Source organism: Mytilus edulis, chromosome 9, assembly GCF_963676685.1.
Source record: "Mytilus edulis chromosome 9, xbMytEdul2.2, whole genome shotgun sequence".
NCBI classification, from domain to species: domain Eukaryota; kingdom Metazoa; phylum Mollusca; class Bivalvia; order Mytilida; family Mytilidae; genus Mytilus; species Mytilus edulis.
Genome location: NC_092352.1, coordinates 44,355,903 through 44,427,991, shown reverse-complemented (window position 1 = coordinate 44,427,991; position 72,089 = coordinate 44,355,903). Strand labels below are relative to the sequence as shown.

Here is a 72,089-nt window from a genome sequence, read left to right as displayed (position 1 = left end):
AGACATAATGGGTAAAAAGTAAAAACTATTAAATAAAATATAAATAATAATAATCTATTTTATTTTTGTGTCACATATTGATTGACATACATATCATACAACAATATTAAAAGATAAAATATTAGTTACATAGTGTGCTAGTGACCTAATACGGTATATATGGGGTCAGTAAATTCCATATGGGATGAGAGCGAAGCTCGAATCCCCATATGGAATGTACTGACCCCATATATACCGTATTACGTCACTAGCACACTATGTAACGAATTTATCTTACCGACTATCTTAACGTGTAAAATTTAGACTTGTGATCTATCAAAATGATCAAGCCAGTCTTCAATACTAGTACTGTTAGCATTAAGAAACTACTTTCATTGATCCTACAAGAATAGCCAATGATAACAACGTGTGAGTTTTAAATGTGTTTAATGGATTTATTTCAATCTTAATCATCAATTTCTTCGTCTGTTGAAACCTTTAAGATTTTTTCTCAGTTCCGTTGTGTTTTTATAAAGGGGCGTAACACCCCTACTAATCGTGTATGAATTAAGCCCCGCCTCCCTACTACTTAATTTGGTATATAAAGGGACGTAACTCCACTACTAACCGTGTATGAAATAAGCCCCGCCTCCCTACTAACCTAATATCAAATATACACGGTCTTCACGCGGACGCTTTTAACCAATCACATTCCTAGAAATGTATAGGAGGTAAGATAATACATAGCACAATCAATACCCAGCCATATCATTTGGCTTATGAGACACATTGCACAAAATATATATACATGTTCTTAAAAATCCAACAATACCTTGAAATACTGTATTTTTAAAACTAATAACTATGATTTTAGAGTATTTTCAACACGATGAATAAGACTTAAGTAAAAAATATTTAAAATTAATTCGTAAAAAATATTTACTTTACATACATCTAAAACTTCACACATACATGTACATACATCTAAAACGTCACACGTGAAAATATTTCCATTAAGATATACTATTGGTACAGCAGTCAAGATTATTTGTAATTTAATTTGTGTGATTGTGTTATAATAAATTGCTCACTTTCCCATTTATCTGTTTCATCAATTAAGCAATATCGTGAAACTTGGCGAAATTGCATTTTTATTTAATCAATTAGTACAATTTTCAATCCTGCTTAAAATGTTCTTTCAATTAAAATACAATTTATTTCCGTGGGTACGAATTTTCGTGGATAAAGCCTTACATATTCATGAATATTTTATTTCGTGGTTTTGCTGAAATCTGGATGCAAGCCTAAAGAAAATTTGTCATTCATTAACCATTTGATTTCGTAATTTCGAAATCCACGAAAATTTTTATCCAACGAATTATACTGAAACTACAGTATTGTTGTTTAAAAAATATGTTTGTGTACAAACACTAGTTAAATATTTCTTAAAAATAATGGATAAAATTTAAACAAGCGTTTCAGGCGGAAATATAAAATTCAAAGTGAATACCACCAATTTGAGACCAAAGATAATTATGAATGCTCTGACCACTTTGTAAGTGGTGACCATGTAATTCTTTTCGGGAAAAATACTCGGAACTGCGAATTATAATAAGAGCTTTTGTTGAAGTCCAATATTATAACTCACTTGCATTTGATATGTATTGACTTGATAATATCAAATAAAAGATTTGAAATAATGTAATTTAGTTCGTTTTTTTTTTTTTACTTTACTTTACTGATGAAATTGTTATAACGTTTTATTATAAAACAGTTTTAAACATTTCTATTTCTTTACTGGTGAAATTATAATATCATAAAACAGTTTGTCAATTTATCGTTTATATGTCTGCCACTATGTATATTTTTTCTATACGTTTTCATAAACAACCAGGCCTATGTTAAATAGTTGCTAAAGTGAGACACGTGGTTTGGAAAGATGATACTTGTTTATAGTTTACCATCGACTACTTTATCATGATTTCAAAATGTAGTACTCAATTTCAAATGTAATTAAGTTCGCAAAGAAATAAAAGTGTACAATGTAACGCATGTCTATATGCACGTATCTTTGACTCTGAGAGGTTTTTTTTGTGATATTTATAAGTTTCAAAGAGGAAAGCGCTTCAAACACAGATAAAACTGTAGATTTAATAACATTTGATTTAAATATACAAAATGATTCGCTAATTCACACGTTATATAAAAGTCCATATCAAAGTGCGTACAATGGTATTTCCTCATTTACTTCCTCAATATATATGTTTAAAGAAAGATTACGCAGGAAGTTATATAAAAATATAATCATACGTGTAATGAAGCAACTCTGAATGTAAGTTTGTATAATTATTTAAATAACAACACTTTCCCCTCTTGGGTTGTTACATTATTGGTTATGAAACTGTCCTTTATAACATTCTGATATCTGCTATGGTTTTCTTGGTTAGTTCCATATAGCAACATTATAAAAACTGTGCGAAAAAAAACTAAGAGTAAAAAGTCCATTCTCGATATATAAAAAAATCAAAGTTTCAGACCTTTAATCGCTTTTAATCGGCAAATCATTGGTAGTCCTCCAAAACACCAAAGTTCTAAAATAAAATAAAAAGATTATATAGAATCTTTAAATTCTGTACTCTTTATTTGTGAAGAATTTTGAAATCTGGAAATAAAAATAACTACTATATCTCGCTATCGAATTCTGCTGAATATGTGTTTGGACTTTTCAATCAAAAAGCGTAGGCTGATTTTTGTTTTACAGTGTTTAGATTTTTAAATCAACTTTTTCTGTATATCAAAGTTTATCATTAACATTGTCCTGACAATTCTGATTACCAATATTAATTTTTTTTTTTAAACAAGTTACATGTACTAAGTGTGTCCTTCAATGAAAAATTTGCAGCATTATTTGCATGTATTCTTGGAATGTCCAGCTGGTGTAGTAAAATTGGTAATATAAATGTTTTAAACCAAAGTATCTAAAATACAATTCACAGGACTAATGACTGACAACCATGTCTTTTTTATATACATTTTATGTAAAAAATCTTTTACTTGAATATTTACAGTTATGAATTAGCTTGTTTTGACTGAAATTCCTGATGTTCACGTCTTAAATAAACTAGTTACCTTAACATACTTCTCAAAACTACATTTTAAATGCTATCCAAAAAGGTAAGGGACGCCATCACGAGTTAATTTTTCTATACGATGCGTCTATGTTTTAACTTACAACAAAATTTTAACACGTCTTAGACTGTATAGTTTATCGAATATGGCTGTTTTGACCAGTGGGAATTTGCATTACTAAATGACATCTCTTTGTATTTAAATATCCAACTTTCATGTATTTAGTTATTATGTTTCTTTTTTAAGCCGAGTTAGATATTGTAATAAGTTTCGTTTGAATTGTTTTACATTGTCATATCGGGCCCTTTTATAGCTGACAATGAGGTATGGGCCTTGCTCATTGTTGAAGGCCGTACGGTGACCTATAGTTCTTAATGTCTGTGTCATTTTGGTCTCTTGTGGACAGTTGTCTCATTGGCAATCATACCACATCTTCCTTTTTTATACTTATCGTTTGTGGTTTGAAATCTGTACGTTCAGTACATTTCATGTATATCTTAATGGTCAATATAGTCAAGTGTTTCGTGGTTCGTCTACAGTGTTTTTGTTTTATGTTGTTTGTTTTCAAGCGTGTTTACTGAATGGTCAAACATGATCAGGCCTAATATTACAGTTATTTTATTTCTGTTTTGCTATATGTTTGCTACATCTTTCTAAAGTACTGACTACTATTCTTTCGACAGTTAAAGATGGGCTTCAAAAATATTGTGAGGAGATATATTCTACCAGTGGTGTTAACCAGATGTGGATTCTCAAAAATTCGAAAGATCTACTGCTTAACCTTCAATCACAATCTTTGCAATTTTGCAGCAACATAAAAACTTTTGATTTTTCTACGCTATATACTACTATTCCCCATGCTCAGTTGAAAGATCGACTACACCATCTCATAAAACAGAGCTTTTTCTATAAAAATGGAAATCGTAGATACAAATTTCTTGTTTTGGGTTACAATAATTCATATTTTGTGAAAAATCACACTGAATCTCCCAGAAAATATACAGAAGATGATATTATCAAAATGCTGGACTTTTTGATCGACAATATATTTGTTGAGTTTGGAGGATTTATATTTCAACAGACAGTCGGTATTCCAATGGGTACTAATTGTGCACCCCTGCTGGCTGATTTGTTTTTGTACTCGTATGAAGCAGAATTCATTCAGAACCTTCTAAAAGACAAAAAGAAAAAGCACCTTGCGAAATTCTTTAATTTTACTTTCCGATATATTGATGATGTTCTATCATTGAATAACCCATATTTCAGCCAATACTTACATCTCATATATCCAAGTGAACTTGAAATTAAGGATACCACTGATACTAGAAGGACTGCTTCATACCTTGATCTTTTCCTCAATATTGACGTAGATGGACGACTTCACACGAAAATCTATGATAAACGGGACGATTTCAACTTCCCAATTATCAATTTCCCATTTCTCAGCAGTAACATACCCTCTGCCCCTTCGTATGGTGTTTACATATCACAATTGATACGATATTCACGTGCTTGTTCACACTATACGGACTTCATATACAGGAGTGTGCTCCTTACGCAGAAACTGCTCCAACAAAGTTATGAGGAGGACAGATTAAAATTGACACTCCGTAAATTTTATGGACACCATCACGATTTGGTGGATCCATACGATGTTTCGTTGACCAAACTAGCTAAGGACATTTTTACCACATGGTAGATTGTGTTTTGTCATAATGTCGTCTAATCTTTTAATTACCAAACGTGACTTATTCCCGATTGTGACTGTTTTGCCGAGTGTGAACTCGCATTACTATAAGACGTGGTACGGTACTTATACATCCCAAATTCATGTATTTAGTTTAAATGTTTAATGTTTATTTGTAATTCTCATCGGATTTTGTCAAATGTGTTGACGTCTTTTCTATTATATTTATGTGTTATGGTAAAGAAAATTAATCACCGCCTTCATTTATCAGATTTGATTTCGTTCAAAGTAATCAGTACGATATTTTACGTTTGAAGTTAGATTCATAACAAACCTGACATAGTTTTATAATATAGTTAATTGCTACCTCAGTTTTATATTAATAAGAATTAAAATGTGCTTTGTTATTAAATGCAATATCAGTATTTAGTTCAAATACATAATCTTAAATTAATCCTAATTCTATCTTATTCATTCTTATGTGACGTCATTTTTCATTTTTTGATGCTCTGTTTTACTAATTCAAATGACGTCATTTTTTCGTCATTTTTCAGTTTCAAATAGGACGTCACTTGGCGTAGAGGTTTAAACGTATTCGGATGTGTCTACTTTTGTGTTTCAAATGTCTGGTTATGTAAATGTATTTCAGTTGTTTCCTGTAATTAGTTAATACTTCAGCTTTATCATGTACATCTTTTGAATATTCATTTTATTAAATTTACTGTTTGCAAAAGTATAAATTACTCTAAATTATAGGGATTTTCTGGTAACTTAACAGAAAACCCTTGCCGTTTTTGGCACAACCTTTTTGATCTTTTGGTCCTCGATGCTGTTCAACTTTGTACTCGTTTCGGCTTTCAAACTTTTGTATCTGTGCGTCACACATAGGTCTTGTGCGGACAAAATACACTTCTGGCGTATTAAAATTTTGAACTTGTTGCCTTTTGTTGGCTGTTGTTCGTGTGATTCTTTGTCAATTGTGTTCTCCAATTTATTTATATTGTAGTCCTGTGTTGTCATTTTGATGTTATATTTCACATGGCCATAAAAGTGCGAGGTTTGGCATGCCACAAAACCAGGTTCAACCCACCATTTTTTCCTTTAAAAATGCCCTGTACCAAGTCAGGAATATGGTCATTGTTATATTATAGTTCGTTTCTGTGTGTATTACATTATAACGTTGTGTCGTTTGTTTTCTCTTATTTTTGAGTGTAAATTCACATTGCGATAAGACGTGTCACGGTACTTGTCTATCCCAAATTCATGTATTTGGTTTTGATGTTATATATATATGTTATATTTGTTATTCTCGTGGGATTTTGTCTATATGTGTTACATTTTAGTGTTATGTTGTTGTTCTCCTCTTATATTTAATGCGTTTCCCTCGGTTTTAGTTTGTTATACCGATTTTGTTTTTTGTCCATGGATTTATGAGTTTTGAACAGCGGTATACTACTGTTGCCTTTATTTGAAAAGGCTACGATAAAAAAAAGCAGCTATTTCATTATTCGATTTTAAGTTTAAGCAACTTTATGCACAGGATTCTTTCGTTTATACACTGTTTTGATGTAGAAAAAAATCGAAATGGTTAAAAAATAAAAACACAATTACAACCAAATTACGTTATTACATTCTAGTAACTGTTTGATATTACACAGAATAACATCTCTACAAACTCAATCCCATTTTATTTATTTTTTTGAATATGTATGTAAGGCCACACCAATTTAATTCCTTGTTTTTTCAAAACATTTTTTTTATTTCTTTTTATATTCCCGCTTACTGCATCCGGAAATGTAATCATGTTCATTTCCCGCATCGTTTTTTTTTGTTGTTGTTAAATATTATAAAAAAATATCAACATTTGTTTTAAAATCACAGTCTAACCTCAGTTGGTTCTCGGCTGACTACTACACTTTGATTGAGTGAAGCGAATACAAGCGGATTCCAGTTTAAGTCTAACCTGTATATAACAATTTTAAACCTATAAGCACCCCCAACACTCTGTATAAATATCTGAAAATATTTGTTTCAGCATGAAACCAATTTATCCCAAGTGGGAGTGCTCCGGAATAAACATATAACAGCGGAAATACATGTACAGAACAAAATATTGGTTTCTTTCCCTTTAATTATATTCCTTATCAAAAAATGTTCGTTGTTAGAATAAACTTTTAAAATACAAAGAACTTCTGAAAGATTTGAATTCAACTGCAATTATATTGTATGCTGGCTAAACAAAACTATCCATAGCCGCTAAATGTTTATGCATCTGTCCTGATTGATTCAGGGGCCTGTCGTTCAGCAGTTATCGTTTGTTGCTGTGGTTCATTGGTATTTTCCCGTTTCAGGCGTTTTGATATATAAATTCAGAAATTATTGCGTGCATTTATTATTGCGATTTTGTCATTTTACACTTGAATGCGATTTTAATTTTTACGATTTTGAGAAAAGTCATGCTTAAGTCAGTTCAAATATTACAAAATGCGAGTTTTAATTATTGCGTTTACAACTCAGTCGCATTATTCGCAATAATAAAAACCTCGCAATAATTTCTGAATTTACAGTAGTTGGTTTTCCTGTTCGAATTGTGTACACTAATAGTTTTGGGGTCCCTTATGGCTTGCTGCTTGGTCTGGATCAAAGCCTTGTGTAAAAGGCCGTACTTTGACCTGTGTTTGTTATTATCAGGTTGGGAACAACCCTCCCTAAGACAAGGGGTCATTTTACTGTTGTAGAAAAGAAAATACAAATACAAAGGATTTGTATAGTTTTACTATACAAAACCTTTGAAAACTAAGAATTTTTTACTCAAAAAGAGGAGAAATACATCATATTTTCTAAAAGAGGGTTCCACTTATTTTGAATAATATTAAAATGGTAAACTAAATGAATTAACATGGTTAGGGTCCATGAATATTAAAAAATTCGTGGACAGTTTTGACCATTTAATACAAGATATATATATATATATATAGTTCTTTGGGAAAATATGAGCCCTTTTGTACTAAAAAGTGTTTTTTACAAAAAGATATATTATAACTTATATTGACCCCTCATAAAAGGGATATTTATAGCATTAAGGGGTTGTTCCCAACCTGATTATGACTTGGATGGAGAATTGTCTCATTGTAAGTCACACATACAATGATATACATGATACATAGACCAGATTTAATTATTCAATTATTTATGGTGAACAAAGAAAAAATACTTCATAAATTAAAGAAATGTCATAGTACAAGTGATAAATCAAGTTTTAATATTGTCAAAACCTACTATTTTATGTTTACAAAAAAAAATTATAATCGCTCGCCTGTACTTTTCAAGTAGTTATCAAAGGTACCAAGATTATAATTTAGTACGCCAGACGCGCGTTTCGTCTACATAAGACTCACCAGTGACGCTCAAATCAAAATATTTATAAAGCCAAACAAGTACAAAGTTGAAGAGCATTCAGTATCCAAATTTCCAAACGTTGTGCCAAATACGGCTAAGGTAATCTATGCCTGGGATAAATATTATCCTTAGTTTTTCAAAAAAATCAGAGTTTTGTATACAGGAAATTTATAAAAATGAAAAATGACCACATTATAGATATTCATGTCAACACCAAAGCTTAGAGAACTTTAGGTTCAAGCTTCGACTCAAATTTGAAAATTAAATATTTTTACATTAAAATTTTCAAATCGCTCGCTCGCCCCAATTTTTGGAGTCCAAAAATCCGTAGAACAAGAAATTAAATTGGTGTGGCCTTAATAAAACAAATCTTGTTTTTTTTTAGAAATTTACCACTAAAAATATAAACGTGACAAAATATACGTCACTTATTTTGGCGTTGATCCATTCATTTGATGCGAACTATATACTTCGTTTGTGCTGTCGTTAGTTCATGCGAGGTGTCCGTTTTTATTCTGCAGTTGATATGTTGTAATGTACTTATATATTATTTATTTATGTATTTCTCTGTCCTGCGTGTTCTTTGTCTGTTTGTACTGATTCCTGGCATGTAGTGTTTTCATTTTAGTGGTATTTTTAACATTGCCGTATGAGCAGGATGTTTGACTAGCTTTGGAAACAGGTTCAACACACCATTAAAACCAAAAATGTCCTGTACAAACACAGGATTATGGAAGTTGTTATCAAATATTCAGTTCGTCTAGGGTTTTGTTCTGCTCGTTGTTCGGGTTGTTGTTTCTTTGACACATTCCCCATTTCTAATCCTTAATATTATTATCGTTTCTATGTTTGTTGGCATTTGTTTTTGTCCCAGTTATTAGTAAGTGTTTCTGTTGTTCCGGTTTTTTTTTCGTTTTATAGTTTATGTGTTTCCCTCGGTTTTAGTTTGTAACCCTCATTTGTTTTCGCTTGATCGATTTATGACTATTGAACAGCGGTATACTACTGTTATTTGTATTTATCAAAGTTCAGATCCACATCGTAAATTTTCTTTGATGCTCAACATAAATGTTTAAAAAAAAATGAAATATTTTAAATAAGTTTGCAATTTTATTGATATCTGAATGCTCTCAATTTAACTCGTCTTTATTATATATTATGTGAGTAAATCTCAAAAATTTTTTCAGACATTATGAAACTTCTACTTCTTACGATTTTACCACTGGTACTCGCAAAAACAAACTGCAACAAGTACTGTACATGTACTGTGGAACAAAAACAAACACGAACAATATACGTTGGAAAATGCGATGGAAGGTCAAAACGAAAATTGACATACATTCCGAAATTCCCCGATGGAACACGGAAAGTTGTATTTATCAACAACGACTTACAGATACTATCTAAAAAGTCACTAGAAAATATATCTTTAGCGAGTTCTCATGTAACTGACTTGAACTTAAAATACAACAATATAACATGCATTCACAACAATACATTCAGTGATATGATTTGGTTATGTCAATTGGACATTTCTGGTAATCGTCAACTTATAAGTAGTGATATAGCTTACAGTTTATATAGCCTACCGAAACGCTATATAAATACATTGGTTTTAAAAAACATGAAACTCAAACCCTTTGACGGCATGTTTGATGGACTTAAAGGGTGCAAGAGTCTGAAAATTGCCATGGCTAACAATGATATTGAAACATTAAATGGAACATGGTTTTCACAATTAAAAGAGTTGATCAGCCTAGACTTACATTGGAATAGAATATCAAGCCAAAATTTGAATATAAAAGGACTCTCCAGCTTAACATGGTTACATCTGGGCGACAACCCGTTAACTAAAATCCCTGCGTTTTGTGATGACGGGCTTTTTCAGTTAAAGACATTACATCTGTCATACACACAACTGCAATCATTTGCAGACATGAAAGACAAATTCAGATGCCTACAATCATTAAAATATTTGTTTTTAAACGGCCTCAACATAAATCAACTGCATACAAATACATTTTCAGAATTAAAGAGCTTGAAGGAACTCAGTTTGATTAAAATGCAAGGACGTAGCTTAAAAATAAGCCCGTATGCATTTAATAGCTCGTCTTTAGAACAATTAAGTTTTTTTAGGACAAACGGATTCCGTTTTACCAACTGGTCTGCACAAGTCGGATATTTTGACCCGCAGACACTTTTCGGTAAATGCAGAAATATTTTTTCTCTTGATCTGTCAAACAATGTGTTCGATTTCACACAAAAATCTATCCGCGACATGTTCAAACCATTAACAAAACTACAAAAACTTTATTTGGAAAAATTACAAATTGATTATATTCCCTGGAACTTCCTATACCAATTCCCTCGACTTCAGTTGCTTTCCATGGCGAACAACAAGATAGTACCATGGATCGATGGTTCATCAACGTTTAAAGACGTTAAGTCACTACAAGAACTTAAGTTGGAGAATAATAAAATAAGCATGATTAGTTCAAAATCTATACCATCAACTGTTCTTGACAATTTAAAGAAAATTGATCTTTCAAAAAACCATTTCACGTGTTCCTGTGACCTAATGTGGTTCAGAAACTGGATGAAATCAACAAAGGTTGAAATCAAAAATGCAAAGGATTACAGGTGTGACAACTCAGAGTTTTTAATCAATTACAATCCAACTCCCGAAAGCTGTAAAAATATCGTTTTAATTATTGCAGTGTCAGTTGGAAGTCTTGTTGGTGTTATTCTATTTGCTACAATCATTATATACTTTTGTAGATGGCGCATCCGTTTCCAACTATACAACATTCGATCGCGCTATAGAAATTATCACCAACTGAAACACAATAATTGTGTATATGTTGCGTACGTGATATACTGCTATGAAGATTTCAAGTGGGTGAAAGATAAACTTATCAAGGAAATAGAAGTAGAACATGGCTTCAGACTATGTATTCCGCATAGGGATTTCGAAGTTGGGAAAGTTTTTGCGGACAATATCGTTGATCACATGAATTTGAGCAAAACGGTTATACCCGTTTTTTCTAAGAACTTTTCAAAAAATGAATGGTGTCTCTTTCAGCTTGATGTGGCTCGAAGCAAACTTACTAAAGAAGGATCATTAACAATTTTCCCCGTCATGCTCGAAGAGGTGGAATTTAAAAATATGAATGCAGCAATTTACTCGTTCATAAAGTTATCAAATTATGCAGCTTGGAGCGAAGACAGTTACGCAAAAGAACTTTTCTGGGACAAAATCAAGGATCATTTAAAGAATATCTAAGACAAAGCGGTTTAGTTTAATTTTCAACAGTTTAGAATAAACAAGATGTATACTACACGTTTGTACTTATATGAAGAAAAATTTTGTACCTTTTCAGATAAACATTGCCAGAACGGCGTCGAGTGGGATTCCGTCTTTGGGAACGATTCAAAATGCGGGGTACTAGCTCTTTATTCACACACAAGTCGGAAGTTCAATACAGTAAACATAAACAAATTGGTAAAGTCCAAATTCATTTAATAAAGTCCAAATATAAAATATCAGTGTTACAACTTAGTTATTTTAAATCAAAAACAATGTATATGATCGCGATGGAAAATCCGAACGCAGTTCGTGTGCTCTCGTATATCCAAACTGAGTCCCTGAATATAAATTTATCTTTCTTAAATACCAAATAAAGTTGCTATTACAACACAGTTTGTTGGGGTCATGTTGTAAAGAGAAATTATATAATAAAGTGATTTAATTTATCAAAGAGAATTACGATAGGTGATCAATCCATCAATCAATTGAATTATGTGTGTATTTGATATGACCGAATAAAAAGTTGCATAACGATCTTGTAAAATATTTACATTTGCTTAGAGTTTAAAAGGTTATTGACAAATAGAAATTTATAATCTTGCATGTTTCAGATGTAAACAAATATTTCGGACATCTAAATTCATAGCGACTTTCGAGATCATTCTTAGTATTGAATAAATTAAAAATGCATGCTGTATACGAAATGTACATAATAGAAATAAATGTAATTAGACAGTTTGAAATATAAAATTTAATACCAAAATAATGTGTGACACTTAATCAACTAGCTTCAATTGTTAAAATCATAATCACTTCCAAAGTTACGTTTTCCTTATTTTTTGAAGGCCGTTGTGGTGAGAAATGAAATAAAATAAACACTAGGTTATGAATAATGTATGCCAAACGCGCGTTCTTCTATAAGAGACGCATCAGTAACACTCTAATCAAAAACAGATGTATTAAAAAGTTAAATAATTCTTTTAGTTTGAAACCCTGATTTGTTTTTTCTCTATCGATTTATGAATTTTGAACAACAGTATACTACTGTTGCCTTTATTTATACAACTAAAGTAATTTATTCATAGGGTAGAACTCCTTAGTTTTCAACAATTCTAAATTTTGATTATAATTTATTTTTACCACATTCTATTGAAACAAATTATAGAAAATGCTTAAGAAGGTAAATCGCGTACACATTTGGATCGGGCATGTTTGAATCTCTTACATAACCGTATAATTAATATAAACAATTAAAAAATATATATCATCTCCCTTGAGACTTTTAGAATTCCGAATAGTAAATTTTTAGTTTAAATTTACCATTTAAGAAGAGCTTCATATATCAGTCAAGTAAAATGGTCAAGTAATATGTGGTACATTACAGGCTGATATATAGCTGAAATTAAACAAGAGAGATGGAACTTTTTATTAGAGAAGGTATTAAAAAACAAGTTGTGATATATGAATTGCTTAGACGTTACGCGCGATATTCGTACCTCATTGAAAATTCGGTGTAGTTGGCAAGATGCAAGTCCAAAATATATAATTTTGTGATATCATATTCAATGCTATTGTACGTATTCTAAAAAGTAACAATTTTTAATATAAAAACGAAAAAAATAAATGTTGAAACTATGTTTTATGCTGCATGCGACAAGCTTCATTAAAAAAAACGGCGAATTTTAGGTTGTCCCGCGTAACATATTTCATTTATTGTAACTACTAAACTATGATTTTCGTCAAAACTATTTAATATTTTGTAAAACAGTTTTTTCCATTATTAAACAAAATGATTCCTTCAGTCTTTTATGCAGTTTTTATGACGTTATTATGACGTCATAGAAAAAAAAACGCGTTCCATACTACAAGGGCAAATCTGTCCCACGGGAAAAAAATGGTATTCCAGTTTTGAGAAACAAAAAACATACATCTAAAATGAAAAAAAGTTTAGTATTTGTATTCACTACATCAGTTAATTTGCTTAATTTTATGAATTTAAGGACAAATATCCTGAAAAATGATATATGATAATTTATGAGCGATTTTTCACTGGCTTACAACATTGTCGCATCACCATTTTTTGACGTGAAAACGAACTCAACTCAAATTTACGTCAATTGTTTGCTTATCACTGCTCTTATAATGTTAGAATTTTATGATTTTTTAAAATGTTATTTTTCTTAATTTTTCAAAAAACTAAAATACATCAATTCTCGATAAGTAGTTAAAAAGCACCGTCGATTTTGCGGAGTCTTACAAGAATGTCGCACTTGCTTAAAAACAACGTTTTAGTCGAATTTTTGGTTTGAACGTTACGAAATATCCTCGACGTTGTGTTACGCTTACATGTACGAACATCGCGCGTAACGTGTTAGCAACGCTCAATGCTCTTCAACTTTGTACTTGTTTGGTTTCATAACTATTTCGATCATAGCGTCACTGATGAGTCTTATGTAGACTAAACGCGCGTCTGGCGTATTAAATTATATTCCTAGTACCGTTGATAACTATTTAGCAATACAACTGTTTCTATGGCCTTTAAAAATTTATGTTTGTGCATAATTAAGGATTTTATGCACCTGATATACGTACTTTTACTCGTGGAGCGATGAAATATTTGTTAACCTTTGACCAAAATTTTACAAAATTGTCGATTGTGGTAGGTGTGAAAATATGTTGATCTTCTTGTGCAAAGGCATAAATTCTACAGTAAAAAAAAAACACAGAAAAAAATAAAAATTGATTTTTAATGAGTCTGACATAACAACAGAGTAGGTGTGTTTGCATAACAATGTTTACTGACAGGACTAGACGACAGACCTTAAAATTGGATTTTAAAAATGTATAACATAATTTAAAAGAATATTTTGTTTTTTTGAAAATTCCTCCTGACAACCGATCAGACAATATAGTTTTAAGAAGATGTTGTATGATTGCAAATGATACAATTAACTCACCATCCAATCTCATCAATAACAAAACTGATTATACAGAACGAAAGTATCAAGCATAAAGATGCATTCGCAAATGTACATAATGGGTTTTTATAAGTTTATTTCTTTAAACGAGTTTGAACTATACACTGACTTGAGTGTGTTTATAAACATAACAAGTGTATTATTGGATGTGCGATCGATTAATAAGACGCATATATATAATAAGTGCTGCCATATTCCGGAAAGCGATATCTTCTTAAAGTGTGTGGATCAGATTATAAATCTTGAGGCGTGTAATATGTATATGCACATACAGCTACATCATGTACATTGAAATCAGGTAGGTGCAAGGCAATTACAGTTTATACATAAATATTTTCAACATAATCAACATCTGTTAGTGAAGTGTAAGATACACATTTTCGTCAAAAATAGGTTTCTCTGTCATGTAATTACTGATCACGTGTAATTGGTACATGTTACTGGGAAATGGCATTTTAAAATGTCATTACAGTTACATTTAATATCTTATAGCGTGTTATCATTTTGTAGACTTTGATAACATTTTAGCAATCATTCGATCAATCCATGTCTAAAAATCAGTAGATTCGCAACGTGGAGGGTATGGAAAATGAAATACTTAATTTCATTATAATCTTCATCTTAACATGTTTATTGTTCTGGCATATGTTTTGTATGTTGTAAATGTATATAGCATTATTCATTAAGTTATCTATATAGGTTGAGTCGTAATAATGACAGATAGCCTCCTATTAACAAATAATGTACATGTTATGATGATATGTATGTAACAGGAAAACACGCACTTCAATTGAACGGAGTCAGAGACGGATTAAGAAGAGAGGGCCAAAGTGATCACAACATCTCCCCTTTTTGTGAAAAACTTGGTTGATTATTTAGGGAATCACTGCAGCATGACTTGAGCGGTTTCCCTTTTTGGCCCCCAACCGTTCCCCCCAAATCTTTTAAAGATTTCTCGATCCACCACTGGTAGGATCAATTAACCATGGATAACATAGAACATGCGTATAATGATCTATAATAAGTCTGTTACAGTACTTTACCCTCAAATATCCATAGATTATTTCGCACAAGAATCGGTATGGTCACATTTCTTGAAAAAGAAATTTTGGTATCCAATTATTTCAAAATGTTTTTCTTTTTTACATTTCTTACATTTTTTACAAGACTTGATTAATGCAACTAGAGCATTTGCATTAATAAAGTATTTGCTGGCGTATCCGTATCGACGTATCGTATAACACGTATATGAGGAAAGGATAAATAAAGTCAAGTTGGTCCCGATGAAAATATTATATAATGCATTTTATTTTAATTGAGATCGGGGTAAAATCATTATTGTAAACAAATCTGTTCGATACGTATACGTCGATCCGTGCACGTATCCTGATATGTGAATAATGCAAATTCTCTATTAGAGCATTATTAAATATTTTTATCGGGAATAACTTGACTTAATTTATCCTTTCTTCGTATACGTGTTATACGATACGTTGATACGGATACGCCAGCAAATACTTGATTAATGCAAATGCTCTAATGCGGGGTTAAATCATTATTGTACACAAATCTGTCCGATACGTTTACGTCGATCCGTGCACGTATCCAGATACGTGAATAATGCAAATGCTCGTCTAGAGTTCGGTCATTTAAAAACGTATCAACCGTATCGTATATGTTGACGTATCCGCATCTGCAGATTTATCAAAAAAACAGTATGTTATTCCGAGCTTAAGAACACTTTGCGTTCGAAACAATCAAAAATTCACTTTCAAAATTTGCAATAGTGGTGTTTTGTAAAAATAATAATAAGGGGGTCTATCAACTACTTTTACATGCCATTAAAAATGAGCCAATGTAGGGCAGGTAAACGAATATCGTACACAATCCTTTAATAATCTAGTTAAAAAATATTTCAAGATCTTACATGAATAAACACACACAAAAAATAAAATGTACTTCTTATAAACATGTAAGGAACTTTGAATATTGTTCATTTGCGATGTCATCATAAGAGGTAATAGAAACACGAGATGTCTTCAGATGTCATATAAATACATGTACATTTAATAAAGCAGTACTGAGTATCACTCTATTTGTCAAATAACAATTTGGTTCTACGTGAGCACAAGTTAGCACACAAATAAACGATTTTAACATATTTACTCCTATCATGCCTGTAAACTGTTCCAACTATCCGGAATATCTTTAAAAGTCGGATTAATGTTCCAGGAAACTCAATATTTCCTAATTGTTTTGTTAATTTTTGCATTAGAAATTAATCAGTTGCTCATTTGCATTATTGAAAGTACATAAAATTAAAGCTCGAGATCACATACTGTTTTTTTTATAAATGTGCAGATGCGGATACGTCAACGTATACGATACGGTTGATACGTCTTTAAATGACCGACCTCTATTGATAAACCTGAAAATCATAAACGACATTTTCTTAAATCAAAATATATAAATAGAGGTATTGATTTTATTAATTTGTCTAGCATATTCAATGACTCTTCTGTCTATCGCTTTTAAAATACCTCCATATAGCAAATTAACCTGACGATATCGGGATATGGGTATTTAGTCGGATCTTAACACGTACGTGTGATTTGTTTGAAACCGGTTTCAACGAAGAAATGTCGAAATGTTCAGAACTTAATTAAATCTGTTTTTTGGGTAAGATGGTGCAAGCATACGATTTTTATTGCGTCTTACACTTTGAGAAGCGAATAATCTTTAGCTACTTTATTTAAATATTGTGTAAAAACGTTAATTATGAGCTATGAAAGTCAAGTGGCTCAAGCATTTTACTGAGGAAGTTTTAAAAAAATGCAAAGAAATATTTTAACAGTTGGTTAGATTTCATTAGTCTTTACTATCTATAGATTAACAACTTTTGGTTATATTTATAATTTAGAATCATCATTGAAGGTGGAGCGCGATTGCACAGTTAATTACTTATATTTATGTGCCATTTGTATGCAAGAGTGACATTCCGTTGTATTATGTGCCAATTCGAAAAAGTTATGCGAGTATTGTCTCCCTTTAACAGGTTCATTATTTTATAATTAAGTTTAGGTTTCTGATATAAATTTGAATAGTTACAAAATGTATCAATTCAATATATTTCAGTTTTTGTTATTGGTGTATCAAAAACATTGATGTACGAATATAATTTCATAAATTTGAAACGTTTACAATGATTACATACCAATATAAAGAACCGTTCATCATTTTTGAAAAAGACTATGATTGAAATTCGTATTATTTATCTTCCCTTTATGATCGATTGATTAGGTAATGAACCAAAGTTCTCTAAAGGTAATCACAGAGAGGGACTAGCAAGCAATTTTTAATTATAGCTTATTTAACGTTAAAACAACTTTCCACTATAAACAAATGTTATTTTATACAAATATAAGGACCTTGTTAGCTAAATCTACAAATTTTATTAGATATTATGAATTTTTATTACAATAGATTAATATGCTACTCCATATTATTATTTTGATAATAAAGAACAATCCATTATTTCGTATTCTTATAAAAAAAAATACGAGCAGAAATTTGATTTTTAATTATACGTCAATTACAGCAGACGTCAATATAGAAAATAATGTTCCTTCCACTTAAGACATATAGTTTTAGATATGTTCCCTATGGTTATGTTATTACAGGAGACTTCGACATCGTCGAAGACCGTGAGGTCATAACTTTTCTAAAGAAAGGACCGAAATACCCGTCCTCCATCTATTAATAATAGATTGGAAACAGTGTCATTAAAGACGCTCTGTCTGCCTACTCTAAAAATTGTTGCAAACGTGAAAAATCTGATAAAAAATCTTTAGATAGTTATTTGAATAAAATTATGAATACTGTTAATATTCAAATATCTCATTTAGTAAACAATTCTGAAATTAATAATAGGAACCATAATATTCCCATTTCTAGAATAAAAAATAAACTCAAGGTACTCGCAGAGCGGTTTGTGTTCGTACCGGCAGAAGAGGCAGCCGATAATGTTGTGGTGGTGTGACGCATATACCACACGGAAGTTCTTCAAAACTAAATTAGCAATTCCTCTACATTCAGGTCCGTGCGCACCACAGAGAGTCAAATCGTTAACAAGCATACCACTGCCACTACCCAGCTTAAAGCATCTTCCGAACATTTGAAAGTCCCTACCATGTACTGGTTACCGAAATTACACAACAAACATTTAAATTCCGTTTCATCTCCGCTTCGAGTAAGTGTTCTACTATCTATCAGTGCTTCTAACTACCTCTCTTACTACTATCAAAGAACTGGTTATTAACTTTTGTAATAAAGCTTATGAAAATAATGGTATTAATTATTTCTGGAGTGTTAAAAATTCTTTAGAGGTTTTAGATAAAATACATGCTTTTGGTGGTCCTTATAATTCTGTTGACAGTTATGATTTTTCTACTCTGTACACTACACTTCCACACCATTTATAAAGAAAAAGTTTTTGTATTTGATAAAATGGTCTTTCGAAAAATCTCATTGTAATTTGATTTGCTGTAACTCGTTTAAAGCCTTTTTCTTTAACGATACACTTACTGGAAATGTGAGGATATGATTGAAGCTTTAAGTTTTCTGCTAGATAACATTTATGTACGTTTCGGCGATATAGTGTATCGTCAGGTAGTAGGTATTCCTATGGGCACTAACTGTGCCCCTTTAATAGCAGATTCATTTCTATATTGCTATGAATCTCAGTTTATGACCAAACTCAGTAAAGACCCATCATTGTTATATTTGGTTGATACATTCAAAAATACCTACCGTTATCTGGATGATATTTTTTCGTTGAATAATCCAGAGTTGTCTAAATATACTTCCGAAATTTACCCAAAAGAACTTACTTTAACTAAATCTAACATAAACAGCAGCAGTTGTCCTTTTCTAGATTTAGACATTGCAATTTTAAAACGGGAAACTACATACTAACATTTACGACAAAAGAGACGATTTTTCATTTCCTATTGTTAATTTTCCTTTTTTAGACGGCGATGTGCCGTTGTCTCCATCATACGGTGTTTATATATCCCAACTCGTTCGGTATGCCCGTGTGTGTTCTGATGTCATAGATTTTAACGAACGTAATCAATGCATCACTGGGAAATTATTGTGTCAGGGATTTCGATACCATAAATTACTTAAAACTTTTACTAAATTCTTCCATAGATACAAAGATTTGATTAGTAATGTTGGCTGTACCTGTAGAAAACTTATTAAAAATGGTATTTTACGGTAATATTGTACTTAAAGCGAGGAAATCACTATGGGATCCGTGTAAACTCGTCGAACCTTCAAACTGTTAAACAAACTTATAAGTAAGGGTTATCGTACCAATATTATTATTAGATCTCTGAATATAGTTTACATTGGCACTATTATCGATTTTGTCACTAGCAAATTAAAACATAATTAAATTGTATCTTCTTTTGAGGCGGGATATATAGAGAAACAAACACGTTAATTTTTATCTCTGTAGAAGTCGCTCCTTACTATCCTACTACCTGATGATACATTTATTTTTTGGCATTGCACAAGTCATGTCTTCTCTGACTGTTCATGACGTTAAAATACTAAATCCCTGGGATGTGCTTTAGTTGATTTAAGTCTCTGATGCATGATTTTTTTTTATTATTAATTAATTTTGGCTTTTAACTAGCTGTCAGTAACTGCGAGTACTCTCAAGTCGTATTTTCTTGTTAATTCGACCTGTTGATACTGTTTATAATGCTTTTTTGTTATTTTATATTGATATGGATCGTGTCTATATACATTATTTGGAATATCTTCTAATTTTCACTTCACATGTGTATGAACTTTAAGATTATTCTCCTTAAATCTGTACAGGGAAGTTTTAGCTAGCTCTAATTGTATAGTTTTATTGTTGATATTCACCCCAATTTGTATCTAGTGTTAAATTATGTATTTATGACAGAACTTTCTTGGTATTCCTAATAATTGGAAGAATTTTATATACATAAGTATAAAAAAGATGATGTGGTATGATTGCCAATGAGACAACTATCCACAAAAGACCAAAATGACACAGACATTAACAACTATAGGTCACCGTACGGCCTTTAACAATGAGCAAAGCCCATACCGCATAGTCAGCTATACAAGGCCCCGATAAGACAATGTAAAACAATTCAAACGAGAAAACTAACGGCCTCCTTTATATAAAAAAAAATGATGTAACACATAAACAAACGACAACCACTGAATTACAGGCTCCTGACTTGGGACAGGCACATACATAAATAATGTGGCGGGGTTAAACATGTTAGCGGGACCCCAACCCTCCCCCTAACCTGGGACAGTGGTATAACAGTACAACATAAGAACGAACTATAAAAATCAGTTGAAAAAGGCTTAACTCATCAGATGGATAAAAATACAAGTGGACGTGGTAGTATACCTAAAACGACAAAATTATTTTTCATTTACCTGTATTATTAAAACCTTTTTTTTTCAAAAGTAATTATTTCGAAGGGTTAAATATTTCGCAGTGGTGTCTTGTCATGGCTTTGTTTGGACTTGTTTGTTTGCTTTTTGGCCTTGAATGTTTGTCCCTAATATTTTATTAACTGTGCATTTTCATTCAGATATCGCAGATCAAATTTGTTCGTTCATAGTGTGCTAATTTACGTTTTTTTATTGAGTTAAGCCTGCCAATTGATATTTTATCGTGTGTTTTTCTATGTTGTGATGTAATGCTATTGTTTCAGAAAAAGGGAGAAGGTTTGGTACCATTAAAACGTTTAATCCCGCTGCAAATGTTTGAACCTGTCCTAAGTCAGGAATCTGATGTACAGTAGTTGTCGTTTGTTTATGTATTTTATACGTGTTTCTCGTTTCTCGTTTTTTATATAGATTAGACCGTTGGTTTCCCCGTTTGAATGGTTTTACAATTGTAATTTTGGGGCCATTTATAGCTTGTTGTTCTGTGTGGTCCAAGTCTCCGTGTTGAAGGCCGTACATTGACCTAATATGATTTATTTGGATGGAGAGTTGTCTCATTAGCACTCACACCACATCTTCCTATGTCTATGTATGGTTAATGTGTTATACCACTATACGCCTTATTCTAAGTGTAAGAGGGGCAAAACTCCCATTTAATGTCTATTATGCACCCTTTCAACTCAAATTTAAAAGATACGATTTGTCGCAAATAACATTTCGATGGAAAATAAATGTTGTCGTTATCTTGTACGATGTTTTGAAATAAGTGAGAATAGGCCAAAACCAAAATTCAGAATATGACCTTGACTTTTGACCTTGATCTAATTTTCTTTTTCTTTTTTTGGACCAAAAAAAAACAAATCCCAAAACACTAGGTCTGTCGTTTATGATTTACCAGTTACAAATGCAAATCACTTATATCAAATGCATAAAAGAACATAATTCTGATATGGAGTCTCCGGGTAGCTTCGGTTTAATTGATTATCCTAATAATGAAGATATAACGAGCAATTTTGTGAAAGGAAATGAATGATTAAAAATTAGTTCCTAGAATTAAGTCGCATCTTATGGCGTGTGGATTTCTCAGCTTGTATTGCTTACTATGGTATGTTCTTAAGGGCTTGTGTAGTGACCATAACCTTCCATTGGCACAGAAACACGTCGACAGGTACAAGGATTATAATTTAATACGCCAGACGCGCGTTTCGTCTACATAAGACTCATCTGTGACGCTCCGATCAAAATAGTTGTAAAGCCAAACAATTACAAAGTTGAAGAGTATTGACGACCCAAAATTCAAAAAATATGTGCCAAATACGGCTAAGGATATCTATTCCTGGAATAAGAAAATCCTTAGAAAAATTCAAAGTTTTGTAAACAGGAAATTTGTAAAAAAGAAAATGATCATATAATTGATATTCATGTCAACACCGAAGTGCTGACTACTGGGCTGGTGATACCCTGACACAGATGTTTGAAAACATTCGTCCATTCGTGTGTCCGTCAATACATCAGTCTTATTACACACTGTATCTTAATTTTTCTTATGAACTGCAAATTAGAGGTTCTTGAAGTTTTGTTCCAAGCTTCATAATGGTTATATTTTCAGACATCTTTATTGCTAATAAAATTCCTGTTTGCTTTGTGTAAAAGAATACAACAACGAAAATTCGTTATGTTTATAATCCAGTATTTCAGGAAGTTATCACAAATTTCGCAATATACATTTGATATACATAAAAACACAAGTATGAAATTGAAAATATTAATAAGCAAAATAACCAAACAACAATGAAACATTGAAATACGAGGAATATATACCACTACCACTTAAAAGTTTTGTATTTGTGAATCACATATCTGTCATATGGTATAAACATTAATTTGTTTACACGAAATATGTGTACTATAGCAAAACATTGAGACACATAAACAGATCTGACTCTTTTAAATGCAACGGTGTTGCATTTTCGTCAGCAAGTACAACTTAGGTTCTCTTTACATTTGGTACCAAGTTTAATTTTGATAGACTGTGTTTTAGTGGTTGTCGTTGGTTCATATTTGTTATATTTGATTTTGGCAAATTGTTTTGTTTTAAAATAGACCGTTAGGTTTTTCAATTGAAATGTTTCCTTTTTTTCTTGTCGGGGCCTTTAGTAGTCGACTTTAAGGTATAGGTGTTTCTGTTGCTGTCCCCCTATTTTTGACATTTGTAACTAGTATGTCTTTGTTTTGTTCACATATCGTTTTCAATATAATGGAATTGTTAGTGAGAGGTTTAGCTTGCTATACAATCAGTTTTAATTCACCATTTTCTACAGAAGAAAATGTCTGTACCAAGTCAGGAATATGACAGTTGTTATCCATTCGTTTGATGTGTTTGGGCTTTTGATTTGTCCATTTGCTTAGGGAATCACCGTTAAGAATTGTCCTCAGAATTCGATATTTTACTTTTTTTATAGTTGAAGGCTTTCCTGTTTTAATTTATGATTCGACATTGTTTGATATATGTGTATTCTTTTACTTGGACGTATTTAAAAGCAGGAACGTAGTACACATTATGTTTATTCACACAACGTCCTGTTGATTATAGTTGGTTTGAGGATGCTCGCCTCTCTGTTTCAAGATAACAGACCTCTTTAAAAATAATAGTATATATATATAAATAAACTTAAAATAGTTATCAAAGATACCTGGATTATAATTTAGAACGTCAAACTCGCGTTTTGTCTACATCAGACTCATCAGTGACGCTCATATCAAATATTTATAAAGCCAAACAAGTACAAAGTTGAAGAGCATTTAGGATAAGAAGAAAAAACTAATTGAAAATTTGTCAGGAAGAGAGGCGAAAGATACAAGAGAGTCATTCAAAGTCGAAAATAATCTGACAACGCAATGGTTATAAAAAAGACAAACAGACAAACAAGTAAACAGGCAAACACATATTATAGTTAAAAAAAACACCATATAAAACAAAAGACTGGGCAACTTGACACCCCCCCCCCCCAAAAAAAAAAAGAACACATGGGGTGATCTCTGATGCTTCGGAGGAGAAATGATTTCTCTGAGTTGTCATACATCTACCAGAGACACTTTTCGTTCAAAAACTATGGAAAAAAACAAGAGTTTTAGAAGAAATTCATATTGGCATATAGTTATTAAATTCTTTGTCATTTTGGTCTCTTGTAAAGAATTGTCTCATTATTACTTATGCCCCTTCTTCTTTTTATGATTTAAACTATTATTAAATTCTGAACAGAAAAGTAGGAGTTACAGGGCAAAACGTGTCTTTGCACTACATTAATAAAACTAGAGATTCCGAATATCTGACAACAAATAAGTCCAATCTACCAAATTAAAACAAAAACATAAGTTAATACAACATATTTAGTGTACGAACTTGTTGTTTTCTATTTCAGTAACGCCTTTGAACTGTTTCCACATCAAATGTTTTGCTTGCAAATGCGTCGACTGCAAAGTCCAGATGAATATAGAAAGCTGTGAACGATCTTGAATTTGATAACTGGGAAACTTACAAATGACAACATTCGTCAAAACTCGGCCGATTCCGAACCTCTAATCTAAGAGTATAGATGGTAAGAAGCGTAGTAACCCGATGTTTTCAGATTGAAATGATAAGTCACAGAGAAATATAAAGTAAAAGATAATTCTTTGTTTATTTGAGATACAGAATTTTGGAATAACGTATATTTTAACAATAACCCGGGTTCGTTTTCAAGAAGAGAGATATTACCGATAACGATCAGTGTTCAACGTGAAACACCATGGATGATAATAATAAATAGGAGCACGTTTCTGTAAGATTTTATCAGAGGATAGAAACCAGTCAAAGAGTAAATGAATCAGGACATGCTACTGAAGACTTAGACATGTTAGATCAAACTAGCGACTCGACAGCAAACAACTGCCAACAGATGATTGCTAGCCAGATAGACTTACATCAAACTAGCGATTCGCCAGCAAACACCTGTCAAGAGACTATTGCTAGCCGGATAGACTTCGGAGTTGAACATACTCAGTTGGGTAAATGTTTGATTGACGAAACACAGGCGGAAGATTCTGTAAACAAGTCACATGTCAAAGTCTTTGAGTATAATATAAATAATATATCTGAAACTAAAATATCTACCGAAAATGAAAATCACAAAGAAAACACTTCAGAATCAAATGATGCCACAAGTATGGAGAATCAGTCAAATGACAACGAATTGTGTCAGCAAACCGTAACATATGTAAAATCTGAAATGGAAGACAATATTGAAAAAATAAAATTTCAAACGGTAAACTGTATTGAAAATGAAAAATCTCAAATGGAAGACAATATTGAAAAAGAAAAAAATCAAATTGTAAACAATACTGAAACAGAAAAATCTCAAATGGAAGATAATATTGATATAGAAAAATCTCAAATGGAAGATAGTGTTGAAACACAAAAATCTCAAATGCAAGATAATATTGAAACAGAAAAATCTCTAATTGAAGATAATATTTACACAGAATGTTCAAAGTTAGAATATCACATGGATATGCAAAGACCCCCGTCTCACATTACTGTTGCTAACTGGTCAAGGAAAAACACACCTACAAAAAAAACCAAATCATCCGATTCAGTAATACGTGAAGAAGTAAATGCATTAAGTAGACAGGATTCAAAGAAGAAACTGGTAAACAATTCGGACATTGATAATATCACTGAAAAGGTCACTGGGATAGGAAACACTAAATTGTGCATGAATAATGAATCAACTACGGATTCACTGAACACGAAAGACGAAAATGAATATCGGCTTGCAACAAACAACGATGAAGGTATAAAATCTAAAAAAGGCGATCGATTGTCTGAGGGCTTTACTGATGATGATACGGATTCGAATGCGTTAAACAAATCTTCACAATCGATAAAACATGAAGAGACTGTTAGAAGTTGTATGGATTGTATTAAACCAGTACAAGTTGAAACCTGGAAGGAAATCAACCAAGGCGACCACATTATTCTGTCAAGGAGTTTTTATGATCATCATGCAATTGTAATCAGAGTTATTGAACCAAAGAATGAGAACAGTGATCAGATTGATTTAGATCTAGTTCATCAGACAAACAGTACGATGGGTGCCATTTGGGACAAAATTCATCCCCTAGGATCACTAGCCAAATTACAACGTAAAACTGAAACTGTCGATTTGAAAAGAGACATAGTGATGATTTGTAAATATTGGGGAAGCATAAAGCTGAGTTCTCCAGAAGAAGTAGTGAAACGGGCAATTGGGGCTTTACAAGCAGGCCCAGGGGAATTTCGGTACGGTATTATTGATAATAATTGCGAACATTTTGCATCTTGGTGCGTTACTGGAACAAGACTCAGCGTTCAAATACGAAAAGTAACGATTGTTCTTAAAATATTTTTTAAGTTAAAGAAAGGATTCCGTGGTTTAAGCGACGAACTGTTAAGAAACCAGGTAGAATATGATCATGGCATGCTTTGCGAAAGGTGCTTCGAGAGAAATAAGAAAATGCTGAGTGTACCTAAATTAAAAGTTCTAAAAAAAGACCAGATACAAAAAGGGGACATAATTTTGTATAGCTATTTCAAACTTCTACACTGTTCAGTTGTCCTTGATGTCCTCAAGCGTAAAGACAAATATATTAAGTGTGAGATTGCGCATTACGCATTTAAGGGACCATTCACACAGAAAAAGATACAAAGTGATATTCTGAAAATTCCATTTAATGGATCAGTTTCAATATTTGATTACTCGCAATCGAGTGAATTTAAAACCTATGATCCGGAGGAAGTAGTTCGTCGAGCAAGGGAACGATTAGGAGAGCAAATGTTTTCGTATTTTTCTAATGACTCAAGCCACTTCGCCCGCTGGTGTAAATTAAAATTGAACTGATTGAAACTAATGAAAGATATACAAACACATTAGCTGGACAGAACTAACCGTTTGCCGATTGAGTATAAGTAACTAAGATTCAGTCGAACTATCTTAAAGTCATATGAATTAAGTGACTAAGTAATGGTAAAACGTATAATTCTATATATACATTTTCCATTTAGAGCCCAATTTAAAAAAAAATTATATATATATATATATATATATGTATCTCATTTTAACTCATATCCATTGTATCAGTTTGTTTTTTAAGTTAAAGTATTTTTTTTTCAGAAATTGTGAAGTTTCTACTCGCCAGGGGTACGGTTGTGTCACTTGTATTATCTTTCACTTGTTAACTGTTACAATATTGTCCATTAAGTTTGGAAGGAAAAGTCAAAATCAAGATATCTATAGAAATGCAAAAAAAAAAACATGTTGTCTAAGAGGACATTTTTTAAGACTTTTAAAAGGTTTATTTCTATTCATTTCTAAATTTCCAGATGGAATACTGGAGGTCTAATTCGAATATAACGACTAACACTAAATAAAGAGTTATTACAAAATATCGACTATTTATTTATACCAGTTCCTACACGAATCACTAGACATGTAATACAAAAATATAAGACTATTTCTAAAGAATGCATTCAAAGAAATGACATGGCTAGATGAATTGTACAATTCGAGTATCATTTCACTTATTTATAGAGATTAAAGTCATATGAAACCTCAAATTAAAAAAAATTATGCATATGTTTTTTAAAACTAAATGGATAGTTTTCATTATACAACTTATGTACATATACTTTTTTCTGAGGAAAATTCCTTAATTTGTCCACATTTAGAAGAAGTTTACATATTTTTAATTGCTTACTGCCAGGAAGCAATTCGCCGACATATTTTCCGTATGCATAGTGACCTAAGCGTGACCCTCCTCGTAAAAATCCGGTTATAGCAATACGCATGAATCTGTCATTAAAATAAACAATTACCTGATTGTATATGTTACACACGTGCTAAATACCCATGCTTTTTGTTGATTATTTACTATAAGGTGACAATCGGTAAACTTCGGCTTCAAAACACGGCATTTAATGAGTAGCCATATTTGTTATATCATAACAGACAGATAGAAAAAAAAATGACGATTATACGATATATTTGCGTAAAAAATGATAAAATCGTGCACAGAGGACTAAGTTTATGATATATACATGCATTGGTTCAAGAATTGGATGAACATTATTTTTCACCAGTCACTCGTTTCTTATGACTTTAAGCAAATAGCAATTACAACTTGTTGAAACGCTACATTTACATATTGGGTTTAAATATATGGAAGTAAACAAATTAGACGGGTTCTTTGATGGACATATATCAGAATGCAAAATGCAACAAATTCCTATAATTAGATAAGGAAAACATTCTGCACACTAAAACAGTTTGAAAATACTAATAAAGATATTACCATCAAACTCTGTCTGTTATGTTCTATATAGAGAGCTGAAAGGGGCAAAAGCTGTCAAATTCGTGTTCATTTATTGAACTCAAATTCTCATTATTGATTTATAGCATACAGGTACTAAAACGTACATACCAATTACAAGAAGTTTTGATAAATTTATCAACAATGCACAAACTCGATTATATATATAAAATTTCGTGTGTATTTAAGACTGAACGCCATCTACTTAAACATCGAAATGAACTCCGAAGACTGCTGACGGTTTCAAAACGCAATATAAACATAAACATAACTAAACATAGAAAGCGACCTCTTGCAATTGCACTTTTCTAGGTGTGTTTGATTTCCTAACAAGTCACTCCAGTCAACGAAATGGTTCTCCTTTGTTTCATTTTCAATGTTTACATTATTTTGCATTATTATTAGCTGAATACTACTTATACATGCGTAAACAATATCTAGCTAATGGGTTAAATTAAAGGTCACCTGAATACGGATTCAATAAGATTGGATTATTCATTTGCAAGTGAATAATTCATCAAGGATGTTACTTGGCTTATTTTGGCTAAAATGAACTAAGCTGACAGTGAAAGCAAATTATTATTTCATTATTTCACTTTCATTTAAGAATTTAATGCTTCTTCTTGTAAATTTATTTGTGTGTAATTTTATTGGGTTTATGCCCCTTTAACTTTTTTGCAACTCGGTGAAAACACAAAATCAGAAATATAAGAGTTTTGTTATAAAAATTTTGTACAAGAAATTACACATGCATTCAATATACACGTGTTTGAAAGGTTCTAAGAGGCAACAATTCTAAATAAGTGTTTTTAAAACATAAAACAATAAAAAATATATACAAACTGTATAGAGCAAGATAAACAAAAAGGACCAAAAGTATAAAAAACCTTGCCATTTATCTTTCATTTCTACTGATAAAGTATATGTAATAAATAAATAAACTTTCTAAATAAGGAAGATATATTCCGAATCTTTCATAAACTCTAACAAAACATGTAATTTATATAAATGCACATGACTCAACTTTCGACCGGGTTTTTTTTACTAACTGCAATACTTCCGTTACCCAGAACCAAAAAAGAAATATTTGTCGTCGCATAAACCACAGGAAATATATTTATGAATTGCACTTTCAGTTTCCTTGAAATGTAGCACTTTACAAAACTACGGAACACGGACAGATTTAAAAAAAAACAGTTGATGAGAGAATAGTGGTTATGTTCAATGAATATATGTAGCTGCAAATGTAAGTAAATGAAACAATACTACTCTATACATTGTACATTGATAAATCACAATTTGAAACATATGATACTTGTACCATTGGCACTCACTTATACTATCATAATTAATTGTTTGAATAAAAATATGCTTAAGTTCACATGTAATCATTTACTATACTATACTAGTCTTATATTACTAAAAGCTATTGTAAATACCGTGCGATATCAACATTATGACAGTTCCTGATTGAACTACTGTGGATTCATTTTTTTTTTCGTTGGGTACCAATTTTCATGGATTTCTAGGGTACTGGTGTACAACGAATTAAAGTGTTCAAAGAAATACAAATTTTCAAAAGGAATGTAATACTATGCAGACTTTGCCAAAACCACGAAATTAAGAATCCACGAATATACAAGTTTTCCTGAATCGATAAAAATTGGTACCCACGAAAATAAATGAATCCACAGTATCACCATGGCTTTGAATTCTCTAAATATATAGAAATTAGAAGTGGTAGGATAACCAATGAGGCAGATCACGGGACTAAGATGGGAGCATTTACTTATCAAAGAAGGCTTTCAACAATGCGCAAAACCCATATCGAAAATAGTTATATCTAAGCATTAATACCAACGGCCTAAATAAGGCTGCAACGAATTAAAAAAAAAGGCAGCCACTGGATAATAAAAGTTGTTTTTTTTTTCTTTTAAATCAAGGCGTCCAATAAATTTCATTGTCATACCTTCTGAAAATTAATAATCAAAACATATCAATGAAAACTTTATTTATTCAACTGTTAATCTGACAGATTCATTCCAAAAGTGTAAGATCATTGATAGTTTCATAATAAATATGAGTGGCACTTACATGAGCAATACAGGGGGTCCACATGTGGAGCAAGATCTGCTTACTTTTTCTAATCCAGCCCTTTTCAACAACTGAATTTTAGATAATGCAATGGTAATTTACCCTTTTAACAGTGTATTCTCATAGTGAGTGTTACATCCCTGCACCATAATATAGGATAGTTACGCCTTCCCAAACATGTTTAAAACCGTCACATTATTTACATGTAACGTACATTTTTTGTTCTTATTGTTCAAGACTTTATATACTCTTTTTTTTACTATATATGATACAGAATAAACTGGGGTTTTTTTTCTTTATGTGATACAGTATAAACTCTTTTTTTTCTATATGTGATACATTATAAACTGTTTTTTTCTATATGTGATACAGTATAAACTCTTTTTTTCTATATGTGATACAGTATACACTCTTTTTTTCTATATGTGATACAGTATAAACTCTTTTTTTTTCTATATGTGATACAGTATAAAAAAAAATTCTATATGTGATACATTATAAACTCTTTTTTTCTATATGTGATACAGAATAAACTTTTTTTTACTATATATGATACAGAATAAACTGGTTTTTTTTCTTTATGTGATACAGAATAAACTCTTTTTTTTTTTATATGTGATGCAGTATAATCTGGTTTTTTCTATATGTGATACAGTATAAATTCTTTTTTTCTATATGTGATACAGTATAAACTCTTTTTTTTTTCTATATGCGATACAGTATAAACTCTTTTTTTATATATGTGATATGGACCCTCATAATATATATACCCTGTGTACCTGTACTATGTCACCCTGTGTGTCTGTACTATTACCCTGTGTGTCTGTACTATTACCCTGTGTATCTGTATTATTACCCGGTGTATCTGTACTATGTCACCCTTGGTGATTTTTAATCTGCATATCAATTGTGAACACTAGTGCATTGTAGTCTGAGACTACTATAACCGATCATGCAGTGTAAATTCTATTGAAAATTGAGGTCAAAATTGAGATAGTTTAAAACGTTTTTATTTACCATATAATACCTCGTGTGTGACCGAAGTTTAAAAAGAATTACCAAATTCATATTAATTTTCAAAACTGTTACATAATCCAAATAATGATATACGTTGCTAAACATGACAGAAATAATGCATATTTCTATGATAGAAACAGACAGAAAACTCACTATTTAATACAGATTAGAAAAGGATACAGATGGGGTTTAAAAATTGAGCAAAATGGACAAGAAAAAATAAAGAATAGAAAAAAGATAATAATGAGGTTCTGAAATAATACAAAATTGAGAATAAAACAAAATAAAGGGAATAGAGTAAAATGGCATAACGCAATAAAGAATACACAAACGAAGACCTCCCCCCCCAAAAAAAAACAAAAACAAAAAACAAAACAAACCCAATCTAGGTCGACCCTCTTATACGAATTGTTGAATTCTTTAACAGCAAACTACTAAGCTATAGGCGTTTAAGGAATGAATCCTCTTTTTCTTAATATTGTTTATATATCACAGTGATAGTAATTTTAAAATTGGGAATTGAAATTGGGAATATGGCAGAGACACAAACAAATCCGACCAAAGAGCAGATAACAACTGAAGGCCATCAATTGCTCTTCATAGCAGCGAGAAAATCCCGCACCGAAGGTGGTCCTCAACTGGTCACTTAATAAAAATGTGTACTAGTTCAGTGAAAATGGAGTCATACTAAACTCCCAATCATAAACTGATCTAAAACTTAAAAAACATCCAAGACAAACAAAGCCTACTAGAGGCTCTTGACTTGTATACATATTGTCCTAGTTTCGATCTTATGAAAATAAGAATAGAAGGGGATAAGAATAGAGGGGTATCATATATAAAACTACTGATATTGTTATAACATTGTAATAATAGCAAGAACACATTATTTTTTTAGACAACTGTTAAAATATTAAAAAATATAAACTCAAAAAAATAAGACACACACACAAATAAAAAAATTAGAAAAAAGGGGTCCATTCCTCAAGCGACTTTGACAAGATATACAAATGTTAAAAGTTTGGAATAACTCTTATACACACCTTTATACCTGCTATCATCACGACACAGTCAAAAGATACTTAATTTCAATTCAATTTAAAACTGTATTGTCATATTAACCAAATTATAGATCATATTATGTACACGATTGCAAAAACAATTGTTTTAATATCGATCTGGCATACAGATCATTTTAGTATCTTCCGTTCCGATGGTCGATAATATTAAAAGCTTAAATTTATATGTCTTAACAAATTAATCGTTATAATCTAGGTGATAAGCGACATAACTTGATAGAATGGAAGGGTAGCTCCGTCACTTAAATGCTTCAAGACAGAATTATGTAAATTAATTATGTAAAAGCAGCATGGATGATATTCGATCTAATATATCTCTTAACTGTATATGTCATTGTATTATATTATTGCTCTCTGGTGTCTATTCCTGTTTTATATTATGTAATGTATGTTATTAATTCTGCCATAGCATGTCTACGTTTTTGCAATAAAGAATCATTCATTCATTCCTTCATTCCTTCATTCATTCATTCATTCATTCAGAATCGATAACAGTGTTCTTGATGATATCCATTCCAATACATATTTCAAATAGTATTAATTTTCTTCATTGTTTCCCCTTAGTTACTCGGGTAGCCGAGTCATGCATGCGTAGAAATAGAAGCAGTCGTTCGATAATGTTGTGTAAAAGAAAAAAAGACTGCAAATTAGAATATCGTTGTTCTGATATGTATTTCTTAACATTCAATTTGTCTTTAAATCCAATATCACAGTGTACAAGCGGACAGTGACACAAAACGGAAGTTGCTGATCTGTCCGACGGCGATCGGGTCGTTGTTTTTCAAAAAAATATAGAATATCAACACAAAGTGTCCCATAATGGATTGTTCAGCAGCTCAAGGTAAGTGAATAACTACAATGATGTATTTTTGACCATTTAAAACTTATTTTATGCTTTTAGCATCAACCGTCTTTTTAAAATAACTCCTGATCATGAAGAGGGGTCAAAATTTTGCGATTTTTCGAGTCATAAATCTTAACAAAACTCCGAAAATTCAAACATTTTCAAAATTTTTAATCGATACATAGTTGAATAATCATATTCCGCATACACACACAAAAGTTTGGTTCATTTTTTTTTATTATATTGTCACAATTGAATCTTTTCTATTCAAAGTGTACTGTCCGCCTCGTTGCCACCGTATGTTTTCATACTGTCCGATTCGTTGGTCATATTCATGATCGATATCTTAAGCAAAAGTAAGATTGAAACATGCAATTTATCCACATTTAAACTTTATTCAACACAGATACTGTCTATGATTATATATGGAAAATATTTATAGATTATATATTCAGCTTGGATCTCGTGTCAATTAAAGGGGGACATTGGTCACTCTTCCAGAACCTTTACTCATGTCTGCTGCTCGTATTCATCGTTTGCGGACCTTGTTGTTAGACTCTCTACCGATATAATATTCTAATAAATGCATGGTGAATTCAGTACACATGTTCCCTATGACATGAATTCTAATTTAATGCAAAATTAGAGTTTTGATCCAATTTTACGGCCTAATGAACATAGAAAACGATAGTGCGAGTGGGGCATCCGTGTACTATGGTCACATTCTTGTTTAAAAGTTATTTTAAAACAACAGTATATGATAGTGAGTGATGCAGCGCACTTAAGAACATCAATTAAATAATGTTTTGCTTATATTTTCAGATATACATGATGAGTACTAGTAATCCTTATAGTTGTACAACATGCTTGTTTTCGTGCAAAATATTTTCCGAAATAATAGACCACAATATAATATACAAAAATAAAATTCAGGAGCGGATCCAGAAATTGTTAAGAGATAAAATAAAAATTAAGAGAGAATTCATACCCAGATGAAAGATTAAAAAAAAAGTAACTAGGGTTCCCAACCCCGGACCCCCGACCGCCTGGATCCGCAACTGCCTAAGCGATTACAAATACATGTATTAAGTAACGTGAATGTATTCATATTAATTTATTTAATCGATGATTTGTACATATAAGAATTGAATAATAACTCATACAGAATAAATGCAAGTTATGATACAAAATTTAACAAGAAAGGCTTCACCGCATACTTCATGTTAAATGTGTGTATATAAGTATTCTTACCTCTACTAAGGCAATAGGAAAACAAACTCATGGACCATTCAAGTACACCGTAACTTTTCAATTGATTCTTTTTGACTTGAATTCCAAGCCATGAGATTTGTTTGATTATTGGTGAAATAAGACGCAAACTGGGTGTAAAAAACTATTGTTTTGATTTTCTGTGTCAAACGTTTATAAATATAAAAAAGAAGATTTGGTGTAATTGCCAATGAGACAACTCTAAACAAGAGAACAAATTAAATGACACAGAAATGAACAACTATAGGTCACCGTACGGCCTTCAACAATGAGCAAAGCCCATACCGCATAGTCAGCTATAAAAGGCCTAGAAATAACTTTTGTTGCATGGTTGTATTTTTCATGAAAAGTTATTACCCCTATTTATGTTTTTAAGTGATAAAAATAACAATGTTCCACATGAATGTATGAATAAATATACCATAAAAATCACCTACGTGCCCCATTTTCCTAAAACAAACTAGAGAAACGTATATTAAATTTTCATGTGCATGCATTAACAATGCTTTTTATATGTAATAATCAGTAACATTTTATAAATGTTGATATTTCCTAGGAAATCGGTCATGAATGTGGATAAATTGCATGTTTCAATCTTACTTTTGCTTAAGATATCGATCATGAATATGACCAACGAATCGGACAGTATGAAAACATACGGTGGCAACGAGGCGGACAGTACACTTTGAATAGAAAAGATTCAATTGTGACAATATAATAAAAAAAAATGAACCAAACTTTTGTGTGTGTATGCGGAATATGATTATTCAACTATGTATCGATTAAAAATTTTGAAAATGTTTGAATTTTCGGAGTTTTGTTAAGATTTATGACTCGAAAAATCGCAAAATTTTGACCCCTCTTCATGATCAGGAGTTATTTTAAAAAGACGGTTGATGCTAAAAGCATAAAATAAGCTTTAAATGGTCAAAAATACATCATTGTAGTTATTCACTTACCTTGAGCTGCTGAACAATCCATTATGGGACACTTTGTGTTGATATTCTATATTTTTTTGAAAAACAACGAGCCGATCGCCGTCGGACAGATCAGCAACTTCCGTTTTGTGTCACTGTCCGCTTGTACACTGTGAATATATCTAAATTAAAATACAAGACAACATGACTACATGTGGCAAACATAAAAATACACACAAAAAAAGTCGTGCACAGTCCAGTTACCAACAGTAGGACAAATAACTAGGAAAAGAAAATAGAAGACGGCACGGTTTTTTTAAAGGGTTAACTTATCCATCGAGTTAAACCACACCGCATATTTATGTGTGTTCAAGGTCAAAGTCCTCTTCTTTATAATAGCATGTGAAATATTGTATGTGAAACCATACGCATACTATGACATTTAAAACCAATGTTAGAATTATTTCAAGACTGGTTACAGGTACAAGAAATATAAGAAACTAGAATAAATAAACTGGACATAAAATAAAACAAGAGTGCACACGCTGAAATGTCTCGCCTTCTTTACTAACCATTGATTTTATGTTGATAGTCTTATATATAAAAAATTTCTACAAGTATCACATAAACTTAATATGGTCCAAGAAAATGGGACAAAGGTTAAACCAAACAAGAAATGCATGTACACCTTACAATCGTTCAAAACACCACCTATTATAGTTAACCTATTGCTTATAGTTTTCTAAGAAATAGACTTAATTAAACCAAGAAAACCAAACATTGACCAATGAACCATGAAACTGATGAGGTCAAGGTCAGTTAAACCATGCCAGACAGTCACATACAACCTACAATCAATCTGTATTACGTATAGTTGACATATGGCCAAATACACTTTTGCAGTATGTAAGAAGCAAACTTATTAACCATGAAAACTCAACATTGACCAAATAACCATGAAAAAGAGGTCAAAGTCAGGTGATACCTTCAAGACAGACATATACACCTTAACATAATTCCCTATATGCCGATCTTTTTGCGACAGAAGTTTTGAGGCTCGATAAAAAATAACGTTATCTACTTAATGATCAATAGAGGTAGAAATGTAAATTTGAAAATGGGTTTTGAAATTAAAAGACGTGAAAATTTAATTGCAACCTAAATAAAAGAACATGAACACAATTGTTAGTATAATTCATTTTATGCTACATGATAATTTCCCGACTTTACTATAGACATGTATTTCTTTTTAAACGTTACAATTCCAAACATTGTTAAAGCTAATACCATCAATATAACCAGTAAAGGACCATGGTTATAAAACCACCATATTATTTCTCCATCCCAACTATGCCAGGTTCCACCGTGATAATGTTTGAAATATTTCCCTTCATACAACGCAGGACTTACAATATGTATTTCATGCTTATTTTTATATAATCCATATTTTGCAGTAAAATATAATGGACCTGCAGATAGCAATACTGTTAGATATGGAATAGGATATCTTGCTTGAGCTGGTATCAAACCAGATATTACTGATTTCATGAATGGATGTCCTTTTGCCGAAACGAGCACTTCCAATGAAAATCCGTATGGTCTAACTTCCATGACCCCGACGCCTTGATAGTTTCTTAAACTAGATAATATCTTTCTTATAGACTGGTTATTACATCCTATATCTAAATCAGAATAAATTCCACCATAATGGTATAATAAAAAATATCTCCCTGCGTCTGTTCGAGAAATTGGAAAATGATAACTGTGAAATGCGTTGTAAAACCATGGATATTGCTCCTTGATAAAAGTGTCCAACATTTTATCAGTCCATAACATATACACAAATTCGTTGTATTTACGTGTTAACGGATATTCAACAGACTGTTCTGTCCAAGAAGCTTGTGCATCTTTCCACTTCTCAGGAACGCTACTTGATTTCCACGTTTGATGAATTATAAGAGGTATACCGTTCACAGTTGTCTCTGAAATTGGATGTACACTGATTTTTTTTGGTACCACGGACATTTGTATATTCCTATTGAATCTCAGAACTATTGTTATTATTAACAGTAGAAGAGTTATAGCTATGAATATAAGTCCTCCAATTAAAATCTTCAGTTTTCTTAATAATTCAGCTATAGTAACTTTGTCCATGGTGTCTGGAAAAAATTAAAAAAAAGTTAACATACATGTATCAAGCATTTAAGGTAGATAGTAAAAAAGAAGAAGATATGGTATGATTGCCAATGAGACACCTCTCCACAAGGGACCAAATGACACAAAAATTAACAATTATAGGTCACAGTACGGCCTTCAACAATGAGCAAAGCCCATACCGCATAGTCAGCTATAAAAGCCTCCAAAATGACAATGTAAAACAATTCAAACGATACAACTAACGGCCTTATTTATGTAAAAAATAAAATAATAATAAAAAAATAAAGCTTTTAAATGTACATAAGCATAGAAACTGGGAAAAGATACGAAAGGGGCTATCAAAAACTCATGATAAGTTGATGATAAAAAGACAATACAATGAAGAAGAAGAAGAAGAAGAAAAGTTGTAAAGGCAAACAAGTTAGCTTTAGACCAAAAGTTGTACAACACTGGCACACCAAGCACCGGTGTTGAACGAACTTAAAGGTCAACGGCTTCAGAAGGTCAAAAGCTCCTGTTCCGTCAATAACTATATCTTTAAACATTGTAAACATATCCGTTTGTTTTTATATTTTGACTTAAAATGTTACAAGTGTTCTTGATTTTCGGTTAATTTTCAGAAGTATAAATAAGGGTATGACTGTGTGTTTCATTCTTGTTTTGTACATTTGTCACTGAGACTGGGAGTTCTCTGTTTGAATTGTCGAAGGCCATACGGTGACTTGAGGCTGTCAACTTCTATGTCATTTTGGTCTCTGGTATTGCAAATTAAACCACATTTTCTTTGTTTACATTTAAACAGAAAATAACCTCTTGCATTGAGACAAATTTTATACTAGCTTTATTACAACAAGTTTAAACTGTATTTTCTGAAAGAGAGCAAAAATAATTGTTTGTATTGTTGTAAATTTTTTGATGCTCTTGAAATTTGTATTCAATTCTATTGGAGACTGGTTAAATACAATAATTATTTACATGATGAATAAGTGCGTGCTTTAAAATAAGAAGTCGTCTGCGAATTCAATTTTATTTAGCCGATATTCAAAAAGACTCAAATTCATTGATATTTCAACAATGTATACAGGAGAATGTATATAAATACTAGTAACACATAGCTGAGAGGGATATAGAGCAGATTTTTATCCCGACAAAACATTGTCAACTGGGGCGAAACCAAGGTTGACAATGTTTTTTTAGGGATGACAATCGACTTTATCGACCTCTCGGCTATGCGTTATTAAAGGAGTGAGTCCTCAAAGGTGTAGGTGGGGTAAGGGTCGATTTTGGCCTCAAATTTCAGGTTCATCTGACGAAAGATTATTGACACTTTTTAAACACTTAAGTGTCTATTTCAGTTGATTCAAATAGTTTGAGTGAAAGAATTAACTCATTAAGTATTAAAAAACGCTCCGATTCAAGCTTAAATATGAAAAATCTATCAAATATGCCATAATATGTCACTTTTCAGATGGTTTTAGTCAAAAATAAAAGTGGCCGCATCCGTGTTCACTCTCAACCTTTATACATGTTATGTATTATCTTCTAATATAACTTTCATTTAAATATTAAGAATGAACACAAATGCGGCCATCTTCATTAAAGACGGAAACCGTCTAAAATGTAACGCAAATGCTAAAATTGTGAAGATTTCAGTAATTTAGCATGACTTAATGATGCTAGTACCCGATATATGTGCATTGTATTGTCAAATACAGCCCATATTTATGTAGCAGACGTATTGTACTTTTCAATTATTAGTTAAAAGGTTACATTTTAACAATTTTGTAAAACAGTTATATTTTGGGACCAAAAAGCGGTCTTACTAGACTACTTACTACTCCTTTAATATACTGAATGTTCAGTGGCGGATCCAGAACTTTTTATAAAGGGGCCCACTTACTGACGTAAAAGGGGTTAGGCTCCAGTCTTGCTTCAGTGATTCCCTGTATAATCAACCAAATTTCCCCCACAAAATGGAGGGCATGGTACCACCAGCCCCCCCCCTTTTTTTCTCCCCAGAATCTGTCTGCTAAGTTTCTAAATATGGGTCATTTTCAAAAAATGTCGAATTTTCAGTACACCCATGCTAAAAGTTTTATTTCTAATGGAAATTTCAGTTGTAATGGTTTAAATGAAAGCTTGTCGGATTTGTGATTCAGAACATTAATAATAAACAAACCTTACATCTATTTTGATAAGATTAAACTGCATTTAAGGCCGATTTTGGGGGTATTTGTGTGCGTACATTGTCAGAAAAACACATTTCAAATGATTTTTTTCCGATTTTCTGATCGCCTTGATATCTGCAAAAGAGACTTTTTAAGAACGTTAATTATAATTCTAACGAAAAATCGTAGCTTCTTTATCATTGTATGTAACAAATTATCTACAAACTAAATTCAATCAGCGTACAGGAGGTTCATGTCTATCCTGTTACCGCTACTTAAATCAGTCGTTAAATTATTCTCCCTATGAATATTGAATCAGTCAGTGTTGATTTCAAAAATGCAAAGTAATCTTTACATTTAAAACGCCTCGTTTCTTGAACGACAGTGTAGAGAAAAGAAATTTCAAGACATTTAGTGAAAAAAATAGAGCGTACTTTTTTCATGTCTATGCTGTTACCGACCATTTTGATTAATTACACTAACAGTATAGTTGTAAAAAGTGCAATAACGTGTTGGAAACCAAATTCACAATAGAAAACCATAATCACTTCACCAAAGGGAGTAGTTATTTCACAACAGCAATAAAAAACGAAGAAATTTGTCTATCCTGTTATGTCTATCCTGTTACTATGGTTGCTATGGTTACAGTAACAGGATAGACAATTATAGACAAACACGTCGTTAATTTTTTTATCTTAACATGTAGGTGGAAAACGAATGAAATATTTCATTGTTTGAACTCATCTTAAGGTTATAACGTCTTAATCTTCCCAATTAAGCATTTGCAGGTGCAATACTGATATCGGTAACAGGATAGACAAAAAGGTAACAGGATAGACTTTTATATAGTGATATATCAGAAACGTACGTTCCTGTTACCAACGAAATAAAGAGAAAAGTAAATTAACTTATGAGGGATTTACTTGATGTTGGGTTTATTCGAAAGGGTGGAAAAAGGCCGAACAATATAAATTGCTATCTTAGACTTGCATTACTGGTGGTAATTTTTACAACCTTTGAAAACCAATTTTTAGAGCCATTTTTTAGTACAACCTAGAAAATTGGCAAATAATCTATTATTTTACAGAATGAATATATATAGAAGTTTATTCTCTTGAAAACCATCTAATTGGTAACGTTTAACAAGCTTAACATTTTATCTAAACCTTTTCTTAATAACCCAAAATTTCTTTTGAAAATGGTAACAGGATAGACAAAATATTGTACCACCGATCAAAAAATGTTTCAAGATATTCTTGTATGACATCATTAAGATTGCATCTTTTAATATGTTGTTCTTAAAGTACTGTTTGTTTTGATTTGCTTATGTAGAGGGTTGTTTGAATAAGTAACTTTTAATAAATTTTTCAATTTCAAAATTCGACATTTTTTGAAAATGACCCATATCAGTTTGACTTTAATCCTAATTTATTGATTGTTCAACACATATGTTGTAAGTATACATACTAAAGTGGAGAATTGAATTGGAGAATGTGTCAAAGAGAAAACAATCTGACAAAAGAGCAAAAAAAAACAGATACATACTACATACATACATACAACAATTCGGAAATTAGTATGGCGTTCATTATCACTGAACTAGTATATATTTGTTTAGGGGCCAGCTGAAGGACGCCTCCGGGTGCGGGAATGTCTCGCTACATTGAAGACCTGTTAGTGACCTTCTGCTGTTGTTTTTTCTATGGTCGGGTTGTTGTCTCTTTGACACATTCCTCACTTCCATTCTCAATTTTATTTTTATTTTACATACTACTAACTGCACTAGCGTCAAAGATTGACCTCAAATGCTCGCCACTTACACTCTTTCGATCCTCAAGTATTTGCACAAAATCCCACTTTTTAAAATCAGATTAGAGAGAGAAAAAATATCCCTTTTTCAATGATACACGTGCCTGTGCTAATAATCCATTGATCAGTATTGATCTGTTGTGGTTATGCTCGAGTTGTTAGGCGTAATAAGATGTATTTAAGGTCACGTTACAGTAAATGGGCTATGTCACAGATTTTGGTAATAAAAATAATAATAATAAAATTTGCATACATGTTTTGGCTCGTTGAATTATTATAACTGAAAATCGAAAAACAATGCATTTATCTTTTTTTAATTTCTGAAATATTACTGATATGGGATTTTATAATTCTCATCAATTCAGTGATCATTCATTACTCCTTAAATTTCGTGGATTTTACAAATTCAACGTATTTAACATGTTACACGTGTACGTTTAGACAGGTTCACACTTTATTGAACATACAATTGCCAAGGACGTCCTTGATATTGTGAAGATATGTTAAAAAGTCTCAAATCGAGTAAAAAAAATGGTAATTTTTAACTGATTCCAGGTAATGCTTGGCACATTAACTGATATGAATCAATAGAGATTCTAATATGGATTAAAATTACTACGTTAAATGGCCGAAATGTTCTTAAGTCCTTACCTTAAAACAACTACACAGGAAATCAACAACAGAATACTTTTAAAAATTAAATCCACCCGGTATATATGTTACGGTCACTTCACATTCATAATGTTTCATTCACGACATTCAGACACTTTGTGGTATTCAATTATGATAGTTATTTTCTAGAACGTTCTGCGACTGGTTTGTATTTTTATTTACAAATCATGAAATAAGGTACGCCGGGTAGAAATATTTCTGTCTTCAGAATTATTTAGAATCGATCAAGAGAATACAAACATTATATTCAATAGTATTCAACAAGGTTAAAAAGTCGAACGTATATTAATTTCAATTGACAATAAAAATAAACATATTTGATGAATTATAAAACATACCTGTCAATGGAATTTCTCTTTAGTCCTGAAATTTACGAAACTAATTTAAAAAAAATGTCCAGGGTCGTGTTTCGTCATTAAAAGTATTGTATTACTATTGGCTTCAATGAACACATTAAATAATATCAACAAGAGCGTTTTAAAATACGTTTCGATCGATTTAAATAATTAACTAAAGGCTCAAAAGAGACGGGTCGCTCAGGTCTTCTTCTGATCCAAAATTTTCAAGGACACTCTCCAACATTCACGGTGGGTAAGGTTGTCCTGCGAGAGAACGTTCTGTGTTGGTGATTCGGTTCTGACGGGTGCTGGTGATCGTTCAAAAAATGTAATCAAAGAAAATTGATTTTTGACGTTTTCTCTCATAAAAAATGGGAGGAAACAGTTGCGATTTTTTTTATAATGTTTTTTATGGGTTCATATGCAAACCATTAAAAAGTTGACCCTCTGAACTGTTTCAGTAAGCCTAACACAAAAATGCTCATTTTCAGAAAATCGAGAACTAAAAAAATAAAACAAAAATGCTCCTGGAGTCCGCTTTCTATACCCAAATCCACACGACAAAATTGTTTTGTGAAAAACCAGTGCAATTTATAAAAATTTTGTGTTTCTCAGTTTATTCATGTCCTGATACTGTGCTGATGGGTCCTGTCATTGTCCTGGTGGGTCCTAATACGGTGCTGGTGATTTGGGATAAAAAAAAAAGTTGGTCATATTTGAAACAAATGTTACAAAATCAATAAAATTAGACAGATATTGTATTCAATTGAATATGTGACTCCTATTTTTACTTTTGTTCTTCTATTTGGCTGTTTAATAAGCGTTAAACACTTTTCAAAATAATCATAACTTACATTACATAAAAGGCCAACATCTTCCGTCCAATATCAGATGAAAATATATCTAATTATAAAATTATAGAATAGTTTTATTTAAGATATTGAATGCCCATGAATTAATGATTCTCTATACATAATATACCAACTAAAACAGTTTTTGAAGGTGCTTAAAGTTAAGCGACATTTATAACGACAATAAAGGTTTGACTGGATTATTTCAGTTAAATATACGAGGTAAGACGATCTATTTTATACTGGTACCTCTAATTTCTTCCTAAGTATATGCACCGTCTCCAATAAATTTCGACTGGATAAAAAAACGACCTAGACTCGCTTTTCAAACGAACTAAAATGGAACAAGATGTGAAAAACTGCAATTCAAAGTATGACCTTCAAAAACGATCAAAAACCATAACGAATACTAGCTATAAAAATGTAAACGATTAAAAAATGACTACCTTCGGCCTGATTTTAACTACAATTTTGAACAAAATACAAATATGACAGAAAGCAACCATCGCAATAACTTGTTTTTTGGCAATCTCGACATGGTTTAACATATAATAAAAGAAGGTGTGGTATGATTGCCAATGAGACAACTCTCCAAAAAAGACAAAATGACACAGAAATTAACAACTATATATAGTTTACCGTACAGCCTTCAACAATGAACAAAGCCAATACCGCTTAGTCATTAAAATGTTCGTTTGCGCTCCACACACCCTTCCCCACCTCCACCCAACCAAACCCTCCTCCTTTCCTCCTTTATTGGTATAGTGGTGTAACAACACAACCATTTATCACATACAATAATAACGTATAGACACAATTTATTGAACAACGAATACTCGCAGCTACTGAAACCTAGTTCAAAGCCGCATTTTCAACTTATAGATAAACCAAGTTCTCTTAGATAAAATCTTAATCCGATCAAAATATTTCGCAAAACTTCCTGTCTATGTGTATTACATTACTAACTTTTTTTAACGTTGGCATCAATATTTCTTTGTTTTCTATTTGTTTTCTAGCAATGTGCAGTTTACTATCCATATCACTATATTGAAAAATCCTAGGATTTATGGATAGTAAACTGCACATTGCTAAATAACAAAGAAGATATACTAACTGAGTCCCTGTGAGAGAGTCTCCATATATCGCAAGGTCCATACAACCAGTTATATACTAATATCTACTGTATTGATCCTGGACCAGACTGATTTTCATTTACTGGTATCTATTTTTATCCCTTTTCAATTCCTTGTTATTTTTTTTAGGCCAAATCAGTTTACTGTTTTGCTGTGTTACTGGAACCCCCCCCCCCCCTTTGCCCCCCCCCCCCCCCTTCTTGGTAGTATGAAGCTACGAGATATTTTAATTTTTGAAATAAAGGCACATTTAACAAAGCAACCGATTTCGGTAGGATTGATCTTAATGTGCATCTCTGAACACCCTCCCCCCCCCCCTTTTTCCGGCAACTTTTTTTTTATGTGAGGATGGGTCTAAAAATGGGCAATTATCTTATCGTTAAGAGACAGTCGAGAACGCAATTTACTTTCAAGGAGTGTTTGAGTTGATTGTTTTTGTTCTAAAAACGCATGAATAATAAAAAAAAGTTTAATATATCTGGCTTTAGATTTGATTTTTTTAATATATATAAAGGTTACATGTTAATATAATAATACTAAGAATTAACAGTATCAAAAATGAAATAAATGAGTGAAGTGAAATACCTTAGTAACGAGTCATTACTAGAGAAGGTGTGTTTGACACACAAAACTTAAAAGCTTCGTGATATTACCAATATTTAAATAAAAGTGTATCTCTTAGTCTAGTATTTTTTTTCCGTTCACTCATTTTTCACTCATTTTCAATTTAAATTCAGGCATATTTTATTTTCATTTTTATTCATGAAATATTATATTTAAATATAGAAAAGTAGGAGACATTGTTTACTCCCTCTCCCTTAATTCTTTATAAAAAAAAATCCTTGACAACAGACTTTATTTTGGAATTATAAAATGCAAAACATGAAAAGTCTTATTTCTGTTTAAAGCTCGGGATTTCGGAATTGATACTTACGGACGCATGATTCTTACGCGCAGACAGAAACAAGTTTCATTTGGTTGAATAAAAAGAAAAGTATCTACAGTATGATCATACAAATTTGTCAGAGAAACAATACAATACTAGTATGCAGGATGCTTAGGTTACACTGAATGTATCATCTAAACTCATCTAAGAAGTGTTCAGGCTCACCTGATTGTTTGTGCCTGGTTCTTACAAAACATGTTTAATCCCGACGCAATTTAGCGCCTAGCCCAAGTCAGGAGCCTCTTGCCTTTGTTAGTCTTGTAATTTTTTTTTATATTGTAGTTCACTTATATGTTATGAAGTTGAGTGTGACGTCCATTTTCATTGAACTAGATTACATTTTGTTTAAGGGCCGGCTGAAGCCCGCCTCTGGATGGGGTATTTTGTTTTCGCTGTGTTGAAGACCCATTGGCGGCCGTCAGCTGTTATCTGCTCTTTCATCAGGTTGTCCCTGACACATTCCCCGTTTTCATTCTCAGTTTTATTAGAAAAAAGTCCTTTGTTCTATATTTATGCTCTCTATTTCTATGCAAAACCTTTTACATTTTGATTTTTTTGTGTCATTGTTGAAGGTCGTACGATGACGTTTGGTTGTTCACACATACTTCCTTTGGTTTCTTATAGAAATTTGTCCATTGAAAAACATACCACATCATCTTTTTTATATATTAGGTATTGTATATGTTATAGATATTTCATATCTTTTGGATAGTTTTGTGGTGTATCGTAAATTATACCATAGCTTTTGTTGAAACCCCCGGCAATAACCTCACGAGACGAAGTCGAGTTAAACATATTTTACACCATTTATTTGATCATGCAAAAGGATCGTAATCCCGAAAATAGTAAACATATTTTCTTCTTTTCTTAAAAGGGGACAAGAGCATTAACAGGTCAATAAATAAGATTACAGTAAATTTAAAATACTGATAACCGATAATAGCATTTTAAATCATCTTAAATAAGAAAACAGAAAACAGTAAAACCAAAAAATAGAGGTATTTTTTTGCATTCCAATATTTCATTATACATGTATAACATTAGGCGTCGGTCCGACGTTCGTAAACTCTTCATATCTACCTGAAAACCAGTATCCATGATTAAAGGGAAACTCCGTTAGTTTTCCATTGCTGAAGCATATATTAAAAAGATCTTTACATGTCATTTTTCATATCAAATGTATTATCAGACCTTTTTATGCTCGATTTGAGATCTTAAGTTTATTGTTCAACAAGGCTGTGGTCAAACAAATTTTATGAGTAGTTTTAATACCGAGGGTGTGTCTTGTTTTGTTAGTTCTCATTGGTTTAAAGTTTTAAGACCCTTCATTTTTGGCCATTGGAAAACTTCCCGCCAAAGTGTTTCAAATAGCACTTTGTCTTCAAACGAACAAGATGGACACAATTTACAGAAGCAAAAGATTTACGATGTAAACTTTGAAACTGTTCGTCGGAAGCCACAAAAACCCAAGGTAAATATTCCGAACCCCTTGATATGCTTCCATATTATTTTCATTATACGGATCATTCAGAACACCGCTTTTAAAATCTTTTCTCAAAAATTTTGGATATGAAAACAGAAGACCATCTGAAGAAATTTGAGAAGCTGTCTCGTGTTCATTTATCGTTCTAAATATGCATGAAATATTTGCCACTGGTTGTTAAGCAACCAACAATAAACTAGACTGGTTTGATGCAGTCATGATTTGTCAACTTTGCAATAGCAAATATATTGATGTTTGTAAAATCAACACCAACTGAAAAGGAATATTCATTAATATAGATAGCATATGTTTTGCTCAACTATCGATAGCAAAGTTTTGAAAATTCTTATTTTTATTTTTTTCGTATTTTACTGATAGATGGACTTATATATATATTTTTTATAGTTAACATGAAGATGCAGCCTGGGGTTGAAGTGTATATATGATATTGTACTGGTATACCACTGTCCCAGGTTAAGGGGTGAATCCCGCTAACATGTTTAACCCCGCCACATTATTTATGGATGTGCTTGTCCCAAGTCAGGAGCCTGTAATTCAGTGGTTGTCGTTTGTTTATGTGTTGCATATTTGTTCTTCGTTCATTTTTTTTTTACATAAATAAGGCCGTTAGTTTTCTCGTTTGAAATGTTTTACATTGTCTTATCGGGGCCTTTTATAGCTGACTATGCGATATGGGCTTTGTTCATTGTTGAAGGCCGTACGGTGACCTATAGTTGTTAATGTCTGTGTCATTTTGGTCTTTTTTGGATAGTTGTCTCATTGGCAATCATACCACATCGTCTTTTTTTTTTTTTTTTTATATATATAAGCTATATTTCAAAAGGTAGAACTTGATTCTTCATATCTGTCCTTGGTCCACTTTTTAGTTTATCGGTTTTTGTGGTCAAACTTAAAAATTTGAATGCAGGTTCTTTGGGCCTCATGCTTCAGATTTTACTGTTCTTTAACAAGTAAAAAAGAATTCCCTTGAGGGCAATTATTTGTTATCTGACCAAAATTCAGTTACATATTTTTTGGAATACTTTTGTCAGGTGAAAATATTTGGCTTCACGGCTGGTTACTCAAGTGTGAAGTGAGTAGATTTGAGTGTATAAATTGTCATGTGAGTTGGACAAACCCCTGTGTTTTTCCTTAAAATTTTTGGGGACATCAAATGAGTTCTAGTTATAGAAGATTTAAGGTATCATTTATTTATCATAAATTTCTGTTTTGTTTGATTTATTACTAGAGATGTAAAACATCTTCTTAATGTCTGTGCATGTCTATATATACAAGCTTTACTTGAGTTACAGCAATGCATAGAGCTTTTACTTTAACCATTTAAGATTCATGTTTGATTGTTGGTTGCATAATGTCCAGTGGCAAATATAACAAGAAGAATAGAGCTCACATTCATGTACAATGTATCTGTCTAGGGAACAATTAACAGTTTAACCACTCAAATTTGGGTAAAGTTTTTGAACTGGTTGGCAAAACTTACTGAAAACGTCTATGTTGAAAACCTTGTATTGTAGGGTCAATAGACTCAAACATATTGAGTCTATGGGAGCAACAATGCTAAATCAAAATATTTCCCAACAAAACTTTAGTGAAGGTATGGGTACAGTAAACACACCTACTTTTTGTTTGCAACATATTTTCTGGAATAATTTTAATATTAAATGTTTCTTTTCAGTAACTTTGACACTACAAACTTGGTCATCTAAAATCTAAATTGGTATTCAGATGCATCTAGGAAAGCAAGACAGTATATATCAACTTCATTTCACAAACATGTTGATTTTCCCTTGATACAGTAGACCAAGTGAATACAGGTATAGTCAAATAGTTTATTACAAAACTTAATCAATTTTTTTTACCATCCGGATTACTAGCAGGTTTATCTGATAATATATTGTACTATATGTATATTAACATTTTAGATTGTAAGTTTCTGTGGTGATCTAAACTAAATATACCTAAAAAAAAAATTCATAAATGTTTGAGACAGAAAGTTTCTGGATTAGTTTTTTGATGATGAATTTCTCCAAAAAATCTTTTTGATAAACTTTTCTCAGATTTAACTACTGTTATGATTTGGACATTAAAGTATAAAGTGGTATTCATCTTTGATAGACCTTGTGCTACAGTTTGATAGGTAAACAAAGAATATGCACACAGGAATATCCATCCAGAACACAAAATCAGTACATAGACAGCATAAATAAACGAACTAAAGAAAGGAACAGTGCTTTTATTGCTGTTCTTCATCTCATACATAATCAATTTGCACAAAATTTATCATTTTCACTCAAAAGTTTGAATAAGTTTAAAAAAAAAATTAAATGTATGAAAATATACTTTTTGTTGCTATTGATATACAAGTCATTTATACAGACATACATTTTATCAATGAAATTTATCATTATTAGTTATAATAAGGTAATATAAGTTAAGTACTCTTTTTTAGCTCACCCAGCCTGAAGGGCCAAGTGAGCTTTTCTCGTCACTTTTCGTCCATTGTTGTCGTCTGTAGTCTGTCGTCGTTAACTCTTACAAAAAATTTTCTCTGAAAAAACTGGGCCAAATTAAACCAAACTTGACCACAATCATCATTGACTATCTAGTTTTAAAAATGTGTCCAGTGACCCGGCCAACCAACCAAGATTTATAAAGAATGATAAATAATATAGTTTTAAGTTCCATTCTTTCATATTTATTAAAAAGAAATGATGTTTTAGAGGAGCCAACAACTGAGCAGAGAGCAGAATAGAGATTGATGACCTTGAAGAGTAAGCAATGTGAACAGTAAGACAGCTGTTAAGTATATCTGGGGTTACCAAATATTATGGTAAGAACCTCATCTATAATCAAACTTGGTGAGTATTCTTTTTGTTTGTTAGATATTATGCATCATTATGAAAAAAAGGGGGATGTAGGGTATAAATCAACAAGGCAGCTACCCAATGAAAATAAATAACCAAAGACATCTACAGGTCTTCAACTATAGACTGATGTTTATACAATACATGAACTTGTAAATCATCCAAAGTCTAAAAGATTTGTGAATAAAATGAACAGACTAACAAATAACTTACATACACACCAATATCTGACCTAAGCACATGAGCATGCTGCAGGGTGAAACTTTTTTTAAAGCCCACCCTTTTTGTGCAATGCCTAACCAAACTACAAAATTTCATACAGAAAACTTTTCAAATTGAAGGGTTTCAAATTTTGAATAAGCTCATTTGTTCTTTTAAAAAAAAAATGCCAGATGCAATTAACAAACAACAAAATATTTGGAAATCTTGACTCCCCCGCAAGAAAAATAATGTCAATCTTATTATTGAGGAAAATGGCCACTACCTCAATGGTCTTTAAAATTAATTCAGTTGCTCTGGTCATTTTTCAAAATTTAACAAGTGAATGGAGTTGTTTAGATGAAGCTTACCTTTAATCAATGGGAGATAACTGTGACCACATGGATCATAGTTCTGAAAACTTATCCTGAAATCCTGGACATAAAAACTCGAAATCCTTAAGTCCCGAATTTAAATAAATTTCAATCCCGACATCCCGAAATTTGAAAAAAGAATTCTCGGATCTTGAAAGGGTCAATCCCAACATCCGAGCTTAAAAACACCCAATCCAGGAGTCCCGATAAAGGTCCTATCTACCCTCATATCTATAATTGATAACTAAGATAAAAGAAATAAAGAAATTGTTTGCATTAAATTGCCTTTTACCATGCTTTCATCAACAAAAGATTTTTTTTTTCATTTTCCAAAATAAATTCCAAGGCTAAGATGTAGGATGCCATTCTTCTAACAAAATACCACAGCATGGAGACCCAAATCAGCACACTAAAATGTCAAATGTGTGTCCTACATCTTGAAATAAATATTATTTTATAAATGTTCAAATATCTTCAAAAACATTGTTTGTTTTTTTTACTCATTTCTACTCTGTTGAGACTATTTCACTAGCACTGCACTTTGACTTTGACTAAGACAAACAAAATGTTTATTGAAGTCGAATGACCTTAGTGATGACTTGGTTGAGGACATGGAAAGCATTTTGTCATTGTTGGTTGTTTTATGGGCTTTGACCTCTTGAGTCATAAAGACCTTATGTATATTAGTTCCATTGAAATGTTCAATGCATTGTCAATGCTAAACATTTGATTGACTTTGACTGATTTTTTTTAGTTTCTGAAGAGTATAAATGAGTTTGAACAAAATGCAGCATAACTTTTTCTACATGATAAGAAGATTTGATTTTAATATTTTCACCAAATTTACTGTTGATAGCAAGGCTTATGGTTTGTGCAATACTAGAATATGCTTTTTTTCACAAGGAGCTTGTCACTTTCACTCAAAAAACATTAAAGAATCCATCAAATTTGTAAAGCTAAGCTTAAGGTTTGATATGTTACACACATAGGAGCTTGAAATTGTTAAAAGAAAATACTGAATTATCTTGTGTATTTTAGTCAGCTTCCATTCACTTTTTAAAAGTTTGAAAAAATACATTAAGATAATTTATCACTTAAAGAGGCATTTGCTATAAAAAAAAAAAGAAAAAAAAGACAATAAATAACAGCACTTCATTTTTGATAAACATAAATTAAAGGGGAATAATGAAGTAATGACCTGTAATTAGCAAGTAGAAGATGTGGTGTGAGTGCCAATGAGACAACTCTCCATCCAAATAACAATTTATGAAAGTAAACCATTATAGGTCAATAAACCATTATAGGTCAATGAACGTCCTTCAACACAGAGCCTTGGCTCACATCGAACAAGCTATAAAGGGCCCCAAAATTACTAGTGTAAAACCATTCAAACGTGAAAACCAAAGGGTAGCAGTCTGTTTAGTTAAATTTTGTAAAAATGAGCTAAAAACTTTGCATATTATTATTTTTTTCCAAGACTTTAATTTAACCTCATTTTGGTCTGTATGCATTCAACATTTAATAGATACCATTGTAGTAGAATGTTGCTCAGCTTGGTCAGATAATAAAAAGAAAAGAATGTCAAAATGAAAAAATGAAACAAGGGAGCCACCGCACACAACAGGTTTGGTGACTGTTTTTTCCAACAAAAAATATGAATTTTATACAAAATTGAAAATAATTTTTGAGACAACAACCCAACCAAAGAGCAGAAAACAGCCGAAGGCAACTAATGTCTCTTCAACTCAACCAGAAAATTCAGCATCAGGAGGCTTCAGCAGGCCCTACACAAAAATGTGTACTAGTTTGGTAAAAGTGGATGTCATACTAAGCTCAAAAACATATAAATGAACTAAAATTAAAAAAACATACAAGACTAACAAAGGCCAGAGGCTTCTAACTAGAGACACGTGCATAAATACAGTGGGTTAAACAGGTTTTAGAGATCTCAACCCACACCTATACCGCTAGGAGCCAATGTAGAAAAAACAAACACACAGCAATTCACACAGTAAAACTCATTTAAAAAGAAACCTGTGTCCTATGTCAGAAAAGGTTACATAAGAAACAGACTAACTAAGCCAAATGACAATAGTTTTGGTATTTTTACAGCAGTTACAATGCTAACTTTCATGGAAAAATAAAGTAAAAAAATTGATTAAAAAAAAAAAAAAAATTTTACTACAAAGAAAATTAAATAAAATTTAATTGATTTTATTCTTATATGCCCGTATGTAATTTTGTATATTTATTTATGTTTCATTTCAGAATTCACCAACAGATTTATAATTCTATAATTTTGATTTTTGCAGATTGCAGGAGGGGGATGTTACAGTCATAGACCTTGAATAGACTCCGTTGTACTAGACCAGGGAGGGTAGCGCATAGTTTCCGCAGCACTATACAATAGTAACAAGATCACTCTACCATGAGCTTGTTAAAGGGCCCGTTTGATGAAAGTGACACCAACGTTCTCCAAAACACTACAGATTTTTTTTACAGATACAGCTGAGAGGATGTTTCAGTCATGAACCCATTTGATGGAAGTGACACCAACGTTCTCTAACACTAATAATTTACAAATTTGTTTTTGTTTTAGATGCAACTTCAGTCATATACCCAGATTATGGCTCGGTTGTAACAGATGAAGAAAAGTGGCATATAGATTTCTGTATGTCCATTTCTTTGTATAAAAGTGACAAATTACTAATCTTTCTTATTCATATCCATTTCAGAGTTCTTACAAAGATTTATAGGTATACAATATTTATTATTTTTGTATCTTTTTGTGTGTTTTTGTCAATGAGAGAAAACATACAGAACAAATCAATCAGAAGTATTTTAAAACTGGTGTAATTTGAGACAGAACATCCTGGAACACAAAAAATATCCTACCTCACAAAATTTAACACGACATCTTATTTTCACCTTTTTTCATTGAAGCAGCATACACAGTGTAATCAAGAATGTATGGATGTCCTTGAACATCTAGAAATAGAATATCTCTAATAGTAAACAGTCCGGTATAATCATGATAATGATCACCAAGAGCTACACTAAAAATAAAGTAAAAAAAGTATATATAACTTTTGAAATTTACCTCAAAGAAAAGAAAATAAAGTTTAATTGATTTAATTCTTATATATGTGTAATGTTGTATATGTATTTATATTTCATTTCAGAATTCACCAACAGATTTATAATTCTATAATTTTGATTTTTGCAGATTGAAGGAGGGGGATGTTACAGTCATAGACCTTGAATAGACTCCGTTGTACTAGACCAGGGAGGGTAGCGCATAGTTTCCGCAGCACTATACAATAGTAACAAGATCACTCTACCATGAGCTTGTTAAAGGGCCCGTTTGATGAAAGTGACACCAATGTTCTCCAACACACTACAGATTTTTTTTACAGATGCAGCCAAGAGGATGTTTCAGTCATGGACCCATTTGATGGAAGTGACACCAACGTTCTCCAACACTAATAATTTACAATTTTTTTTGTTGTTGTAGATGCAACCTCAGTCATATACCCAGAGTATGACTATGTTGTAACAGATGAAGAAAAGTGGCATATAGATTTCTGTATGTCCATTTCTTTGATGGAAGTGATAAATTACTTATAATCGCTCTTATTCATATCCATTTCAGAGTTCTTACAAAGATGTATAGGTCACTATAGGTATACGGTATTTATTATTTCTGTCTTTTTGTGTATTTTTGTCAATGAGATAAAACACACAGAAAAAATCAATCAGAATTATTAACTGGTGTACAAATTTGAGAAGAAACACAAGCAATATCTTTAGTTACCTCACAAAATTTAACACATCAGACATCTTAATTTTCACCTTTTTTCAATGAAGCAGCACACACAGTGTAATCAAGAAGGTATCCATGTCCTGGAACATCTGGGAATAGCATATCTCTAATGGTATTTCCATAATATAATCCTCAAAATTCAAACAGTGAGGTATAATGCTTAACAAGATCATACATAAAAAAAAAAGGAGGGATACCAAAGGGCCAATCTAAAACCATGTGGTGAAAAAAGACAACACATAAACAAAAGAAGTGATGGAAAACTGTCTACACTGATAACAAAATATTGTACAGCAACAACCCAACCAAAAACCTGAGAGGTTCTCAGGCACCAATCCATCCAAAGACCAGGGATGATCTCCAGCATTGAGCACCAACCAAAACAAAGAACAGGCATGAACTAGGGCAAAGAGCACCAATCCAATCAAAGACCTTTTGAGGTTTTCAGGCACCATGCACCAACCAAACTAAAGAGCCAGGGATGATCTCAGGCACCAAGCACCAACCTTTCCAAAGACCAGGGATGATTTCAGGCACAACACACCAACCTTACCAAAGACCAGGAATGATTTCAGACACCAAGCACCAACAAAAAAAAAGGGTGATCTCAGGCACCACAGAATGGTAGCAAGTATTTGATATGTTAACTTATTTATTAATTGTTCAAGTTAAATGGGTTTTTTTTTCATTCTTTGCTCCATTTTTTTCTATCAAAAATTGTCAAAATGCAACATGAATTTTTTATGTGTTGTTTCATCTCTTTCTTCAAAATGTTTTACATAATATGATAGGTAAATAATTTCTTGAATAGCAAAAAAAATTGGAAATGTTAACTAACTTTAATCAACGAATGAAAAAAGAAATGTTCAAACCTTTTTCATGCATAACCAAATTATTAAATGTGTTAAATAAAAGATTATAAATAACAAATTTCTATATTTTTTGGAGTAAATTTAGATATATGCTTCTATGAATTTTTACAATTGAACTGTTCCAAAATTTAATAATGTATCTTTTTTTTACAGAAAATATAAGGTAAAATAACAAATAATGACTCGGGTTTACATGAAAACAATGATATCTTGAATGACAGTACCATAGGTGGATCCAGTTAGCCTTGCCCCCCCCCCCCCCCCACCACCACCACCACCACCCCCTTTGTGGGAAGATTATATAAGGAATCACTGTAGCATGACTGGCGCGGGCCCCCTCATGAAAATTTCTGGATTCGCCACTGAGTAGTGAAATACAAATTCACTAAATTAGAAGGGGAGGTAACTCGTATGAAATGAGGGTTTCGATACGATATTGTATTTCAACTAAGTGATGCAATTTTGCTCTAAATTTGTAAAGTAAAATTCAGGTACACTATGCCAAGATCAAAATTCATGTATATTTTACTCTTGGGAAAGTTGAGGGGGTACATTATTAAACCTAGGGCATTTTATTATTAATATATACTGCTTATTTAAAATGTGATGCTATCTCAATTGAAATCAGTCTGCCCAGGTGAAAAAGGTTTCTCCACTATTTTATGGTAGTAATTGGGAAAATGTGATTGAATTTGATTCTGAATTTCTAAAATTAGTTAATATTTATATATAAAACAATATCATTTATGATTGTCACAAATATTCACCATCAAAATTTTTAACAATGTTTCTGGATTATGATGAGCCATTTTTAATTATAAAAGTTTTCCTCATGTTATTTATTACAGAAGCCAAATGATTATTTGATTAATAATAGCCAAGTACATAACACCTTCTTCTTTATTCTCATAATTAAAAAAATATCGAGGTAAATATGCCAATATAAATCCAAGTGGTACTTATTACATTCTTGTCGGTGAATTCTTGAATAAGTTTCATTTAATATTTAAAACTTACCAAAAAGTATTTTCCTTTAATACATATTCACTTTGAAGTATTTTTAGTAAGCATTTCATGAGAACAACGTAGTTAGAATTTTGACCAGAAAAATAAATTAAAAAAATTCGGCCATTCAATAGTGATGTATAGATACAATTTAGAAAGTACTATAAAAACTGGAAATTAAATAAAAAACTCAGAAAGAAGATTGATTTGATTTGATTACAATATACACAAAAAGTGTCCCCGATTATTAAACCATTGAACAAAATTTTCTTCTGGAATGCAGTAAAATGATTTGCCCATCAATTTCAGTAGTTCAATTTGGCATACTTTAATATGCAACAACAGTCTAAGCCAAAAAAAGAGGTTGGAGATTAACCCAGAGTGGAAAGCCCGCTTATTTGATTTGTTTATAATATTTTGTCAAATTGATTAATGTAGAAATGGTGAGAGTTGAAATAACTTTAGATGAGGTTTATTAAGTTGTGAAACATTTTAGGTCGTTGGGTCCATGCAATGATCAACTGATATTAATAAAACATTTTTAAACATTGTCTTGTTTGCATTGCCAGTGCTTTTGGGTGGTTGAAATTGGGTTTGCATAGCAATTCATGCAATTTTTGGTGGTACACCAGTTTAAAAAGATAAAAACTGAAATTTCAGATTTGTAATTTTAAACAATTTCCCCAATATTTTTACTGTTTTCAATACATCTTGATTGTCAAATTGGAGAATAACATAGTACATTTGTACTTGAAACTAAATTTAGGTCATAGTCATCTGCATTTAAAGTTTCATAGCTGAACATTATTGTTCATCTTGAAAGTTGTTTTTGAAGATTAAACAAATATCAAATTATCATTTCAGAAATACATTGAGGTTTGAGCGCTGCGTCTCTTACTAACATATAACATAGTTTCTTTTTGGTGTAGCTTTCAGTAGTTAGGGTCTGGTTATTTCTTCTGTTTTTTCATTTGTTCTTTGGATGGTGTTATGGTTTTCATGTGTTCTGCTTCCAAAGGAATCTTCATATGTAATTCTGAAATGAAAGTATTTGTACGGTCATTTAAATATTAAAAAAAAAAACAATTTGGAGCTTAAAGCTACTTTGAATTTTTTATAATTTTCGAAACAATGTCAAAAGCAAATGTCTTGAATCAAATTCTAAATTGTATTTGACATATTATGATGTATTGGAAACGAAAAAATTAAATGTATATTTGTATCTTAAATTGAATTCAAATACAGTATTGTGAAAAATTACCCAAAATGTTATTTACTTGAGCGTCAACAAAATTATTTCTTGGTATCTGTTTCTTTAAAGCACATATTGCTAACAAGGTAATGGTGAAGTAAAAGTAATATTTCAAAATTATAATCTAATTGGATGCATCTCTTTATATCTATAAAAATCTTAAATCTTTAACCAAATGGGAAAGCAATTAATTAAATCATTTTACACAGCCCTTAAAAAAAAATTTCATTCTGAGTTATCTAAAACTATCATCATTTCCCAGAGAAATTTAAATAATCATCCCTAGCGTTAAATGGTAGTAAATCTATTTTGCTTCAGATATCTCATTCTTGGGTTAATTTTTCATATCTAATCCCCAATAATATGCTTTCATTCAGACATTTTACAAATTCTCCATACAAATCCCAAAAAAATAATCTTGTGGAAAACTCAAATTTGTGGTTCTCATGAATAATAATAAAAAAAAAACTGTCAATGATGGTGAATCCACAGTATTCACTTTTTGCTTGAAAAAATTTGTAATCAAGTTTTATCATTAAGCCTCAAATGTTGTATATAAGCAACATTTTTTGTTTGTTTGTTTTGTTTGTTGTCTATACACAATTGAAATCCATTACTTTAAAGCAAGGGAGATAACTTGATTCAAATTTTAATTTTATGATGAAAATTCTAAAAATAATTTCTGGGAACAGGCTATTTGTTTATGTCTTCTTTGTCCATTCAACATCATATTTTTCTGAAATCAATGTAATTTTTATTTGATTTAAAAATATGTAGTAACTATGGTTTATAATTATGAGTACATAATTGACAACTATTTTTAATTTAAACCATTTCGTCACATTTAACAATTGCTCATCATGATTTGTAGATAAGATTTTGACATTTCTTTTTCGAAATTCCCCTTAAATTTCTTTTAAAAATTGCACACAATCAGTTATATTAACCAAGCAGGTTCCAATTGGATCATGTACCATACTTTGAGGGCAGTGGCAGATTCAGAGGGTGTGAGTTTTGGTGTTGGATCCCCCTTTTTGTCGAATCTTTGACTTTAGTTGAAAAAGTGAGACATAGCCGTCCTACATTCCGTCCTTGGTGTGGTCCTTGGCAGCATCAACAAATATTCACTCTGTCGTTAAAGTTTGAAATTTTAATAACTTTCTTAAACTCTCCTGGATTTATACCAAGATTTGACAAAAGCTTGTTTATGATCATAAGATAGTATCCAGAAGTAAATTTTGTAAAAATAAAATTCCATTTTTTCTGTTTAACACTTATATATGGACTTAGTTTTTCTTCATGTTAACATTACATACAGTCTGCTGTTAAAGTTTTTAAAACATTTATTAGATTCATAAACTATTCTGGATTTTTACCAAACTTGAACAGAACTTGGACAAATGCTTCTTTCAATTAAAAGATAAAAAAAAGACTTTAGGGATTGCTACAGTGATTTAATAAGACAGACATATTTTGGTTCCTATGAAACATCATCAGGATTGCAACTACAGGAAAGTACAGAATATTGTGATAATTTGCATTTCACAATGACACCATAAGGATAAATTATAAATAGGGAGTGAAGGTAGATGTGAATTATCTTTAACTGGATCAAGAATGTAAAAATAAAATATGTTTTTGTAAATTTGGACGACATTTGACTTGCAATTATGTACCGTTTACTATGCTAAATGTAGTACAGACTTGCTTACGGTACCATTTCAACACTGGAAATAGTACGTATGTCTGAGCGAAGCCAATTGGAAGCACGTACCTCTTAGTGAAGCTAATTGGGAGCACATACCCTCTGTCTTGTTGCGAAGCCGATTGGAAGCAGTACATATATACCTCTGTCTGCTAAAGCTAATTAGAAGCAGTACCCCAGGCAGAGTGGTCCCAATTAGAGGCAGTAACTCTGAGCGAAGCCAATTGGAAGCATGTACCTCTGCAAAATTTGATTAAACACTATTCAACAAATTTTATTTAACATTCTTTTTAAAGTTTACCTTCATACCTTCTTTTATTTTTTATTTATTATTTTCCCTCCTGTTGACATTGTGAAGTGCAAATTATCACTTCTTCATGTTGTACTCTTTAGTTTTTATTCTGATGAAGGTGCCATAGAAAATAAAACATACCAATATAGTTAAATTACTCCAACAATTCCTCAAGTCTTGTTATAAGTATTATCATAAGTGAATCTTTTATAGACCATTCAAATAAAAAAATAAAAAATACTATGCATTTTGCTGATTATTTATTTTACTTGGAATTTCACTTAATGTAACTTAAAATGTAAAATACCATTTATATTTTTTTTGTCTAGCCTTCGACTTTAGTTGAAAAAAATGAGACATAGTCATCCTTCATTCTGTCGGCGTCGGCGGTGTTGGCGATCACAAATATTCACTCTTTGGTTAAAGTTTTGAAATTTTAATATCTTTCTAAAACTATTCTGGATTTCTACCAAACTTGGACAGAAGCTTGTTAATGATTGTATCCAGAAGTAAATTTTGAAAATAAAACAAACTAATTTTTCCATATTTTACTTATAAATGCCAGGATACAATACATTCACTCTGTGGCTAAAGTTTTTAAATTTTTAATAAGTTAATGCTATCCTGGATAATGTACCAATCTTGGACAGAAGCTTGTTTATGATCAAAAGCTAGTATCTAGAAGGAAATTTTGTTAAAATTTTGTATTTATTTATCCCTATTTTACTTATAAATGGACTTCCAGTTTTCCTTCCAGTAATATAAAATACAGTCTGCAGTAAAAGTTTTTAAAACATTTATGAGATTCATAAACGTTCCTGGATTTTTACCAAACTTGGACAGAAGCTTTTTACATTCAAAAGATACTACCAAGAGGAATATTTTTATTGATTTTCCCCCCTCATTTTTGTTGAGCCTGCAATTGACAGCAAAAGTAGGCAAGACACTGGGTTCTGTGGCACCCTTACAATTTTTTTTTATGATCAATGCAATTGAATGAGAACATAAACTAGTTTGAACCTAGCCTTCTATCCTGGGTTGGGAACCCCCTCTCTTTAGAAATGGCTGGATCCACCCCTGTAGGGGATGGGGGTGTGTTCAATAATTGCATTTTTATCATTTGAAGATGGAAAAAAACCTATTTAAGTTATTACATGACATTTGTTTCCTCTCCAAATGGACAAAATGAGCTGTTTCCTGTAAGTCTGTGTATTAAATGGAGCTGGTTCCGTATTGACTGTTATCCTCCATTTAAGGAACCAGTCATTCCAAAAGGTTACCTTGTGTCAGTCCATCTCTATTAATGTCAGGATATCTGTGTTTTCACTTTTCCAACAGAAGTCATAGGAAGCCAATCTTATAAAATAAAAAAAATTTTGATATCACCAATCTAAATTCTATCTAAAACTTAATTTGGGAAAAAAAACATCACTTTTTGGTTTGTTAATTTCAGAACTATTTTTCTTAATGTACTAAAGTTTAAACTAAATTAATGAAGTATTGCATGCAATTTGAATATGGACAATTACTTTTTATTTCAAAGAATCAGTATTTTTATCATCTTTGAGTTCACTTTTACATTACTAAATTTGGTCCTTTGTGTAAATATTTCATAAATATTTCACTATATAGCACCATTTTGCATAATATTTGTATTTTATATTTTCAGTGTTTCTGCACCATCGAAACATTGCAGAAAGATTGCACACATGTTGAAGTTGTGTATTTCCTAGTATGAAATTGCTTGAGGAGTTTTCCCCCATTTTTTCAATCTGCAGTTTGAAATGTTTATAATTTTTTCGAATTTTTCTTGAATTGGGAGCTTTTTATATAAAACTTTTTAAGGAGGTAACAATTTTTGTTTTGAACTCATATCTTTGGAACTCTCATAATGAGCATGCAAATTGATTAAGGTTGATTGTCATCACCAAATTGCACAACTGAGCTACCTCAGGCTATCATGATCAATTTTTGGAGTATAATTTTCATGCCTATGATGTGCATGATGCAAAACTTTAAACAAGGGATATTTATTAAACTATGCTCCAAAATATTAAAAAATGTTGTGTGATTTATTGGTTTTAGTCAATTACTATTTTGTTCTTTTTGTGTTGCCTCTGTTTAAGTTTTTACATATCAGATGTCTGCTAATTTATATAAAAGTTATTGTTTTAGCTCTGTAAATAAAAAAAATGTAAACATCGTTTAAATAATAATGAGAAAGAGAAATTATGGGTACTGTGAAAAACATTTGGTCAATTTTGAAAATACAAGTTACATGTTTAAAAGCACATCTGATATTTTTACTGTTTTATGTATGATTTCAAACAATTACTTGTGTTTTATATCGAGAATTACTTCAGCTGCCATGAAAAAGAAAATATTGTGAGATGCTTTGGAACCTTCTTGGGAAAATTGTATATTTGGTGAAATACAACAGAAAGGACATTTCATTAATTGGATAAAATGGATTCAGTGAACTGATCAGTACAAAAACCAATATTGAAATGCATATAAAAGTAGCAATGGTAGCAGCTCCAAGGAAGATGGTTAAATAAATCTTCAACCAAGTCTGATGCTTTCCCAAGAAAATAAAAAGGCAAGTTTAAATAAGCCAAACATTTATATACATGCTATCGGTAATTTGATTAAAATAGAAGGCTAGTTTAAATAAGCCAAAAATTTCTATACATGCTATCGGTAATTTGATTAAAATAGAAGGCAGGTTTAAATAAGTCAAAAATTTCTATACATGCTATCGGTAATTTGATTAAAATAGAAGGCAAGTTTAAATAAGCCAAAAATTTCTATACATGCTATCGGTAATTTGATTAAAATAAGAAGGCAAGTTTAAATAAGCCAAAAATTTCTATACATGCTATCGGTAATTTGATTAAAATAGAAGGCATATTTAAATAGGTCAAAAATTTCTATACATGCTATAGTTAATTTGATTAAAATAGAAGGCTAGTTTAAATAAGTCAAAAATTTCTATACATGCTATCGGTAATTTGATTAAAATGTATATTTAGGGCATATGATAGAGTTACAGTGGAGATAATGATGTTGCTAATGTAAAATGATATTTTTGCAATTCAATGGGAGATAACTCCTAATTTACCTTTATGAGCAAAGGAATATATTTAAATCATCATTTTTGTGGAGTTGGAAATTCAAATAATAAATTTATAAGATTATTTGTTTTTTGTTTTTAATCTTTTATATTAATTTTTCAGTTATTTAGGTTATAGTAAGAGATCGGAACAATATTTTTTTAATGTCGGGGAAATTGAAATGTTATTAAAGTATATAAATTGTCAATTTTTATATTTTAGGTTCTTTCTGTGAGATGTTTTCTGGTGTGGGAATAAGACTTGGTGGTCTGATAAAGCTAATATATAGGTATGTATGTACCAGTACTGTTTTGAAAAGAAATAAATTATCAATGTATTATAAAAATACATAAAGATACATGTTTTTTACTCTCTTGGCCTTGAAATATTCAAACATTTAATTTCTGTAATTAATTTCTACTCTCACTTTTTATATGAGTACAAATACAATGTATATGTGTAGATTAAAGGCTCTAACCTGATTATTTAGTTGGATTGCTCTCTAGTCTTTTCTCAACATCTATTACATGAATATGACCCATTTCTTTATAATTTTCATAGTCATTAACAGTGATCCTTTCAAAATAATTTGGTTAACTAAGCATTTTATGTTCTTTTAAATTTCAGCTTAGCATCACAGCTTGTCTGTAAGGATTGAAGCTGGGAGTGGGCAATTGAGCTGACTTTTATGGTAAGAACCAATACAAAAATTAATGAATTATTCAGCCAAGAGCATGTAAATACCATAGAATATTATTATGCAAAGAAGTTTTATATTTTGATTATGCATAGAAGTATTATATTTAAACTGTGTAGAGAAGTGTTATATTTTAATTTTTCTAAAACTATATCTGTATATATAATCTGGAAGGTGGTAACAAGATAAGTAAACGAAATCAAAAATTATGCTGTAACTTAAAACAAATCTTTCAATCTGTTTTACGATATCTAAAATTGTCCCTGTAAATTAAGTAAATGAGATGTGGCTTTAAAATTGCTAATGAAATAAAGATTTCCCAGAGACCAAATGACATGGATGCATTCTTCTAATAGTCACTGTATGACCTTTAACAATGAACAAAACCTATACCTTTTATATAACTATGAAAGTCTGCAACATGAAAAAATGTGAAACATTATTCAAACAAGAAAACCAATAGCTTGTGATTTATGATGAAACAATAATGAAATAATAAAAAAATCCCTTGTTTGCAAAGGAAGACTGGTTGATTGTAAATTCATGTCTACACATCACTTTAAAATAATGGTAAAATCAAAGTTCTATGCATCATAAGTGCAATTGCCAGTTACATGTACTTGTTTCTTTGCATTGAATATTGTTCTGACAGATATTAGAATGTATATTTCTTTTTTCAGGTGACTTCAACTGTGGCTGCAGGAAATTATTGTGCAATTCAACTGAAACAAAAAAGAATGTAATTCAGACTATTTTTGTGTATGCATTAAAAAACAAAATTGTAAAGATTCTCCATTTTCAACAGAGCTGGAAGTTGTAGGCTAAATTGATACTTCATAATTTTACTTTATTACCTACTCAAGTTATCTTAATGATGGTCTTTGTGTATCCAAAACATTTCTAGTAGTTTTAGAATGGAGAATCTAAAAAAAAAAAAAAAAAAAGAAAAGAAAAAGAAATGTATTTTTTATAGTTTTCTGATTTGTATTATATAAATATTTATCCAATGTTTTGTAATACTTATTTTTAGCAATGTTTTAGCTCAAACAAATTATTTCAAAAGAAGCATAGTAAAGAAACATCCTGGTGAAAAAGATTGATTGATTTTTAGTGTTAAACATCACTTTCAGCAATATTGATTATATCTTGGTGGCCATTTTTTTTTATTGGTTGAGAAAATCAAAGTAATGGGAGAGAACCACCAAATTGATGTACTAAATAATTTTTTAAATGTTTGAATATTTTATATCAAATTATTTATTTTTAATTATAGCTATACCATTTTTTTGTTGTTACATATAGCAATGATGTGGAGTCCAAACAGGTGAAATTTTTGGCAAAGGGAGGTAATTTATTATTCCCCTGTTTAACTCCTTATTCTTGAAATTTCCTCATGGTAGGGAATATATAACTATTTACTTTAATTTCACATTTGTACAAGTTTTGGGTTTAATATCAGATGTATACTAGCTAATAAGGACTATTATTCAGAGTTCTGTAAATAAAAAAAATGTAAACAGAGCTCTAGATAATAGATTTGAGGGTGGGAGAAATCATGGGTTACTTCTTGTAGAATTGATTTGGTGAAATTTTCAAGATAGGAGATTAATTGAAAGTGCATCTGATATCTTTATTCATTTCTATAAATAATGTACCAAAAAATGACAGATTGACAATCAGATAATGATAACAGCCACCCTGGCAGCCAGGAGAGCAGCTCTAAGGAAGATGGTCAATAAAATCTTCAACCAAGTCTGAGGCTTTACCATGAAATTCAGAAGGCAAGTTTATTGAAGTCAAACAATTCTTATACATTTTCTAGAAATATTTTATAAAAAGCGCATATTCATCTTTCTTTTCTGCATGATAAACATCTTTGAAGAATGTATTTACCAGTTTAATATTTTGAAATACCAGTTACATTAACAAGAATTTCTATCACAATTACTGGAGTAAATCCTGAGATAGGAATTATATCTCAAGGGGAGACTAGTTTTATTAAGAGCAAGATTTGTTCATTCAATGGGAGACAACTCATTTTCATTATTCAAATTAGTTGAGTTCAGTTGAATTTCAAATCATAAAACTGACAATTTTATTTTGTTTTTCAATCTTTATAAATTTTACAGAATATGTGGATGTTATACTATTGGTACATGAAGTAAGAAATCAGAACAATTTGTAAAGTAATCTTTAGGTTGACATAGAAATTGGTTTGAAAAATTAATAAATGTGTTAATTTCTTTTTAGGTACTTTCTGTGGCATGTTTTCATGGTGTGGGAATAAGACTTGGTGGTCAAATACAGCTAATATGAAGGTAGGTACCAGTATGTTAATCCTGTTTAAAAAAAAATAATTCTATAAATAATATTATTTGGAAATAAATACTGACTGGGGTTAGAGGTTTATAAAAGTTTGGTCAACAGTAAACTCTTTATTTTATCAGTACCATATGACAATGTTCACTTGGCAAAATATGGCCTTATTATAGATTTTAAATTTTAACTTTCATCATAGAATTCCAAAAAGGCCCCAATCTGGTTCTTAAATGGATATATCAAGAGACTTATGGGGACATAAAAGAAAAAGCTTCTTTATAATACACTGTAGACTCCATCATTAGCTAAATTGGGAGATATTATCAAAATGCGAGGTTCTTACCTAAAAGCTTAAAGAATACCTTTGATCCAAAATGTTAAGTTACCTATAGGTGCCAAGGGTAATATTTAAATTACAAGACATACACTATTACTGGATCAGGGAAAGTGAATTATGCTGAAAACTGTTCTAAATTGTGAAAAATTGGACCTTAATTGGCACTTTTGCGAAAACACTAGAATTGCATAATCAAGAGGTCATAACTTTGTAGTTTATATTGTTTCATGCCAAAAAAAGAAGTGGTTATTTTGTATCAAAAATGATACCACAACAACTTATATGTAGCATTTGGACCTGAATTAAAAAAGATTAGAATCTTATGGCCAACTTTAGCCCTTTTAAACCTACCCCTTTTAAGGATTGAATTGGGTTATTGGATTGATGTCTTATCAATGTTCTCAAAACCTGTCACATGTATATAACCCATTTTATATAAAGTAGATACGATATTCCAGAAGTGACCCTTAAAAACAATTTTGATTGACAAAGCATTTTATATTTCAGGTTAGCACCACAGCTTGTCTGTAGGGATTGAAGCTTGGAAAGGGCCATTGGAGCTGAATTTTATGGTAAGAACTAAAAAAAAAGATTGAACTGTTCATCTAAGAGTATGTAAATGCACCATGGACTTTTTTATGTACACATGTAGATCTAACATTTAAAAAAAAAATCCAAATTAAAAGTTTATTTATACCGGTAATCTGGATAGGGGGATATAAGAATAAAGAGATGTTATAATATTGCCAACTACACAACTATCAATAAAGGAATCAAATTAGTCACCATAGGACATTCAGCAATAAGCAAATATCTATATGAATGTAAATAATGCAACTGGTTGAATATCACAATAGGAACTCGGTGTATTCATAATTTTAATCTCTGATGCATAACTTTGAAGGCGGATTTTTCTGAAAGCGGGATTATTAATCTTGCATATTTATCCATTTATTAAAAATTTTTAAAGTTTTAAAGTAAGCTATAAGAGGTACTGAATATGACAAAATGTGAAACAATTTCAAACAAGAAAACCAGCACATTGATTCATGAAAAAAAAAATCTAAAAAAAATAAACATGATACACACCAACCATTGGTTAGTTATTCATACTTATTTGCTAATATTTGTATAAGATATAGATTAAATTTTGATATAAACTTGATCATATGCTTTGACAGATATGTTTAAGAATATTTATTTCTTTTTCAGGAAACTTTGACTGGCTGCCACATAAAATGATTATATGATATAAAGGTGAAGAAAGTTGGTCAGAAAACTTTTGTATATGTTTCTGAAAATGTAATTTTTTACAACAAAAAAAAAAAAAAAAAAGAATGTGTAAAGATTCTCCACTTTCAAATAGATTGGAAGCTTGTATTTAAAATTTCAAAATTACTCTTACTTTTCTTGTCGTACGTGCTTATAGAAGCTGAACTTTATATGTTACATAATTTAGATCTTATTCGTTATTCCCCCAACCCCCCTGTATCTCTGTTTCATTTTTACTTTGAAAATGAAATGAATCAGAAAAAGTTTACTTGTAAACTTAATAATGGTCTGTCTAGTCCAAAGGCTTTCAGTAGGTTAAGAATGGAGAATCTAAAAAAAAAATTGAAAAAGAATATATTGTGTTTTTGTGTTTCCAAATTGTTATATAATTTTCCAACTTTTTGTTATTTTTTTGCAGTGCTTTTAGCTAAAAAAAATATAAATTATTTCACTAGAAGCAGAGTAGAACATATTGGTGAAAAAAGATTGATTGATTGATAGAATTTTGGTGAATAATGCCACTTTCAGCCCAATTTGTATTATCTTGATGGCCATTTTTTATGGGTTGAAAAAGTTGAAAAAGTTAAAAGTAACAGTAGATACCCACCAACTTTTCCCCCAGGGAACTGTCAATTCTAGTCAATTAAGCTTCGAGTCAAACACACCTACCACAGGTTGGGTTTGAATTCTCAACCTCATTTTGACATGCTAGAGATACAATAATACTTCTTAGACCACTGCCACCAAGGCCCTTAAGTAAAAGTTAGAGTACTAATAAAATTAGTTATTGAAATGTGTTGTAGTTTTTACATACCCTATTATTTTTTCATTTTAATTATGCTATATTTTGTATTGTTGTTAAATATAGGAAGGATGTGAAGTCTCGACAGGGTCATATTTTCAAGGCAAGGGGAGGTAATTCCCTTGTTATATTCCTCATACTTTAAATTTCCTAAGTGTTTATAGGGAATATAACTTTTTTTATTTAAATATTCACTTTTTCTACACATTTTCTTTAAATATCAGATGTATACTAGCTAAAATTACTATTATTTAGAGCTCTGTAAATAAAAAAAAATGTAAGCAGAGCTCTATATAAAGATATTAGATTTGGAGGGTTTGAGAAATAGTGGGTAACTACAATTGATGAGGGGAAATTTTCAAAAAAACTTGATTTTGTTAAAACTAAAGTGCATCTGATATTTTTTTTTTATACATGTATAATGTTATTTCTGAAAGCAAATGGACAATAAGATAATGAGGACATGGACCTCCTTGGCAGTTATGATAGCAGCTCTAAGGAAGATGGTCAATTATATCTTCAACCAAGTCTGATGCTTTACCAGGAAAAATCTGTGGTGAGTTGAAATGTTCCACAAAATTTATAATAATATTATTATAGACTTTTAAAACTTTTTATTTATTAAGGGTTATTGTGTGATATTGAAGATATCTGCATCATTTCATAACATTTTTTTATAACTTGTATTTAATGAAAATGTTTTCTACCTTATGTATGAAGTCAATATTTTGAAGATATTATTTAACAAATTCATAAGAAATGATACAAGGCATAATTATGTTTCTCTTCTTAATTTTATCTTTTAAACATTTTTTTTTATTTCAGGTTGTTGAAATTACAATGTTTTCCTGGTGTTGGGAGTAAGACATGGTTATCTGATATTGTTAACATGTTGGTAGGTATTAAAGCTTTTATTTTTAATAATTTTAATAGTATTTGACATCAATAAATTTTTTGAAGGTTTGAAATACTATACAATATGATGAAATACAAGTTTATTTTTTGCTAACTTAACAAAATTGAAAATGTGTTGGCGGGATAAAAAAAAACCTTTCAAAGGGCAAAAAACATAACCATTAGTTTGATTTTGAATACCAATTATTTTCTGGCAGAATTTTGTTTGTTATCTGAGAACTTTTAAACAATTTTTATGATGTACATATTTTTTGAAAGTTGAGAATAACTGACCTTGAACTTTGTTTTACAGGTTAGCATCACAAGTTTCCTTGGGGTTACTTGCTTAGGAAGTTATTAGAGCTGTTTTCAGGTGAGAATTTATTAATCAACAAACAATTTAAATTTATTTATTATACATACATATCTAATTTTAAATGCCCCTAGATATCTATATATCTATCCTAAATATATGTCAATGTAAAATGTTGTACCTTTACTTTAGAAGTGTATCTATATTTACTGATTTGTCTCTCTTGCCCTGAACAAGATTAGGCCTGAGACTACAATTAATTCCTCTATCAGTTCTTTATAACGTTTTGTCGCATTAAAACAAATTTGCTTATTTTTTTTGTCTAATTTTTGGTGTGTGCAATGTACAGTTCAAGTCCAAAAATATATGCAATTTTTACATCATACAAATTTGGCCATTACACATCCATACCCCTATAGGTAAGTCAAGAGTTGTTCCGAAAAGTGTAAATACTACTGTTTGCACCTGGCCGAATCACTCTTTCCTTATCAAAATCAGTTAAAATAAAACATCAAAAAGTTTATTTCAGCTCTCTTTTTTTATTTCCACCCCAAAAAAATAAAAATGTATGAGAAAGGGAAAGAAAAAAAATAAAGAAAAAATACACTATAATTAAAGGGGACAACGAAAAGTGGGGTCATTAATTTTGGTCTTGGGCCAGATGTGAAGGGGAGATAATCTGATATCAAGTAAAACCTAGCTATCATAAAAAAGTCATTCATATTTTCATTACAAATTTCAAAAGAATTTATTCCTACTTTTTTATCATGGAGAAAATTTTGTTTGGATCTCAGTAAGGGTCAATAAAACAACAAATAACAAAATATTCATTAAATTTTACTTTTTATTAAGTGAACTTACTAGCAGCTTCTGCATTCACTGTGTTAAATATTTCCAATAATTGCTCAGGTATTTGATGTCAAGTCTCATAATTGTAAAGTTTGGAAAATGTATTTTTGTGTATTGACAGATTTCAGTCAAATGAAGTAGCAAAAATAAGAAGAGTTTTCACATTCATTGATATGTTTTTTTTTAAATTGAATTTTATTATATACCCTTAAGATTATTTTGTAAAAATAATTAAAATTTAACTTTATTTCTTTTCAGTTGAAAGTGTAACAGTTGCTGCCTTGTATGGTAAAATCTTCAGACAATAATCCTGCAAACAATCGGATGAACTGTTACTATCTCGTTTGGAACAATCTGTAGACAGTAGTCTTGTAAGCAGAATGAGTTTTTAACAAATTGTATTTTTATTGCTGTATTGAATTTCAAATTATAGATTTTTTTTTATTTATATTACTTGCATTCAATTATTGTTTTGTGATTGATGAAAAATTAAACTGAAATTATTGTTATTTGAGGGGTCCCAAAGGTATGCCAAATGGTTTCTCAAAGTACCCACAAGACGTACATAAGGTTTACATATATTTTAAAGTTATGTACATGTAAGCCTTACAAGTGGTTTGTGAAATGAATTTTGTCGGTAACACAATCCAAAATAGTAGGATTTTGATGGCCAAACACTATGAAAAGAGAATATGAGACTAAGTCCCCTGTTAAATATTTTAACTCCTCTAAGTTTTTGACCCCAAATAAAAATGTTTGGGTTTTGGGTTGGGTTTTACTCCACTGACTGCCTAAGAGGGGACCAGGCAAGCCCAAGTGATTCCCTTTATTATAATCAACAATTTTTTTCCCACAAAAGGGGGGGGGGGGCTTTAAACCGCCTCTGCAATGTGCAGATTTGTGTTTTCTGTCTGTTTGTCCATCATCATCTCTTATCCACGGCTTATAAACTATTGGTAGATTTTCATTGAAACTTTTAGATTATCTTCTGTAACTAATGGCAGTGTGTATTTTGTTTTATGATAATGAAATTTTGGGGTTCCCAATTGAAAGAATGGACCTTTTAAATACTTTGTTTTAACTTTTGGAAGCATCTCCTAAAATGAGTTCATCATATGAAGGATAGGTTATAATAAAGTTTGAAATTTTTTTATTATGTTTTTATCCTGCTTTTAATCTTGTCTTAAAAAGTTGGATCTCATTTATAATGACAAAATTGTCATGACATTAAATACAAATTTTCAATATATTCTACTTCAAGACAATAGTATATTACCACTGTAGCTTTGAAGTATATAATTTTATAAGGTTTGCTATAACAACATTTGTGTTTTATATGATTTTATCTGATTTTAGTGGTTTTTTAATCTGATTTTATTTGTTTTTATTGTAAAATCTTGTTATAGCAAGCATTATAATATGATTGGGTTTGTTCGGAAACTAAAAAAAAATACTTTTGCATGCAGATATTTATTTTCATAATGAGATCTGACATTTTTATGCTTTTAACTCTGTTAAATTCATAAACATTCTATTTCACCCTTCAACTATTGATGCAGTCCTTGGAAGATTGATCAAATTGTTAGATTTATGGATGCAAGTTGAGAATCTGCTCTAACTAAATCTATGTTGATATCAGCTGAACTAACCTAATCCTTCAATATGAGTAATAAGATATAAGAAAAAAAAATCCATTCTTTGATTAGAGAACCTTTAGAAGTTATAAAAAATAGTACACAATGTCAGCAGAGGCTGAAGATTATTTGAAAGTATTAGGAAAGTCCCATTTAATCTTGATAATTGTGGGTTAAAGTTGTAGATGGATGAGCAAACATATCATACACTGAATCACTATACCACATTCCGGCCTAATGCATAAATCAGACTATAAAATAATAACTGAACAATAGTTATCTGCCTTTCTGGGTTCCATAAATAAAT

The 72,089-nt window shown here is 31.1% G+C and overlaps 3 protein-coding genes and 2 long non-coding RNA genes across 6 annotated transcripts; 4 read left to right on the top strand and 1 right to left on the bottom strand.

Moving 5' to 3' along the window:
- The first annotated feature begins 9,386 nt into the window (after positions 1-9,386).
- On the top strand, positions 9,387-11,534 carry LOC139488449 (toll-like receptor 13). The gene has a single exon (XM_071274050.1). The coding sequence runs from the start codon at positions 9,387-9,389 to the stop codon at positions 11,475-11,477; it is 2,091 nt and encodes a 696-aa protein (XP_071130151.1). The 3' UTR covers positions 11,478-11,534.
- Positions 11,535-14,507: 2,973 nt separating this feature from the next.
- Positions 14,508-27,446, top strand: LOC139488450 (enolase-phosphatase E1-like). 2 transcript variants are annotated; one of them, XM_071274051.1, is made up of 2 exons: positions 14,508-14,777; positions 24,406-27,446. In XM_071274051.1, exon 2 carries the CDS (start codon positions 24,877-24,879, stop codon positions 26,899-26,901), a length of 2,025 nt encoding a protein of 674 aa, XP_071130152.1. In that variant the 5' UTR covers positions 14,508-14,777; positions 24,406-24,876; the 3' UTR covers positions 26,902-27,446. The 2 variants fall into 2 exon arrangements, with proteins under 2 accessions (XP_071130152.1, XP_071130153.1); XM_071274052.1 differs by having other exon boundaries at positions 14,603-14,781; positions 24,360-27,095.
- A 9,325-nt stretch (positions 27,447-36,771) lies between these two features.
- LOC139488448 (uncharacterized) lies at positions 36,772-57,226 on the bottom strand. The gene is made up of 2 exons (XM_071274049.1): positions 57,206-57,226; positions 36,772-37,748 (listed from the first exon to the last, which is right to left on the bottom strand). Exon 2 carries the CDS (start codon positions 37,741-37,743, stop codon positions 36,790-36,792), a length of 954 nt encoding a protein of 317 aa, XP_071130150.1. The 5' UTR covers positions 37,744-37,748; positions 57,206-57,226; the 3' UTR covers positions 36,772-36,789.
- A 5,627-nt stretch (positions 57,227-62,853) lies between these two features.
- LOC139488447 (uncharacterized) lies at positions 62,854-64,311 on the top strand. Its single transcript, XR_011656005.1, has 3 exons — positions 62,854-62,954; positions 63,293-63,356; positions 64,043-64,311. It is a non-coding gene; the product is annotated as an uncharacterized lncRNA (long non-coding RNA).
- A 3,558-nt stretch (positions 64,312-67,869) lies between these two features.
- LOC139488429 (uncharacterized) lies at positions 67,870-70,863 on the top strand. The gene is made up of 4 exons (XR_011656001.1): positions 67,870-68,648; positions 68,918-68,987; positions 69,300-69,359; positions 70,407-70,863. It is a non-coding gene; the product is annotated as an uncharacterized lncRNA (long non-coding RNA).
- The last annotated feature ends 1,226 nt before the right edge of the window (positions 70,864-72,089 follow it).

What these genes read in the sequence shown, in the direction of transcription:
- LOC139488449 (XM_071274050.1), top strand. Translation starts at nt 9,387, where the DNA reads ATGAAACTTCTACTTCTTACGATTTTACCACTGGTACTCGCAAAAACA.
- LOC139488448 (XM_071274049.1), bottom strand. Translation starts at nt 37,743, where the DNA reads ATGGACAAAGTTACTATAGCTGAATTATTAAGAAAACTGAAGATTTTA.
- LOC139488450 (XM_071274051.1), top strand. Translation starts at nt 24,877, where the DNA reads ATGTTAGATCAAACTAGCGACTCGACAGCAAACAACTGCCAACAGATG.